The sequence below is a fragment of the Nicotiana tabacum genome, chromosome 5 (genome assembly GCF_000715075.1).
Source record: "Nicotiana tabacum cultivar K326 chromosome 5, ASM71507v2, whole genome shotgun sequence".
In the NCBI taxonomy this organism is placed as follows: domain Eukaryota; kingdom Viridiplantae; phylum Streptophyta; class Magnoliopsida; order Solanales; family Solanaceae; genus Nicotiana; species Nicotiana tabacum.
Genome location: NC_134084.1, coordinates 51,738,274 through 51,810,362, shown reverse-complemented (window position 1 = coordinate 51,810,362; position 72,089 = coordinate 51,738,274). Strand labels below are relative to the sequence as shown.

Here is a 72,089-nt window from a genome sequence, read left to right as displayed (position 1 = left end):
AATGTTTAAAAAAAATTAAATTTAGAAAAATAGTTTTTGGATAAAATTTCTTTTAAAAATTTTCCAATGCTTTTTCCTTCTCTTCGGACTTCTATTATTGCGTCCCTTTTTTGGCTCAAAGGAAAAAATTGTCATCTTCCTATGGTAGGAATTTCTATTAATCTATCTAAAGGTCACAAGAATAAATCTGAAAGTGCTAATTTAGCATCTGTAAAGATTGATCAATGTTATGAGGCTGAAAGTTGGTATACCTCCATGAATTTTTATTTCTCACAATCTCTGTTTGAGATGAATAAAATGCATCATATTTATTTTTTTTTTGAGTTTTTCTTTCTGCGTTAGGAAGAAGCAAACAAGAATTAGACTTCAATTGAATTTAGACCTAGACAATGTGAATATATTAGTATTCAATGTGATTTAAACTTGAAAGATAGAGATTTCACATTGAATAAAATTATCATTTAATTGCAAAAGTCAAAAAAACTATTGATGAGAAACTTAGAAATGAAAATTTTCATAATATAAAACATGTTACAAAATAAATAATTATAAGGACTAATTACCCCCTCCCCCCTCACCCCCAAACATTATCAAATAAATATCATTTTTATAAATGATCACATTTATTTATTTTTTAATATTTTCCGCATTCTTTTTAATACCGCTAAATCATGTGATCACTGACGAATTCTATAAATAAGAAAAAGGTCAAATTCCAAGTTTTTACATCAAGAAAATAATTAAAAATAATAAAATCATAAAACCTAATGCTAACTTAGTGATGTCCATATAATCTTAAGTTGAAAAGGGGTTATTTGGTTGGATACAAGTTACCTCAGATTATCCCGAAATTAGTTATCCTGGGATTGTTATCCCATTATTCTACAGGAATAAAAAATCACTACAATAACTAATCCTACGATTCCTAATGGATGATTGAGAACTTCTATGTGGCAGTTTTTTTCTTTATTGAATTAGATATATAGGATCAATATTTTTCATTTTTAGGAACTTACACTTTATTTATAACTCAAACATTAGCACCAAAAAATTATTTTTAATATAACATTTGAATGATTTTTAAAACACTTTTTACTCATTTAGATAAGTACACGCGCAACGCGCGTATCCTAAGACTAGTTAACAAAAAGAGTGAAAAATATTTTGGATAAAGAAATTTTACTAAAAAGAATAAAATAAATGAAAAAGGGCTAAAAGTACCCCTATTGTATTCTAAATGGTTTACTATCGTGCTCCGTTCACCTATTGGTCCAAAAATATCCCCACCATTATTTCTATTGCTAAAAATACCCCTCGATTTAACGGCAGCAAACCGAATTTTAATGTGTTGGCAGCATTTTATTAGTCCACGTGGCTCTTGATTTCACTTTATCAATATGGGTATCATAAACCCGCTTTATTTTTTTACCCGCCCCATTTGTTTGACCTGCTAAATTTCTTTTTCTTTTTCTTGCTTATCACCCACACTCCCCCCCCCCCAAAAAAAAAACTTCTTCTTCTTCTAGCCTTGAAAGAAAATCAACAATGGCAGCTTCCTTCGATCCACTCTCCTTTTTTATTATTTTCAATTCACTCCTCTCATTTTTCACTTCACAAACTACCACCCGCCACCACCCCGCTACACTCCCTCATATCCTAAAGCCGCCACCCTACCCTTTCCTCCTCTCAAAAACCAGCCTAAAAACAAACCTTTTTTTTACCCAATAACAACCGCAAAATCACAAGAAAATTCCCTGAGCAGCCATAAAAACGCAGCTGGATGCCACTGTACAGCAGCTCCGAAACACCATCTCGTTTCTGCAATCTAAGCACCCATTTTTCTTCGGATCTCAGTCTTCTAAAACATATCCAGTTTTCTCCAGCGAAACACCCACCACACTGCTAAAAAAACGCACCACCACCAAGGCCAAACGCCTCGACTTTCTTCAAGACCAGATCTGAAAATCAACTTTCTTCACCACCAATCAATAATTTTTTGAGTTGGGCTTCAAGGAGTCAATTTACGTCGGTTTTTGGCGAGATTTTTGGTTTGTGGTTTCTGTGTAGTCTGTCCCGTCAATGAGGAAGAAAGAGGAAAAAAAAACAAAAAAATAATAATTATTAGATAATAAAGCGGGTCAAAAAAATAAGGCGAATTTATCAAACCGAAAAATGGGGCGGGTCGATATTTGGGGCGGGTTGTAATTAATATGGATCAAATGACCACGTGTCTCAGTCACATTGTGACAACACATTAAAAGATGGGACTACAGATGATTCCGTTAGTCGCGGCGGTAGTTTTAGACCGAAACATAATGTTAGGGATATTTTTGAACCAATAGGTGGACGGAGTGCTATAGGAAACCATTTAAAATACAATAGGAGTATTTTTAGCCCCTTTTATAGGAAAAAATAATAAAAATTGAAATAAGGAAAAAATAAAGCGAAAACCTTGAAGGATTATTACTAGAAAGAATAAATAATAACAAAATAAAAAAATAACTAAAAATGAAAAATTTATTAGAAAGAAATAAATAAAGTTAAAATACAACAATAAAATGAGAAAAATAAAAGAAAGTGTAAAATATAAATAAACAAAGAAAATGTGACACGATAACTCTCAATAGTTATAATCAATTAGCCTGTATACAAAGTGACTATACATAAATTTTTGGACTTGACTATTTAACTATAAAGAAAAAAAAAAGTGATAATAGTTTTGGGCGGGAAAATTTATTGGAGAAATAAATAAAAAATATGAAAAAAGAAAGAAAGTGAAAAGAGTGATAAAGATGAAGAGATTTTACTGGAAAGAATAAAAAAAAATACAACTAAATTTTTTAAAGACAAAATAAATAAATTAAAAAAGAGTGAGTAATTATTATTATAAAGAACAAAAAACTAAAAAGAAATAAAAAGATTGCAAAGTTTTACTAGGAAGAAAAGAACAAAGTTAAAATACAATAATAATATGGGAAAAAATAAAAGAAAGTAAAAAACAAAAAAAAAATCAAGAAAGGAAAGAAAAGGATATGATTTTAGGGGGAGCTTAGGCATATTAAGGGAGAGGGACATACAAGTAATAAAATATAAAAACAAATGTGTAGGATCTTCAATTGAATGCTTTGTACTTGATATTTTCATCGTTTCATATGACAAAAATATTATATTCTGCTATTCAAGTATTTTTTTGAATGCTTTGTACTTGATATTTTCAACGTTTCATATGACGAAAATATTATATTTTGCTATTCAAGTATTTTTTTTTTTACCTTTGTTATTTTTTTTAGCCTTAGTTTACTTTCTTTCGTAACCTTCTTTTGACATACAAAAATAGTATATAAAAATAGTAAGAAAAATAAAGAATTTTTTTTAGAGAAAATAAAGAGAGAGAAAAAAAGAAGAAGAAGAAAACAATTTCTTGAGCTATATTAAGGCTGGCATGTGGGTTGGTTAGGCCCGGGCCCGGCGCAGGCCCGCGAGCTCAAATGGGTAGTGGGCCTAAACGGACCTAACCGTTTAAGCCCGGGACCGGCTGCTAAGTGGGCCGGTTCAACCGGTCCTAAACGGGCTCAAATGGGCCCAACAGATCAATTCTTTGCTGCAATCGCTTCGATCCACCCCCTCGGTGAAAAACCGTAATACGCCCTGAGGAATTCCTACCAGCAGACTTCCCTGTACTCAAAGTGAATTGTCTAAGTGCTCTCCTTTGTCTCATTGTTTATCTCGTAATCATTCGATTCCGCCCCTAAAGCTAGCTCCTACTCCTCCTCCTTCTCCTTTAGGATAGGATCCTCCTTGGTCCTTTTTACATAACACTCTTGGCCATTCCTAAAATAGCCATTTAACCCCCCCCCCCCCTTCCAATTTGTTTTAACCCCAAACTTTTTATAATTACACTTTTTTCTATTTTCAACTATAAATACCCCCTCATTCTTTCATTTTTCTCACAAAATCATCAATCTTTCTCTAATTTTCTTCAATAATTGCTTACTTTGTTGTTGCAATTTGTGAAAAATTGTGAAGTTGGTGAATTGAAGTATTCAAGTCTTCAACGATATATAATTTTTAACAAGTTGTTCGTCAATTCGGTAAACTCGTTCCAACTCTTAAGTTTTAATATTATAGTTTTGTTTGTTTTATTTATTTTTTTGTATTGTTTGATTAATTAAGATGGATTTTTCGTTAAAAAAATATTTAGTAAAAATAAGGGAAAATCCAAGAGTGGTGAATCTAGTGGTCAATCTATTTCTCCTCCAATTTTCCGGGCTCCCCTACCCAAATCACATACCCGCCATCCACCTGGTCCTATTCTTGATAGTGATAATACTTTATTACAATTTACTCAGAGTCAATATTTGCATAATGTTGGAAGTGGTGAACACTTAGACCATGAATATATGAATGTTCTTTATGGTAATCCAACTATTGATGAAGATCTCGAGGAGGAAATAGATTTTGATGAAATGCAACTGGATGACGATACACCCACTAGTCCTGTTGCTGAGTTAACCCAACTAATAATCCAAATGATGCCCCGTCTGACCCCTTTCCCCTGTTAGTACCCCTATTTTTTCTAGACAACCTTCTAAACAGGCTGAAATATCTCTTGTTTGGCAATTTTTTATTCAAATAAGAGAAAAAAAATGGCTAAGTGTAAAACTTGTAGCAAAGGGTTAGCTTTTAAATATGTTGGAGGTCGAGGGGGGACGCGAAGTTTGAGGAGACACATAATGCTACACCCTCAAGATAAAGTTAAATATCTTCATATGAAAGCTTCGGCCGAGGGGGTGAGGGGACAAGTGTACCTAGTACCGGGTCAAATCAATTTCAACCGGGAATTAACACTGTTACCGGTGATATTTTATATTATGATCCAAGAAAAGATAGGGAAGAATTGGCAAAAATGGTTACTGTTATGTGTTTACCCTCTAATTTTCCTTCTAACCATCACTTTGTGCATTATATTAGAAAAGTTTTTAATCCTACTTATAAAGGATGGCCTCGCACAACCGTAAAGAGCGATATTTATAAATATAAACAATATATGCGCTATTTATTTACTCATATTAATTGTCGTATTTCTATTACTACTGATATTGGTAGAAGTGGTAATGACTGTGATTATCTTACTGTTATCAGTCATTGGATTGATGAGGATTGGATAATGCAAAAGCACATTATCGCTTATAAAATAATTATTTCATGTCATACAAGGCAGTTTATTGCTAGCACAGTTACAGATATTTGTGTAAGGCCACGTGAAATTTTTACTCAAAAATCCGAAATCCCGTAGTGCCAAGTTAAGAATATGTATTAGAAATTTATAAAATTCTTTGCGGCAAGCTTGGTTCGGAACTTTTGGATTGATCTATGCATTAAAAAGTTAAGGAAAAATATTTTCCAGAAGAGCGCATTTCTGCGGCTTATTATGCGGCCGCATAATAGCAATGCAGGCCGCATAGCTGCCGCAGAATGAGGCAGAATGTTGGCTAATTTGAGGATAACTATGCAGCCAATTATGCGATCGCATAATTGATATGCGGGCCGCATAGTCGTCGCATAACCTCCTTGTGATTTTTGCGAAGGGTTGTTCTGCGATGAATTATGTGATGGCAGAACAAGTATGCGGACCGCATATTGGTCGCATACCCGGGCAGAATATTCAAGTCTTGAGGGCTACTTTTGCGGTCCCTTTTGCGGGTCGCATATCAATTATGCGATCGCATATGCGACCGCATATTTTGTCGGGGCTCCTATTTTCTAACTTTTAAAACCCGACTCCATTCCGTTAAAAACACCTCATTAGACTCTCTTGTGCCATTTTCTACTACATTTAGAGTGAGAGAAAGAGTTCTAGAGGGAGAAAGTGATCCTCACCAAGCCTCTACTCAATCTTTGCCCAAATCTTTGAAGATTATCAAGAAAAGTTGCTAAGCCTTCACCCTAAGAGGTAAAAACTTGTGCCATTATCTTTGATTTCGAAATTCCTACTAGAATAAGTAATTAACAAGTGGATACATGGGTATAAGGATGAATTTTCTAACATGCATGTATGATAAAAGGGTATGGGAAGATTGTGAGCTAAAAATGTAACAAATGGGGTGTAGGATGATAGAATCTCTCACCAAAAAGAGTCCTAGAATCATAATGCACACTTAGTGCTTGATAATGTGCCCAAATGAGCTAGAATCTTGATTATCCCTCTAATTCTTGGTTCAACTTGTAATTCTCATAAAATAGATCGAAGTTGCTAGGAGTTCCGGAATTATTATAAGAATTTAAGGAAAGCTATATTGAGGTATGTATGGCTAAGACCCCCTCTTCTTAGAAATTGAGCTCCCATGGTGTCCATGCAAATGTTATAAGTCCGAAATTTGATTGATGTAGTACTTGTTATTCCAAAGGAATTGGTGTTGCAAGAATATATATGAAAGGTGTGTCTCAATGTGTTCAATATGCTATTCTTGGTAAATTGAGGATATGTGAAACATGTGAACTATGTGCTAAAATGCCTAGATTTCAAGTCAAGTTTAAATTGTGATTATTATGCTGAATTATGTGAATACCTCTCCATGCTTACAACTTGAATTGCTCTTGTGTGTGCCCATTATCTTAAATTGCATAGTTAATGTTGAAAGTGAAAGTGATGTGAAATATGAGTTGTGAAATGTGGCCTAGTGCCAAGTATGATGTGATAATTGTGGCCACCAATGCCGACGAACCGATATATGTAAATCAAAGATTGAAATGAGATGATTGATGTAAAAGGAAAAAAAACGTCTTGGTGAGACAATGATAACCAGGGATTTTGATACATTTTATACTCTTTCATGCTTAAGTTTTGATTAGAAATGTATAAAAATAGTCCCAAAGGCTCAAGAGTTGTGCTTGATTGCAGATTTGATCAACAAGGTGACAAGATGCCAAAGATCAGCTCAAAAAAGGAGTGAAACTTGCACAAGTATCAAGACAAGACAAAGCTCAGGCAAAATAGGGCCAGCGCGGCCGCACACCATTCTGTGCGGCCCGCACAAGTGAGGTTCAGAGAGGCTGCTATTCAGGCAAAAAGGCAATGCGGCCGCACAAGGTTTTGCGCGGTCCGCATTGGGATCAATGCGGCCACACTCGATTTAGTGCAGTATGCAGAGCCAAGGTTCAGAGAGTATCCAGTTCCAAGTTTGAAGCCCAATACGGTCCGCGCTCCATTTTATGCAGACCACACTAGAAGCCATCACGGCCGCACTCGATTTTCTGTGGTCCCCATTGCCCGACTTTAGAGAGTCGTTTATTCAAGTTCAGAGCCCTAGTGCGGTCGCACATGATTTTGTGCGGTAAGTTTTAATTAGAAATGTGTACAAAATAGTCTCAAAGTCTCATAAGTTGTGCTTGAATGCAGGTTTGATCAACAAGGTGACAAGATGTCAAAGATCTGCTCAAAAAAGGAGTGAAACTTGTACAAGTATTAAGACAAGACAAAGCTCAGGCAAAACAGGACCAGTGCAATCGCACACCATTCTGTGCGACCCGCACAAGTGAGGTTCAGAGAGGCTGTTATTCAGGCAAAAAGGCAATGCGGCCACACGAGGTTTTGTGCGGTCCGCACTGGGATCAATACGGCCGCACTCGATTTAGTGCGGTCCGCAGAGCCAAGGTTCAGAGAGTAGCTAATTCCAAGTTTGAAGCCCAATGCGGTCTGCGCTCCATTTTATGCGGACCACACTAGAAGCCATCGTGGCCGTACTCGATTCTGTGCGGTCCGCATTGCCCGACTTCAAAGAGCCACTTATTCAAGTTCAGAGCCCTAGTGCGGCTGCACGTGATTTTGTGCGGTCCGCACTAACCCCGCAGGGGTATTTTTGTCTAGATTTTTCAGCTTAGTATAAAAAGCTTTTTTTTCCCCATTTTTAGGTCATCAGATAGTTTGTACTGAAGGCTGCGCTCGTGACTTCGATATTTTTAATTTTGAGTAATTTTAGCTTCATTTCAACATTGAATCTTCAAGATTAATTTAGCAATTAATTAATATATTTTTTTCTTCATCTATTTCTTTGTTTTCTTCTCTACTTATGAGTAGCTAGACCCATAAGCTAGGGTTGTGGCTCAACCCTAGTGTGGGTAATTGATGGGTCTTGTGTTTTAGGGTTTGATTGACCATAGGTGTTTGATATTTGGACTAATTTCATGTTTGATTGCTGAATTAGTGGATGCAAATACTAGTTTGTGTTTATTTGATTTTGGCTCTTCTTGATAAAGAGAGCCTAAGTCTCTGAAATTGGTCCAACAAAGAATTGGGGCGTACTCAAGAGATTGATAGCCCCAATTAAAGGGTTAAACCTAGAGATAGTAATACCCGACTTGAACCTTGATTGCTTGTGCAAATTTGCATACCCAATTGGTCTTGAGAAAGTCAATTCGGGCAAAATCACTCGAACTACCGAGAGGTATAGAGTGAGTAGAATCGTGCAATGGTTATAGCATACTCCCTAAATGTGACTATCATGCCTTACACTCAAGTATCCATCAATTGACCACCTAGGCGAAAGTCACTACCCTAGTGCCTTTTATCCATTTGAACAACTCGCAATAGTTTAATCTTAGCTTATTTTAGTTTAATCAATCATTTAGTTCTATATAATTAGAAGTAAATCAAAACCCAAAATGTTTAGAAGTGCAATTAAGAGCAAATACACATTTCCACTTTAGATAGACACCCGACTCCAACTTCTAGCTTCCTGTGGAAATCGATCTCGACCTTAATCGGGTAAAAGCTTCTATGACCTCTTTCGCTACTCAATAGTAGTGCAGGGTTGGCTTCAATCACTTTTTGGCGCCATTGCCGGGGAGCTGACGGTTTTGGCTATCTATCTAGATAGATTTGTGTATTGTTCTTCTTTTCTTAGTTACTAATTTGTTTGTGTCACAACTTCAGGTATAAAATGGCAGCGAACTTAAACAATGCACCTCTTAGAGATCTTCCGCCGGGGGAGGAAGTAGATGATAATGTTGAAGATGAGGTCCATGTTGTGCCTCACGGACAAAGGAGAGGCCGCCAAGCCAATGATAATATTCCATACCCTCCCCCGCCACCTCCAAGAGTGGCTCCTAGAGTGCTTCCGAACCAGGGCTATGCAAGTGCTATTGTGCCACTCCGAATCCGAGCGGACAATTTTCAAATAACCAATGTGATGCTGACTTTGCTGGAGCAGTGTGGGTATTTCACGGGCACTACACATCAAAATGCTTACAAACATCTCAAGGGGTTCGTGGATACATGTTGGGGGAGCAAGCAAACTAACGTGTCTGAGGATGCTCTCCGGTTGAGACTCTTCCCATTTTCACTTAGAGGGAAAGCACTTGATTGACTTGAGCGACTTCCCAACCATTCCATCACTACTTGGGATGAGTTGGCGGATAAGTTCATTGCGAAATTTTTCTCACCGGGGCATATGGATGCATTGAGAGATGAGATCTTGGCATTCAAGCAAGAGCCCATGGAACCTTTGCATGAGATTTGGTAGCGTTATAGAATAATGGTGAAGGAATGCCCTAACAATGATATGACTGAGGCGATGATCCAACAAACCTTCTACCTAGGCATTAATACAACAAACCAATGCATAGTGGACCAACTTGCTGGGGGCAACTTTATGAAACTTTCTTATGATGAGGCTTGTGACATTCTTGACGAGATGGCTGACACTTCTTCTGCGTGGCAAAGTAGATCCAACGTGCCCCGGGTGACCCCACGGTCACTCATTTACACAAGGAGTTACATGATTATGGGCAGGCTATAGCTGAGTTGACAACTACCATGAACCAACTAGCAAAGGCACAGTTGCAACAAGTTCAAAATCCTCGCCAAGTGAATTCCATGAAGGGTGTTAACATGTTTGTCAACAAAAGAAGACAAAGAGGTCAACAGAACCAAGGGAATTCAGAGCAATTTGACAATGATTGTGGTGGATTTCAAGATGATGGTTTTGATGGACAAAGTGAAGAGGTGCAACACGTGAGTAATTATCAAGGCCAAAGGGGAAATTCTTCCAACAAACAACAATGGAGACCCTAAGGTAAGTGGGGCAATCGACAACAACAAGGCAATGGTAATTGGGGGAATAACAACCAAAACTCCAACTGGGGCAATCAAAACAACAATCAAAACAATCAAGGAAATTGGAATGGTAACAACAATTGGGGTGGTAACAACAATCAAGGTGGATGGAATAATGAAAACCAAGGAAATCAGGGGCAAGGCTTTCAAAGGCCCCCAATGTACCAACAACTAAACAATCCACCCCTATTTCTATCTCAAGGTCCCAATTCTTCTAGCAATGATATGGGGAGAATTGAAATGATGTTTGAACAGATGATGAAAAAGAGTGCGGATTCCGATGCTCAGTTGTCTTCCCACAATACCTCGATTCGGAATTTGGAGGTTCAGTTGGGCCAAATCTCACAGTCCTTGAATACTCGCCCTAAGGGTGCTCTACCAAGTGATACGGTAGTGAACCCGAAGGGTGGGAACAATCATGTTATGGTGGTGACTACAAGCAGTGGACGAGGCAGTGATGTGAATGCCTCCAAACAAAAGTAAGTTTTGAGTGAGGATGTTGAGTTGCAAGAAGATGAAGTTCCTTTGGTGGTTGAAAATGTGATTGATGAAAATGTGAATGAAGAAGTGAGGATTGATATTCAAGATACCGAGGTGGAAACTCAAAATGATATGAACCCGTCTAGGGAACACATAATAGACATGCCGGAGCCGGTTGTACCTAAAGCCAAGGCTCCTTTGCCAAGACCACCTCCATCTTATCCTCAAAGGCTCGCGAAGTAGAAAAATGAGAATCAGTTTAAAAAGTTCATTGACATGATGAAGAGCTTATCCATTAATGTGTCTTTGGTGGAGGCTCTTGAACAAATGTTGGGCTATGCTAAATTCATGAAGGACTTGGTGACAAATATGCGATCTATGGATTGTGAAACTATAAAGATGACTCACCAAGTTAGTGAAATAGTGCATTCAATGGCCCCGAAACTTGAAAATCCCGGTGCTTTCACCATTCCTTGCACCATTGGGAGTGCGGATTTTGATAAGGCTCTATGTGATTTAGGGGCTAGTATCAATTTGATGCCCTACTCAGTTTTCAAAACTTTGGGTATTGGGCAACCTAGGTCGACTTCCATGAGATTGCAAATGGCGGATAGAACGATGAAGAGACCATTGGGTATTATTGATGATGTGCTTGTCCAGGTGGATAAATTCATCTTGCCAGCTGACTTTGTGATCTTGGATTGTGAGGTGGATTATGAAGTTCCTATCATTTTGGGGAGACCTTTCCTTGCTACGGGGAATGCCTTAGTTGATGTGGAAGTAAGGGAACTCACCTTCTGGGTGGGTGATGAAAAAGTGGTCTTTCATGTTTGCAAATCAATGAAGCAGCCCAACAGTACCGAGGTGTGCTCTTTTGTGGACCTCGTCACAGCAGTGATAATTGATGACACCAATGCAATGATTAATGTAGAGGATCCATTGGAGGCCGTATTGTTGAATCTTGATGTCAATGATGATGAGGGCCGAATGGAGTGCGTGAATGCTTTACATGGACTGGGCTCTTACTCTTATGAGCCTAGGAAATTATCTTTGGACCTCGAGAATAGGAAGACTCCACCAACAAAACCATCAATTAAGGAGCCTCCGGTGTTGGAGTTGAAACCACTGCCTCCACACCTCAAGTATGAATTCTTAGGCTCAAATTCTACTTTGCCAATTATTCTTTCCTCTTGTTTTACTAACATGTAGGTTGATTCCACATTGACGGCGCTTCAAAAGCGGAAAAAGGCAATTGGATGGACTTTAGCTGATATTCGGGGGATAATCCCCGCATTCTATATGCACAAGATTATTCTGGAAGATGATGCAAAGCCCTCCTTGGAATATTAAAGGAGGTTGAACGAGGCAATGTAAGAAGTTGTGAAAAAAGAGGTGATCAAGTGGTTGGATGTCAGGGTTGTGTACCCCATCTCTGATAGCTCTTGTACTTCACCAGTACAATGTGTACCAAAGAAGGGTGGCATGACCGTGGTTGCAAATTCACAAAATGAGTTAATTCCTACCAGAACCATCACCAGTTGGAGGGTATGCATGGACTACCGCAAGTTGAATAAAGTGACCCGTAAGGATCAGTTTCCTTTGCCTTTTCTTGATCAGATGTTAGACCGAATTGCTGGGCGTGCCTTCTACTGTTTCTTGGATGGGTATTCTGGGTACAACCAAATCTTGATTGCTCCGAAAGATCAGGAGAAGACCACATTCACTTGTCCATATGACACATTTGCTTTCTCTAGGATGCCTTTTGGGTTGTGTAATGCACCGGATACATTCCAGTGGTGTATGATGGCCATTTTCACCGATATGGTGGAAGACATTTTAGAGGTGTTCATGTATGACTTTAGTGTTGTGGGAGACTCATTTGATGAGTGCTTGAAGAATCTTGATAGAGTTTTGGCCCGTTGTGAATAAACCAATCTTGTTCTCAATTGGGAGAAATGCCACTTGATGGTGGAAGAGGGCATAGTTCTTGGGCATAAATTTCAAAGCATGGTATTGAGGTAGACAAAGCAAAAATTGATGTGATTTCAAGGCTCCCTCCCTTTACATCTGTCAAGGGAGTTCAAAGTTTTCTTGGGCATGCGGGGTTCTACCGAAGATTTATCAAAGACTTTTCGGAGGTGGTGAATCCATTGTGCAAGTTGTTGGAAAAGATGCCAAGTTCGTATTTGATGAAAAATGTATGCAAGCTTTTGAACTTCTCAAGCATAAGTTGACCACCACTTCTATCATTACCGCACCTAATTGGAGCTTGCTCTTTGAGCTCATGTGTGATGTGAGCGATGTTGTGGTTGGGGCGGTCTTGGGTCAAAGAGTGAACAAAATGTTTCATCCGGTGTACTATGCGAGCAAGACAATGAATGATGCTCAAGTGAACTACACGGTGACCGGGAAAGAACTTTTGGCTATTATGTTCGCAATGGAAAAATTCCGGTCGTATCTCATGGGTGCTAAGGTTATTATTCATACCGACCATGCTGCACTCCAGTACTTGATGACGAAGAAGGATTCTAAAGCTAGACTGATGTGATGGGTCTTGTTACTTCAAGAGTTTGATTTGGAGATTGTGGACCGGAAGGGTAGTGAAAACCAAGTGGCAGACCACTTGTCCCACTTGGAGGAGGAGGGTAGGCCTCGTGATGGCCTATAGATCAATGATTCATTTCCCGACGAATAACTCCTTTCGGTGTCGATGAATGATATGCCATGGTTTGTGGATGTTGCTAATTTCCTTGTGACTAGTATAATCCCGTGTGAGCTCTCTTCTAACCAAAGGAAGAAGCTCAAGCGGGATAGTTTGGATTTCTATTGGGATGTGCCGTACTTGTTTAAGATTTGCATGGATGATATGATCCGAGTGTGTGTCTCGGAGGAAGAGCAATTGAGTATCTTGGAGGCTTGTTATTCCTCTCCCTATGGTGGACATCATGGTGGGGCGAGGACGGTTTCCAAAGTTCTTAATTGTGGGTTTTATTGGCCAACTTTATCAAAGATGTAAGTGAACTTGTGAAGAGGTGTGACGAATGTCAAAGAGCGGGTGGAATTTCGAAGAAAGATGAGATGCCTCTCAATACCATCCTCGAGGTTGATGTTTTTGATATATGGGGCATTGATTTCATGGGCCCATTTGTTAGCTCGTGTGGGAACACATGTATTCTTGTGGTGGTGGACTATGTTTCAAAGTGGGTTGAAGCCTTGGCTTTGCCTAACAATGAGGCCCGGAGTGTTGTTGCATTTCTCAAAAAGAGCATTTTTACAAGGTTTGGTACTCCTCGTGCAATCATAAGTGATGGGGGTCTCATTTTTGCAATAGAGCTTTTGACACTTTGCTTGCGAAGTATGGTGTCAATCACAAGGTTTCTACTCCATATCATCCTCAAGTAAGTGGTCAAGTTGAAGTCTCCAACAGGGAAATCCAAAGTATATTGTCAAAGACGGTCAATGCTAATAGGACCAATTGGTCAAAGAAGTTGGATGACGCTCTATGGGCTTATAGGACTGCTTACAAGACTCCGATTAGTATGTCTCTGTATCGGTTGGCGTTTGGGAAAGCTTGTCATCTACCAGTTGAGTTAGAGCACAAGGCCATGTGGGCTTTGAGGAAGCTAAATCTTGAATGGGATGTTACAGCCAATCTTCGTGTGGAGCAGCTTAATAAACTTGATGAATTCTGATTCCATGCCTACTCTAGTTCTTCCTTGTACAAGGACAAGATGAAGTACCTTCATGATAAATATGCTCGTAGCAAGGAGTTCAAAGTGGATGATTTGGTTCTCTTGTTCAACTCTCGGTTACGTCTGTTTCCGAGAAAGCTTAAGTCAAAATGGAGTGGACCTTTTGAAGTGGTGTGTGACCCCGTTTGGTGCACTTGATTTAAAGAACAAAAATGGAGAAGTTTTTAGAGTGAATAGGCATAGGGTCAAGCACTACTCGGGAAAGATTGATGACAGCCACGTGGTGGCACTTCTTCATCTCAAATGATTTGATGGTAACCTGCGTTGTGCCGCGACGTTAAATCAGGCGCTTCTTGGGAGGCAACCCATGTGTTTTTCTTCTTGTTTTTCTTTGATTTACATTGTAGGATAGGATTTATTTTTGGATTGACTGGTTGTGAGATGTTACAGGTTTGTGTTAATGCAGTGTAGGACATGGCGGAAAAATTGTTCAAGTCTCTGAAGTTTTCAATACGGACCGCACTATATTTTGTGCGGCTGCAGAGAACCTAATGCGGGGGGCACAAACTTAGTGCGGACCGCACTAATGAAGGAGTAAAATACCTGCTCTCTGAAGTTTACCACCGCGGCCGTATTGTATTTAGTGCGGTCCGCGGTGGCCCACTGCGGTCGCAATGCATTTTGTGCAGACCGCAGTGGCTGCCTTGTCTGAATCTTGTGACTTTGAGCAGTGCGGACTGCATTGCCATTTTGTGCGGTCCGCATTGGGGTAGGTAAGCTGGGCCCCAGGACTTTTTCTATAATAGTACCTGAGGCCCAATATTTGAACCTTTCGATCCTTTTGCTCTCAGAACTCATAAAACCATTGTTCATCGTCCCTATTGCTCATAATTAACTGCTAGGAATCGTTAATCTTCAGTTCTTCTCACAACGGGTAGCTTTAACTTCTTTTTAGTTGTTTTAATTTTGTTATTTTCTTTTAATTTTTGTTTTTCTTGTTCTTCTTCTTGCCATACCCTTATTTCTTTCAGTAATATAGACTAGGGTTAGTAAATTCTTGTTTATTGTTAGATTAGGTAGTTAAAAACACTGGGTAAACACTTAGGGACCTTTCTTAGGTGTAAAATTGGACTAAAAATCAAATAATCTTGAACCCTAAGCTAGTGCTGTGACTAGGCACTCAGTGCGGACCGCGGTGGAAATTGTGTGGTCCACAATGGAATTTTGTGCAGACCGCATTGCTATAAGTCCCGGAAACTGATCATTAAGGACCACGACGCATTGCATTTTGTGCGGTCTGCGGTGCCTCAATGCAGACCGCATTGGAATTTTGTGCGGTCCCCGAGCGATTGTTCAAAGAGTGGGTAGTCTGACCCCCACCTCTGTGCGGACTGCATTGGCATTTTGTGCGGCCCGCATTGGCCTCAGTGCGGCCGCACTACATTTTGTGCGGTCCACACTCTGCAACATTTGATACTATTTGCAACATTTTATTTCCTGCAACTGTGAACTTCACTGTCTTTCTGGATACTAACAAGCTTAATGACTGATGTTTGCAGACAACGGTGAAACAAAGAGGCAAGGGTTCTAAACAATCTAGTAGAGGAGAATCCTCCGGGGGAGGGAAACAAAAGATGCTAAGATTGACTCCTCGAGCCCGGCAAAACATTAAAAACATGAGGAAGCTCATTAAAGCTGTTGATAGGGCCATTGACCAGTCTGGGAGTAAATACGAGCCCTTTCGGGATATATCTTTAGACTCAATCCCAGAGTACATCCCCAACTGGCCGGAGAGAAATAGATTAAGAGACATTCATCCACCTTCCCCCACTGCCCAAGCATCAGTAAATGTATTTTCTTGGTCGTATGAGGGCTCAGCTGAAGCTAGTGGGGATGAATACTCTACCTCTCCTACAACTTCATTATCCGGAAAGGGTGTAGTAGGAAAAGATGAAGCAGCAGGAGAAGGGAGTGAACCTCAAGTGGGAGGAATTGCTAGAATTAGAAAACCAGAGGTATGGCAAGACCGGTTTGTGAGTGAGGTGGCCTACCATAAATTCAGAGAATGATGGTCTGTGAGGAAATTGATTCCGGAGAGGAGTTTTATTGATAGAGACCTCTTGCCTCACAACCCCAATGTGAGAAGACAATTTAGAGAAAGAGTGGGTTGTGAGTATTTCTTAAACAACTGTGAGGATGCAAACGAGCACCTAGTCAAGGAATTCTACTCCAATGTTGCCCACATCAAGAAGGGCACCAAAGTGACCAAGGTGCGGAATTTGAAAGTGTTGTTTGATGGGAAAACAATAAATGACTACTTGGGCTTCGATGAGGAGGATGAGTCGTTGTATTTGGCAAAGATGGATTTAGCTGACGAGGTCCGTCCTTTGTTGGCACAATATCTGGCAATCCTAGGTACCATCCCCGATTGGTTGAATGTAGGAGTGAAGATTTTGAGAAGAAGTTTAAATTTCGAGGCCAAGGGGTGGGAAATATTTGCATGCAACAAATTGGACCCCACTACTCATGACAACTCACTCCCTCTTCACCGGGCAGTATTGGTAGCATCAATCATGGCGGGGTACCCGATTAACGTCGGGAAGGTGATGTATCGAGTGATTACACAGGTAGGCAGTGAAGGTGACAGAAACTAACCCTTCCCTAGCTTCTTAACCATGTACTTCACGGACCTAAAGGTAGAAAAGCTATTTGATATCAAAGTGAAAACAAAGGCCCCGTTCTCATGGTACAACATGCAGGGTGATGACAACCCTAAAAGCAAGAAGTACAAGGGAATAACCACTGCTGCAACTGGCCATTCTGAAGAGCTAGTAGTGGTAGTGGCTCCTACTCAGCCTTTGTCCACCCCAGTGGACATTGCCCCTGGTCCATCCACTTCAGCAGTTCCAGACATACCCTCCACCCCGGCCTACCTAGTGACTGCCCACCGTCTAAGCCAAGCCCTTCTCAGCATCAACAACTGGATGCAGACAACTTCCTCTAAGTTGCCTGTCCTTACTTCTACAGTGGCAGCTCAGTCGGCATCTCCGCCTTTGTAGGTCCCACAGTCTATTGAGGACGCCCTCAAGGATATCCTGGACAACCAGAAGAAGATCCTAGACACTCAGAAAGTGCTTACAGTTGTGGGTTTTCATGGAAAAGCTCTCAAGGAGCTTGCTGGGGAGGCCAAGAAGATGAGAAAGACTCAGGCTTCTAAGGAGTCCGTGAAGGAGTTGAGGGTTGAGGTTGACAGGTTGAAGGCAGATCATTTGCCTTTGGATTTATTGCTACAGGACCCTGTGCCAGCAGCTCATCCCTAGCCAGAGCAGTCCCAGAGGCCTCCCAAGAGGAAGAAGATGATTCCCCAATCAGATGATGCAGTCATCCAGTTGGCAGACCCACCAGAGACCTCCTCCAGTCAGCCACAGGATGCAACCCACGAGACTGTCCAGGTCCAGGCCCAGGTCCCAACAGGAAAGCAACAGGCTATAAGGAGCCAATCTGAGGTTCCCGAGCATATTGAGGACCCAGGGACCACTTAGGATCCCATGTAGACATACGGGCCATAGGGAGTCTCTATATCCTTTTCCCTTTTATTTTTGGTGCTTATTTGGTTTAGTTGGCATTGAGGACAATGTTAGCTTTCATTTGAGGGGGTAGGCCCTACATTGATTTGTTGGATGATTGTACATATTTGACAGTTTTTATGCTTTCTTTATTTTTCATCTTTGGTATGTATATAATTTTAGCACTTCTTTACATTTTTGTACTTTTTACTTTAGGCATATATATAAAGTGTATATTACATTGTATATATTCATCCCCTCTATTGTATATTCGATTAAAACCCCTCTTGTAAATATTCATTTTACTTTCCGCATTTTTCTTTTCTATAGCTTCTTATTTATGTTCGTAGCTTCTTGTTTTGAAGGTTTGCAATAACCCTTTGGTTTTCTTAATGCCACGGTTCTTTCCAAAGGTGGAGTTTGTGTGAACCGGGTGGCTCTTCCCAATGATGGATGATGTGACAACCTTCTTAAGGGTTTGAGTCCATTTTTCTTTTTGCTTTTAGTAGTTAGTGGTAAGGGTGCCTCAAGCAAAACATCACTTGGGCCTAGCACATTTGCCTTTGATCTCATGGTAATAAATAAATCGTTGTGTTTAGGATGGTACGTGACCTTGAGACTCTTGTATTGACCGATAATCATCAAGTGATTTTTCGGGACCATTGTGTGCTCAAATCTTATCTAAGGACGTTGTGGGTCCCCGAATCTATGTCTTTAGCGATCCCATAACTTGTGTGGTGAGAAATTGCATTGCAAGTCCAAGTCCCGAGCCATTGGTCTAGAACTTGCCCCGAATGTTTGTTGAGGCAAAATCCTAAGCAAATTTAGACTTGAGACATGATTATAGGCTCTCCTTGACCCAAATTATAGCTTGAGAACTTCCTTAGCCTACCAATGATAAAATCCCTAGTCAACCCATTTGAGCCTTAGACCTTTTTCCTTCAAGAACCATGATACAAGCCTTTACCTGTTCTAAAAGATACTCTCTCTTGGCACCCGATCTTTCCTTAGCACATGGACAAAGTATAAGTTTGGGGGGAGAGATGAGGATGACAACAAAGTGGTAAAAAGGTACAAAATGAAGAAAAAGAAAGGCAATGAAAAAGAAAGAAAAGCAAAAAGACAAAAAGAATGCTCAATGTAGAATTGAATAAAAAAGGATTCAAGAAAAGCAAAGAATGAAAGGTGTGGAAAGTTGAGAAAGGAGAAAAGATTTGAAATGTATAAGAAAGAGTGACAGTATGTCTCTCTAACCCCTTAGAAATAAGTGAAAAGACTCAAAAAATTAAGTGAATTTGTGCCAAAGTGAAACAAAAGAAGTGCTTAAGGGAAGATGGAACTTACTTAGACCAAACATTGCCTAACCGAAACTAAAAGCCTTCACTATGTCTCCACAAAAGCCCTATATAATCTCTAGTTGAATGAAACTTACATTAGTGGTGACTCACATAAGGGGCAAGCATATGGTACTTAGAGCCGGACTTGTGACTTTTCCTTGAGAGAGATGAGTGATTTTCCATTAACCTCATTCTGAGTGCTACTATTCTAAAAGTGAGGTTTGCTTAGGGAGAGATGAGGATGTGTGAATTTGGGTTCCACAATGACCAAAGTAATAGAAAGAGTTCTTTGATGTATTGAGTCAACTCTTGATGCTCTTGTGTCGCACTTAATCCATGGTATTTAAAAGGGTAAGTGTTGTTAATGATCCATTTGTATTGAGGGCAATTGTTAGTCTCAATTGAGGCTAGATGAGGTCACTTTAGAACAACTGAATTTTCTTGGATTTTCTCTTAAGGGGTGAGTCTTATTTTGTTTGCTTGAGAACAAGCAAAAGCTTAAGTTTGGGGGAGTTGATAACAAGGGATTTTGATACATTTTATACTCCTTCATGCTTAAGTTTTGATTAGAAATGTGTACAAAATAGTCCCAAAGGCTCACAAGTTGTGCTTGATTGCAGGTTTGATCAACAAGGTGATAAGATGTCAAAGATCAGCTCAAAAAAGGAGTGAAACTTGCACAAGTATCAATATAAGACAAAGCTCAGGCAAAATAGGGCCAGTGCGGCCGCACACCATTCTGTGCGGCCCACACAAGTGAGGTTCAGAGAGGCTGCTATTCAGGCAAAAAGGTAATGCGGCCGCACGAGGTTTTGTGTGGTCCGCACTGGGATCAATGCGGCTGCACTCAATTTAGTGCAGTCTGCAGAGCCAATGTTTAGAGAGTAGCCAGTTCCAAGTTTGAGCCCAATGCGGTCCGCACTCCTTTTTATGCAGACCACACTAGAAGCCATCCCGGCCGCACTCGATTCTGTGTGGTCCGCTTTGCCCGACTTCAGAGAGCCGTTTATTCAAGTTCAGAGCCCTAGTGAGGCCGCATGTGATTTTGTGCGGTCCGCACTAATCCCACAGGGGTATTTTTGTCCAGATTTTTCAGTTTAGTATAAATAGCATCTTTTCCCATTTTTAGGTCATCGGATAGTTTGTACTGAAGGTTGAGCTCGTGACTTCGATATCTTTAGCTATTTTGAGTAATTTTAGCTTCATTTCAACATTGAATCTTCAAGTTTAATTTAGCAATTAATTAATATGAGTTTTTCTTCATATATTTCTTTGTTTTCTTCTCTAATTATGAGTAGCTAGACCCATAAGCTAGGGTTGTGGCTCAACCCTAGTGTGGGTAATTGATGGGTCTTGTGTTTTAGTGCTTGATTGATCATAGGTGTTTGATATTTGGACTAATTTCATGTTTGATTGCTGAATTAGTGGTTGCAAATACTAGTTTGTGTTTAGTTGATTTTGGCTCTTCTTGAGAAAGAGAGCCTAAGTCTCTGAAATTGGTCCAACAAGGAATTGGGGTGTACTCAATAAATTGATAGCCCCAATTAAAGGGTTAACCTAGAGATAGTAATACCCAACTTGAACCTTGATTGCTTGTGCAAATTTGCATATCCAATTGGTCTTGATAAAGTCAATTCGGGCAAAATCACTCGAACTACCGAGAGGTGTAGAGTGAGTAGAATCGTGCAATGGTTGTATCATACTCCCAAAATGTGACTATCATGCCTTACACTCAAGTATCTGTCAATTGACCACCTAGGCGAAAGTCACTACCCTAGTGCCTTTTATCCATTTAAACAACTCGCAATAGTTTAATATTAGCTTATTTTAGTTTAATTGATCATTGTAGTTTTATACAATTAGAAGTAAATCAAAACCCAAAATGTTTAGAAGTAAAATTAAGAGCAAATACACATTTCCACTTTAGATAGACACCCGACTCCAACTTCTAGCTCCCTGTGGAAATCGATCCCGACCTTAATCAGGTAAAAGCTACTTTAGCCTCTCTCGCTACTCAATAGTAGTGCAGGGTTGGCTTCGATCAGACGGCCTAGCCGGTCGGGTCGTGATCGGACGCCATGCTGCACACATGGTGGTATTGTGCTGATATTGAAACCAGAGAGTGAGAATGAAATTGTGACTGATGTACATGTCTCAAATGAGGCAACCTACCCGATCGGGTCGTGATCGGACTCCGCGCAAGAAAGCGATGGTATTGTGAATGATGATGCAATAGTATGAAATGTCCCAACTTAAAGCTATGAAAGTTATGTGAAAGATCCCTCTTATTTGATGATGTGGTGATTGTCTAAAGCTTCTGTTAGTCCTTATGATTTCTCTATTCATGTATGGTTGTTCTTTCTAATGAGATGGTGTTTAGTTATACATACTAGTACTATTCCATGGTACTAACGTTCCTTTTGACATGGGCACTACATCTTTTGAATAGATGTAGGTGGTTCCATAGCAGACAGTGCCGATCGCATGTAGCGGAGCATCCCCCTCTCAAAAATCTTGGTGAGCCCCTTTTCTTCCAGGGGTTATGTTGTACATCTTTTGTTATAAATTACCACTTTTGAGGTATAGCCGGGGCCTTGTTGCCGGCAGTATCATAACTGTCTTTTGTATCCTTAGATGTTCCGTAGACGTTTGTGTGGGTTATGTACGGGCATTGGATGGGTCACTAAACTATGTTGTAATTCTAAACTCTTGTTTCCTCTGAATTGTGACTGTATGAAATTTTGGAAACTTGACTATGGTTTAAGGATTGTAATGTAAAATGAACTAGCAATGTTACATGTACGATCTTCCTTACTGTCTAATTAAATGGAAGCATGGTTTCTTGATTATAGGGAGTTGGGTAGAAGGTGTCCAAAAAGGCTTGCTCTGTTGGGTTCACTCGATTGAGCGTCGGTCGCGCCTCCCGAGGTTGGGCGTGACAATTTGTAGATATTTTTGCATTAGTGATAAAATAATGTCAATTTCAATAGATAATGCTACTAGTAACATTAATGTTGTAGCCTTGCTTACCACTACACTAAATCCTACATTTAGTAATATTTTTCATGTTAGATGTATTTGTCATATTTACCATTTAATTGTGGGTGGTGGTATGAAAATTTTAAATGTTGAGCACCTTACAAATGCGAATTGGGCTAATACTAAAATACTTGTAGATTTTTTAGAAAAATTTCATATTGCTACAAATGAATTTTCTGGGCAATATTATCCTACTATTTCTAATTGTTTAGTTTATATTGCAGAACTTGCAAATTTGTTTGCTTATTTTTCAGAGGGTGGGGAAATTTATGAACAAGCTATTGATTCTATGAGAAAGAAGTTTAAATTTTTTTCCCTATTCCCTCTATTTATGGTGTTGCTGCCTTGTTAAATCCTACTATGAAATTAGGAGGTCCTCAATTTTGGTATCAAACTGTTTATAATGGTTTAGCACTTGAAGATGAGGAGTTGTCTACACTTTCGGAAGCACAAGCCTCAATTAAAATAAATGCTCAAATTATTTATAGTGCTTATCAAATTGCAATAGATCATGCTAGACCAAATTTTCCAACTTCTTCTTCTTCTAGTTCTCAATCATCTAAAAGAACTTCGGGAGGGTTCAGGTGTTTTCAAGGTTCTAGTACTAGTGATTGTTCACAACTAAATGAGTTTGAAGTTTATTTATCACATGGAATTGAGGAAGTGAATCCCTACAGATCCTTTAATATTTTGGAATGGTGGAAGAACAAAGAAAAACACTTTCCGATTCTTTCAAGGATGACCTGAGACATTTTAACCATTCAAGCTTCAACAGTGGCATCAGAGAGCGCTTTCAATCAAGCAAGACTTCAACTCGGTGATTATAGAGCGTTTATGAGGGAGAACTTGGAAAAATCAATACTTTTCAGAGATTGGATCCGTTCGGAACGAAGAAATTTTGGACCTGCTGAATCACAACCAGAGGTAGATGAAGCTTATGAAGAAATGCTAGCTGAACTTGCAGAGGATTCAGCTTTGCCCAGAAGCGGTGATGAACAAGCTTCTTTTTCGCCACCACCAACGAAAATTCCTCCGAACTTTGAAGGATTTATGAAATTTGTAAGAGATACCATGTAAAATTAATATGTAACTTGTATTTTGGCACATCTTGATTAGTTTCTTTTTTCCCCTCAATGATGGTATTATCACCTTGTTATGCTCATTCCATGGGGAGGAAGACTAAGAAAGATATTGCCATGTTTTGTTAATGCTATAATAAAATTATAACACATTGCTTTGAATATCTCTTTGCAATATTTTTGTGTTTAAATTTGAATTCACAATTCTATAATATGATTTTTACAAGAAATTGCCTTAGATAACAATTTTAATTTTTTTGAAATTAACCGTTGGGCCCACTTAGGCCCACATAGGGTCGGGACCGACCCACTTAGCCCGGGACCATTAGTTCGTGGTCCCGTGCCGGTTCCTACTAAAAGCCCACGAAGCCCAGGTCCACTAGGATCGGCCCATGAAGCCCCGAGTCCACTTAGGACCGGCCCACGAAGCCCGGACCCACTTAGGACCGGCCCACAAAGCTCGTGCCCACTTAGGACTGGCCCACGAGGCCCATTTAGGCCCGGGCACGGCCCACATTACTGCCTTAAGCTATATATATATATTTACCAAGTAAACAAAACTTTTACTTAGCCCAAAAAAATAATAATATGAAAACACATTCTTGCTGGTCTAGAACGACCTCAATATAGACTCCTCTTGTTAAAAAAAAAAAAAAAGAAAAGAAATTGGTAGAGAAGAATCCTATGATGGGTGACAAAGAAATCCCCAAGAAACAAGGGTCGAATAAGAAGAAGAAGAAGAGAGGTGGTTCAAAGAGGAGAATGACGTCTGAACAGACTTTGGCGTATAATTGTGTGAGCGAATGGGTTTTCTTGGACCGCTCTCCTCTTTCACCTGCTGCTGAGGATTTTGCTGTTCCTCAACCCAAAGAGAAATTACTCTTTGAACTTCATTCTCATTCTATTCATAGCGATGGCTTCTTATCACCTTTCAAGCTCGTTGAGAGAGCCCATCAAAATGGAGTGAGTTCCCTTTTCCCCCCTTTAGCGAATAGTTTTGTTTTTGTTGGTTGGTGTCTGTGCATATATGCTTTCTTATATATTGTGTTCTATTTGCTGGAGCTTGAGATAGATGATATGAAATTTCAAGTAGTTTCTCTTTCCTTAGGCTTTATTGTATGGAGATGGAACTAGAAAAGCATTTGCAGATATAATATGTGTCATAATGTATGTCACTTCACTCATTAATTAGTAGTACTACTGGTTTGTGCTGGAGAGAAATATGGTGTCACTTTATTCAAGTAATAACTCAGAATCAACTTTTTAGCCAGGAATATGATATTTGATGAGCTTGGATGGGCTGTAATCTCATTGAAGTCCAAGGCTTCTTGTTATTTTAATCTTGTATCTGCCAACTACTGTGGTGAAGAATCTACACAGTGATTTGACTTGGGTCAAAGTTGCTTGAATGTCTGTAATTCGGAATCTATGTAACCACCAAAAGGGATTAAGCGCGAAACATAAGGTTTGTAGAACTGAACAACAACAACAACAATAACTACCCAGTAAAATCCCACATAGTGGGGTCTGGGGCGGGTAATGTGTACGCAGACCTTACCCCTGTCCCGATAGGGCAGAGAGGTTGTTTCCGATAGACCCTCGGCTCAGAAAGACGAAAATAAAAAACAAGAAAAGAGAATTCATTAGTAACTCCAGTAAAAACAGTAATAGTAACAGAAGCATAAAAACCAAAAGATGAATGACATGCAATAACAATAACCAGAGTCTAAGGCCCGGGGCTAAGATAAACAGCAAGAATAGTGTGTGTTCAACATAAACTGCAAGCCATCTAAGATCAACCCTAATCCAACCCCGCCTCACCCCCGATATGAAGTAAGGAGAGCTCAACTACCCCTATTCTACAACCCTAATGCTTGACCTCCAGGCCTTCCTATCAAGGACCATGTCCTCGGAAATCTGCAGTCGTACCATGTCCTGCCTAATCACCTCTCCCCAATACTTCTTAGGTCTCCCTCTACCCCTTCTCGTACCCACCACGCCCAACCGCTCACACCTCCTCACCGGTGTATCAAGGCTTCTCCTTTGCACGTGCTCGAACCATCTGAGCCTCGCTTCCCGCATCTTGTCATCCACAGGGGCGACGCCCACCTTCTTCCAAATATCTTCATTCCTAATCTTGTCTGTCCTAGTGTGCCCGCACATCCACCTCAATATCCGCATCTCTGCTACTTTTATCCTCTGGACATGGGAGTTCTTAACCGACCAACACTCTGCCTCATACAACATGGTCAGTCTAACCACAACTCTATAAAACTTACTTTTGAGTATCGGTGGCACTTTCTTGTCACACAAGACTCCAGATGCGAGCCTCCATTTCATCCGGCCCGCCCCTATGCGGTGAGTGACGTCCTCGTCGATCTCTCCGTCCCCCTGAATCATCGACCCAAGGTACTTGAAGCTATCTCTCTTGGGGATGACCTGTGACCCAAGCCTCACATCCCCGTCTACTTCCCTCGACTCAGCGCTAAACTTGCACTCCAGGTACCCTGTCTTAGACCTGCTCAATTTGAAACCCTTAGACTCGAGAGTCTGTCTCCAAACCTCCAATCTCTCGTTAACACCGGCCTTCGTCTCGTCAATTAGAACTTTGTCATCAGCAAATAACATACACCATGACACCTCCCTTTGAATATGGTGTGTCAAAGCATCCATCACCAAGGAAAATAAGAACGGGCTAAGCGCAAAGCCTTGGTGTAAATCCATAACAACCGGGAAATGCTCCGAGTCGCCTCCCACAGTCCTAACCTTAGTCTTAGCTCCATCGTACATGTCCTTGATCGCTTTTATGTAGGCTACCGGCACGCCCTTCGCCTCAAGACATCTCCAAAGCACCTCCCTAGGAACCTTGTCATACGCTTTCTCCAAGTCAATGAACACCACGTGCAAATCCTTCTTCTTATCCCTATACTGTTCCACCAACCTCCTAATAAGGTGGATAGCTTCCGTAGTGGAGCGGCCCGGCATGAACCCAAACTGATTGTCGGATATAGACGTCGTCTTCCTCACCCTCACCTCCACCACCCTCTCCCAGACTTTTATGGTATGGCTAAGTAACTTGATACCCCTATAATTGTTACAACACTGGATATCACCTTTGTTTTTGTACAACGGAACCACTATACCCGACCTCCATTCCTCCGGCATCCTCTTCGTCCTAAAAATTACATTGAACAACCCAGTCAACCATTCCAATCTTGCTCTACCCACACACCTCCAAAACTCAACCGGAATTTCATCTGGCCCGGTCGTTCTACCCTACTCATCTTGCGCAAAGCCCCCACGACCTCCTCCACCTTAATGCGCCTGCAATGCCTAGAACCTCGGAGACTCTCCGAATGCCCCAAGTCCCCTAGCGCTATGTCCCGATCCCCCTCCTCATTTAGAAGACCATAAAAGTACGACTGCCATCTCCGCTTAATTTGGGACTCTCCCATCAATACTCTACCATCCTCGTCTTTGATGCACCTTACTTGGTCCAGATCCCGGGCCTTCCTCTCCCTCGCTTTAGCCAGCTGAAACAACTTCCTGTCCCCGCCTTTCTCCCCTAATTCCTTGTATAGACGGCTAAACGCTGCATTCTTAGTCTCTGTGGCCAAACTTCGCGTATGCTACCTTCTTCGCCTCCACTTTACCTTGGACTATGTCATTCCACCACCAGTCTCCCTGGTGCCTGCCAGAAAAACCCTTCGATACACCTAGCACCTCTCTCGCCGCCTCCCTCACATAGTTCGCCGTCGTTGACCACATAGTGCTCGCATCTCCACTACTCCTCCAAGCTCCCATAGCGGCTAACCTCTCCTCCAACTCCTGGACTTTATCTTTGGTTAAAGCTCCCCATCTAATCCTCGGTCGGCCACGAGCATACCTCTTCTTCCTCTTCATCATAATGCCGATGTCCATCACTAAGAGCCTATGCTGAGTCGCGAGTGTCTCTCCCGGGATAACCTTGCAATCCTTGCACAACCCTCTATCACACCTTCTAAGGAGAAGGTAATCGATCTGAGTCTTCACTGCCGAACTTCGGAAAGTAACCAGATGCTCCTCCCTCTTCGGAAAGGTCAAGTTCGCAATCACCAGCTCGAAAGCCTTAGCGAAGTCTAACAGCGAAGTACCTCCTCCGTTCCTATCCCCAAGGCCAAAGCCACCATGCACCTCGACATAACTACCAGCAGTCGCCCCAATATGACCATTAAAATCCCCTCCAATAAATAACCTTTCAGTAGGTGGAATACGACGCACAATCTCGTCCAAGCCCTCCCAAAAGCGCCTCTTAACCTCCTCATCCAAGCCTGCTTGCGGCGCGTAAGCGCTAACTACATTGAGGGTGCACTCACCAATCACCAACTTAATAAACATTAGCCTATCATTCACTCGCCTAACCTCAACCACATACTCTCTAGGATCCCTAGCCACCAAGATACCCACTCCATTCTTACCCCTCATGACTCCAGAGTACCACAACTTATACCCGTCCGCATTCCTCGCCTTCGACCCTGCCCACCTAGTCTCCTGGACACAAGCTATATTAACCTTTCTCTTCTGGAGAATCTTTGCCAACTTAATAAACTTACCCGTCAGCGTGCCTATGTTCCACGACCCGATCCTCAATCTACAAGCTCCCTCTTTCCCCTTACCCTCCTTTCCTCTCGTCCCAACCCCTAAGCCCCTCCCCACCCCCCTTCTCAACCCCGGCACCCCTCGAGGACATGACCTTACTCTACCATCCCACACCACAGCCACTATACCTACGGCAGACTCCGGAAAACACTAACACGGACCCAAACTAGAAAATAACCGGTTGCAACTACAAGTATTCTAATAATATGCAACTGAACCTGAAGTTTAAACACTTCTGTTGCAGACCTAATCAAGCTATTCTGTTTCCATCTTCTTTTTAATTGTTGAAGAATATTGCTCTGTTGTCTGTGTGTGTCCTTCTATCTTTTTAATTTACATTCCTGTGTAATCCTTTTACATTACCATGTATTTCTGGTTAAGTCTCGTTGTTCTGTTTGCTTCCATAAGTGGATGAAACTGAGAACTTGGAAGTCCATCAAGGTCCATGTGGAAAGACCTTGCTAATGCCTTTTTTTTAACACTAGACATAGGCTTCTAGGAAGGAAGGCTCTGAAGATGACATAAATAAGAGCTGAGTTGGGAATCTCTCTCGAAGAAAATGGCCTTTTTAGAAGCCTCTATAAGAGAGACTTTTTCTTCTCACTAGAGCAAAGGAGAAAGCCCCATAAAATGAATTATAAAAATATATTATATTAAAAGTACGAAGACCCTTAGCGGAAATATCGTTCACCTTTTACCTTTTAAAAATATATTCACATTAGACAAAATTATAATTAAATTATTGTTATTTAATCTTTTCTTAATATTTAGGTCTTTCAAAGCAACTAAATTTTGCTAAATCTTTTCTTATTTGAACTATGTAGGAATTCCTAAAATTTAGGAAATTAAGATATTATGCTATGAAAATTATCTCCTTTTATGATCACACTAATTGTGATATTAGGGTCTCTCTCAAGTTTTTATTTTCCCAACGGCATAAGCATTCTTTCTTTTTTTGATAACGGTAACATGTATATTAATAAATAAACAGCACTAGGGCAGTGCCAAGCCATATTTACAAGGAACAAAAACCAGCGATGTCAACCTAGGATTACAGTGCACCTATCAGGTCTACTAAAGATTCTACCTCCTCTACACAAGTTTCTACACCAGAAATGAAACAAAAGCAAACACTTCATCTTGATTTTCTGTAAAGAATTGCTTCTGTCTTCAAAAGTTCTTAAATTTCTCTCCTTCCAGATTGTCCACCATATGCACGCAGGAACCAATCGCCACCATTTCTTCTGTCTCACTATACCCCCATTGCAATTCCAACACTTCAACAGTTCACAAGTGTTACCTGGCATGCTCCATTTAAGGCCCACAATATTAAGAAAGAGCTGCCACAGTTGGTCAGTAAAAGGACAATGAAAAAACAAGTGGCTATTAGTTTCTATAGCTGAACCACATAATAGGCATCTAGAGCATAGCTGAAAACCTCTTCTTCTCAAGTGATCTTGGGTTAGACAAGCCTTTCTTGCAACTAACCATGAAAAGCATACCACCTTGAAAGGTACCTTTACTTTCCAAATATACCTCAAGGGCCATTGTTCTAACTGTTGGTTTGAAGCAGCAATTAGAGTATATTCGGATTTGACCGTAAAATTCCCACTCCTGCAAAGGTTCCAACAGAGTTTATCTTCAGTTTCTCCAAGACCTTGGAATTGTTCCAAGATATTAAAGAAATCCACAACCCTCTCTAATTCCCAATCACTCAAGGCCCTTCTAAAAGTACATTCCATCCTTGCTGACCCCAGGCATTGTCTAAAGAGGATGTAGGCGATGTTGCAATGCTGAAAAAATTAGGAAAAAGTTCTTTGAGAGGAAAGCATTCTTTGAGGTGAACTATGGTATATTTGTCTTTGACTTGTATTTTAGTTACGTTAAAGATTTCATTATTGCTTTTAAAAGTCAATTTTCCTGTTTTTTGCTTTGTGGTGTATATGCTATTCATGGTTGGTTGATTACTGCTTAAACTTGGAAAAAGTCTTATTTTGGATTCTCTTTTTTGTTCTTTTTAGTTTGCCATATTAATAGTTTGATATTTTCCTTAGGGTTGCCGAAGTCTTAATGGTTGATTCTAATTCAAACTCCTTTATTGCTTATTAGTGGCTTTGCGTATGTTTTTCATCTCTTCTTCTATTTTAAACTTGGTATTGACCGAGTCTTGTGTTTCCTTCCTTCTGGTTTTAGGTTGCATATTATAGATCTTAGAAGCCTTTGGATCCTTTGCAGCTAACACACCAAAGTACATTGAGGAAAATTATAATTTTCTTATGTTCATCACCATATGTTTCAGTTATGTGCCTAATATTTAGGAATTAAAGTCGCGCAAAATTTTATTTATGTAAATTCTTTTATTATTTGAATTGTGTAAAATAACTATAACTCCTTAATCTTATTCATGTAATCATGTGCAAGAAGAAAAACTTAAAAATTAATTCTTTCTACTATTTATCAAGATATAATGATTGAATTGATATCCTAACGGAAAGATTTTAAATACGCAAATATTAAATGAAAATATATTATTTCATTTAGGCGGTTAGAATATGTTCTTCCATAGAGTTGGATTAGAGTTGACACCTGCCCTGCCGAATCTCGATAAACTGGTTTGGCCATGAACACCGAAGAAAATTTCTGAATAAAAAGGAAAACAAAGGGAGTACAGCTAAAACGAGCACCGAAAAGTGCTGAATTGTTAAAGAACAATTGAAGAAGACCCATCTCTTTTATTTTTTATATCTTTATTTCGTTCTCCTATTTTCAGGATATTTATTGCTTTTATTTCATTATACAATTTACATGGTCAAATTAGCACTACCCTCATACAAAAATATTCTCACATGAGCAATTTGAGTATTATCCAGCAATTATTTAGTAGCATTTTGGTTCACCGTTTGATTATATGCCGTTTAGAGAATGCAAAGCCTTGCATTAATGTCAAATAGTGGTGTATATATTTGTTTGTACAATTTGAAAGTTTATGTTGTTATGATTAGAAATGAGATGATAATTTAGTCATTTATCCAAAAACACTATAGATGTGCAAAATTGACATCAAAACCAAAGTATGCATATATTAATAATTTTAACCAACTCTATGCAAAAATAGATTTTATGTTGGATATATGCATATGATTGAAGATAATATGAATGAAAACATAATCATATTTTAGTACAGATGACTATGCCTAAATTATGATTATGTTTTTCATTCATATTGCCTTCTCGATTTTTCTGCAATCACTTTTATATATTTTGTGTCTGCATGTGTTTGAGTTTTTTTTCTGATTGAAGTTGTGATTATTTATTAATTTATTAAAGTTGTGATGTTTGTTTCTTCACGTATATTATGTTTTTTATTTTGTGAACTAGCTCTTGAACATTTGTTGTTTCGTCGTGACTTCTAATCATTTGAATGAATTAAGCATAAAAATATTCTCAAGTATTTTTCTCTATACTTTTTGATTTATTTTGTGACCCTAATCATGCCTTACACGGATAATATAATGTTAAAAAGGGCAGCCCGATGCATGAAGCATCCCAGACCGTGCACAGATAATCTTATGTTATTGAACTAAAATTAAGAAACAAATAAATAATAACAATTTAAATCTGAATGCCAACTAGCCACACCCAAAGATGTAGAAAATCTATGAAAAAAAATGCTCAACCTTTAATTCCATGAAAATCATAGAAATATTTGTTTTTAAAGACCTAAAGATATCCCTGTAAACTGTCGGGCTCAAAATTTTTAAAACAAATAGCTCCAAGATAATTATTAACAAAAATGAGTAGGCAAATTTGAATAATGACCTATTCAAAACATATATTGCAAGTAAACCATTATTTCATTTGTGAAAAAATAGAAATAAGGCAATAACAAACATAACACGAAGAAATGCATGAATCTATTCTTAAAAATTAAAATGTCTCTCATGCTAATCTTCTTTCAAAAGTTAGTTTTTGAACTCCAAAATTGTTTTGATTTTGGTTATATATGTATATTAAACATGGCATCGTGATTTGAAGTGAAAAATTAAAACCTTTGATCAACTGAATATCACAAATGTAAAATGAAGATCTATGTTGCTCGGACTCTCCGAAAATATTGCCGGGTGCGTGTCGGATCCTCCAAAAATAGAATATCTATTTTTGGAGGATCCGACATGGGTGCGACATATTTTGGAGAGTCCGTGCAACATAGATGAAGATTATGGCTAAACATCAACATGATTCATCATTTTCATGAACTTGTTTTTTTAATTAATTTTAATTTATGACTCAAACACATTAAGTACTATTTATGTGGTTCTTTAAAATTTTGTATTTTATTATTATGGGGAACACACGCAACGCACGTATCCTAAGACTTTAGCTTTTTAAAAACCAAGTACTCTCTGGTTGTTTTGGGATGCCTTATTTATTAAATTGCAAATCAACTTGTCTAAAAGAAAACAGAAGTTCACTAAATGGTATGATCTTTTACGTCCCAGAATATTCTGCAAACATTACTAACATAGTAAGATACAGTCTGAATGCTATCTGAATTTTTAATAAAGAAACATTGATTGGTTTCCTTTTTTCTGAGTGGCAAATTGTCTAGGTCAACTGTTCTCTAAATGTTCAGGAACAGTGTGAATGTTACTTAGCAAACAAGAGAACACCATATCTAGTGTAATTCCCCTGTGTCCTCTGTGGTATTCTACTTCTTCCAAAGGAAAAGGGTTATTATTTCCCATGTACTTGGGGTATGGGTCCGTAGCACTGGTATCTTCAATTTTATCTTGTACTTTATAGAATATGTATTTGGTAACCATCTCTGTCCTATGACAGATGCCAATAAACAGGGACATGCCGAAGTGACATTCTTTCACTTCTGTTGTGTAAGGGTTATCGAGAGAGCTATGTGACATTCCAAGATAATTCAGCCAGCATTCCATGCCTGAAATCAAAATTCTGGCAACCCTGTTCTTCCTGTCCGTCATTTTCGTATTCTTTATCTTTTTAATGAATAGGTAAAAGTTTTAGTGATGAGTACAAGACGGTACTGTGATGATACAAAGGAAGTTCTCCTTGTACAGATTGAAGGAGCACAAACGATCCATCAAAAAGGCAAAATCAGTTACAACATTCTTCTTATACCAAAAGAAACGACATTTACTCTTCACATAGGACATATGTTCTTTCCTTCCACAGAGGCGTCCAAATGATCCATAGTATGCAGATAGGTACTGCATTATTGAGCTGCCTGCAGCCCTTCATAGTGAATTGTCCATTCCAGCTGCTGAATGCTTCCAGGTATAACCCAATATACTCCAAAGATATGTAGGAACATTGACCATAGTTGCTACATGTGATTATAGTGTAATAGATGATTTACATACTCCAAGGCTTCTTCACATATGTAGCATCTACTGCAAATTATGATCCCCCACTTCTCTAAATTATCCTTGGCTAAACAAGCATTATGTGCTGCAAGCCAACTGAAACATGCTACCCTGGAGTGCAATGGTCCTCCAAATCATCTTCTAAGGCCAGTTTTCCCGTGCCCACTGGAAATTCTTATAGCATGCTTTTATCATCTTTTCTTCCTCTCCATACCAAGGAATCTTCCACATTTTCCTCAAGATTAACAGTTGCCAACAGCATTATTAGCTCATTTATGCAATCAAATTCGCAGTCATTAAGGTTCCTCCTTAGGTGCAGATCCCACCCACTGTACACTCTTTGTTGTTAACAATCTCATTCAGCCACTGTACACTCTTTGTTGTTAACAATCTATCAGTCAGCATCTTTTTTGCAGCCATTGCCCACCTTTAGTCTGACCTTATCATTAAGTTCATCCTATTGACTCCTTATATGTTTCTATACAGAGTCTTGTTTTCTCACCAGATTTGTGCACCATTTATCTCTTTTACCATATTTAGTATTATCACATCCTTCTATAATTACTCTTTGTAGCCATTGAAGGTCCTTTTTTTTGGGGGGGGGGGGGGGTTTCGAAATGAAGCCTTTTAGTTTTCTTCTTTGGCAGTCGACTGCTTTACCACGTTGGTTGACTAATCCTGAGACAGTGAAAACACTAAATAAATACTGAATGTAAAGTGATGAAAGTAAATGACACAACGATGTTTTTGTACTGGTTCAGATTTGATGTGGATCCTAATCTAGTCCCCTTGGGTTGCAAGAGGGTCTCTCTGTAAGCTCCTTGGTGAATTGATTATAACTTCATTGATGAGTTGAAGCCTTTTTAGTTTTCTTCTTTGGCAATCGGCTACTTTTCCATGTTAGTCGACTAATCCTGAAAGAACTAAATAAATACTGAATGTAAAGTGTATGAAAGTAAATGACACAATGATGTTTTTATACTGGTTCAGATTCAATGCGAATCCTAATCTACTCCCCTTTAGTTGCAAGAGGGTCTCTCAGTAAGCTCCTTGGTGAATTGGTTACAACTTTTTTGATGAGTATCCTATGCACACACCAAACTTAATTTTAAAATTCTCATTTCTTTAGATACAATGCCTCACCAATTATTTTATCTCTCTTCTCTCTTTTGATTACACAATTGTTCTCACTGAAATGCAATGTGTGTTAAGAGTAAAACAAAGAGCTTGGAATTTAATAGATGAAAGTATGTCTTGAGCCTTCGTCTTCTTCTGAATATATAGCTAGAGCCAGTTGATGCTCATCCTTGATTTCAGTGATTGATTTGATTTCCTTGATACAGAGATAGCAACCCAAAGGATTTGATCCTTGAAAAAGATATATTGTGATCTTTTCCAAGAATAAAAGGTGGAGCTTTAAATGCTTTGGTCTTCTTTCCTTGTGTCTTCTACTGGCCTCCATCATCTTGCTGATTTCTTATGATCTTTTCCAGGAATAAAGGTGGAGTTTTAAATGCTTTGGTCTTCTTTCCTTGTGTTTTCTGTTGGCCTCCATCATCTTGCTGATTTCTTGCTTATGCTATCTTTGCACGATCATCTCGTTGATATTCTTCCTTATTTGTCGTCTAATTCTTCCTTCTATGTTTGACCATTTCTAATCTTGCTCCTAAGAATCTACTCTTCTTATCTTCAGGTCTTTAATTAAAGATATTTGATTATCCTTTGATTTTTTCTTGTGAATCTTCTTGACAGATCTTCTTTCCATCTTTATAATTATTCTTCCCGTAGTTGCTTTGATCTTCCCCTGTTGATGTTAAATTGGTCTTCCTTCGATCTCAGTCCCTTTTCTATTCCTGCAAAAACCATTTGCCATACTTAGTTCTGATTCTAATTTTGTCATCATAAAAATTGGGTGCTAACAATTTCCCACTTTTTGATGATGACAATAAAAATTTGAAAATGATTAATCTAAAAAAAATTGAGATCAAGACTTGTTACTTCCCTTAGTGAGCATGGAGTAAGTTTGACTTGCTCCACCTGAGTCGGTGCTACGGCTTCAGGTGCTGCTACGGCTTTAAGTGCTCCCCCTGAGTTTATTCTCCACCTTTGACATCAACAAAAAGGAAAATACAAAGGAGTTAGACACACAATAAAGCATATTGTTGACTAAATATGGAAGATAATATGTAACTCAACTACATACCGAACAGTCGGCTAGACAGAAGCAACCAGTCAAAAGATGTAAGTTTAGAGTTTACATCAAGGTTGCTGAATCATCAGTCCAACGCAAAACATAATAATTATCCAAAAAATATTCCATCAACTAAGCAGATTAAGCAGATTGAGATACTTGGTTATTGTCGTCATCCCCTGCAACAATATCTTTCTCGATCATAGGATTAATATCATCAAATATGACATGAAAAAATTCTTCTACGCACATAGTACGCTTGTTGTAAATCCTACAAGCTCTGCTAGTGTTTGGGTAGCCAAGAAATATACTTTCATCACTCCTAGGATCAAACTTTCTAGATTGTCCTTATCGTTGTTGTGGACAAAACATTTACATCCGAAGGGATGAAAATAACTGATATTTGGTCTCTTACTTTTCCATAGTTCATATGGAATCTTTTTCAAAATAGGTCGTATAAGACAACTGTTCAAAATGTGGCATGTTATGCTTACTACCTCTGTCCAGATGTGATTTGGCAGGGAGTATTCAGTGATCATTGTTCTTGTCATATCTTGCATGGTTCGATTTTTTGTGCTCCGCTACTTTGTTTTGCTGGGAGTATCTAGGTGTCGAAATATTGTGTGTGAATCCTTATTCATCATAGAATACTTTTAAAGGATTTGCTTTCGAATTCGCCTCCATGATCACTCTATATAGTAGAAATGTAGTATCCGTTTTCTCTCTGTACTTTCTTGCAGAAGATCTCAAAGTTCTTTAGAGCTTCATCTTTATGAGCTAAAAATATTACCAGGTGAAGCGAGAATAGTCATCTATAATAACAAATACGTACCTTTTTTTCTCCTATACTGGCAGTTCTGGTAGGACCAAAGAGATCCATGTGTAAAAGTTGTAAGGGTTTAGGAGTAATAACTATATCTTTAGACTTGAAGGAGGTGGTTTGCTTACCAAGTTGACATGCATCACATACATGATTCTTAGAGAAGTGAAGCTTAGGCAGACCAATGACCAATTCATGTCTAGACATTTTTTCAATTACTAGCATGACCAAGTTTCTTATGTCACAACCAGAGATCATCAGATATATATGCTAGACAAATATGCTTATTTAGGTTTTTAATGCAATCAAGAGTATAGACGTTACCATACCTTTTTACGTGGCAATATAGCGATACCTAATTCATGTCCAATGGTACATCTTGTCTTTTTTAATTTTACTTCATATCTCGAGTCGAATAATTGGCTAATACTTAGTAGATTGTAGTTTAGCCCATCCATAAGATATACATCAGTAATGTCGCACATGTTACTGAATGAAACTATTTTTATGCCAATGATTTTTCCCTTTTGAGCCATCACCAAATCTAACGTTACCTCCATCTATCACCCGTCATATGACTGGAAATTATCAAGATACTGTTTCCTTTTGTGATTCTTCTTGTGGTGTTCCTTCAAAATAGAAAAGTTACTTCCTTTCGGATAACAAGTTTACTTGGGTCCTTTTTTATTAGATCTGATGTTCCTGTATTAGTTTTTGGTCTACAGACCCATCCTTGATTATGACAAAATCTGTAATTTGAGTACTTATGTCCAAATTTGCCATAGTAGTAACATGAGTGAACAGACTGTTCATTAATAACAGATTTACATGTAGACTTACTTTGTCTATATGTGTTATTGGTAGGTCTTTTTCCAGTATACTCACAAGATTGAATTGGCTGGTTTGACCTAACTGAACCGTGATGGATTTATGCAGACCATTTATTTGCAATAGTAATTCCTGAACTTGTTCCTTAAAGTTTTCTCTTTCGAGTTCACAAACTTCAAGATTAGGTTCCAGATTCTTCTTTTCCCTATTTTGGCCTCTTTATTTCATTTACATAATCTTTTAATGCGGTATCTATAATATCTTGTAATTCATTACATCTGTCGCAGTTGTAGGGTCTTACCTCACTTGTTTCTCCCTTAGCCATAAGGCAGTGATCTGCTAAGTCTTCATGATCATCATCTGAAATGTCTTCATCAGTCCAGCATCCGGAGAAATCATTTTCATGGAGGGACACAAAGCATATATTTGCAGTTTCGTCATGATCTGTTGTGTCCTCATCACTCCAACACCCAATTGATCTAGTCTTCTGATATTCTTTGGATGTCTTCCTTTTTAGTTTTGGGCATTCAGCCTTGATATGTACATATTTTCAACATTCATAGCACTTTCCATCACTTCTTTCTTGTTCATTGAAATTTCTTGGTTTAATGGAATTTGTTCTGCCTTTCTTGGCGTTCCTGAATCTTTTCATTAGGCCATTCCCGGTTTTGGATACTATGGCAATTTCTCCTTTCGGGGCTTCTAAATAAATACTGAATGTAAAGTGTAGGAAAGTAAATGACATAATGATGCTTTTATATTGGTTCAAATTCAATATGGATCCTAATCTAATCCCTTGGGTTGCAAGAGGGTCTCTCTGTAAGCTCCTTGGTGAATTTGTAACAACTTCGTTGATGTGTTTCCTACGTACACACCAACCTTAATTCTACAGTTCTCGTTTCTTTAGATACAATGCCTCACCAATGATTTTATCTCTCTTCTCTCTTTTGATTACACAATAGTTCTCACTAAAATACAATGCTTGTTAAGAGCAGAACAAAGAGTTTGGAAGTTGAGTAGACGAAGTATGTCTTGAGTCTTCGTCTTCTTTTGAATATATAGCAGTTGATGCTCATCCTTGATTTGAGCCATTGATTTGATTTCCTTGATAGAGAGATAGTAACCCAAAGGATTTGATCATTGGGAAAGATATATTATGATCTTTTCCAAGAATAAAAGGTGGAGCTTTAAATACTCTGGGCTTCTTTCCTTGTGTCTTCTACTGGCCTCCATCATATTGCTGATTTCTTGTGATCTTTTCCAGGAACAAAAATGGAGCTTTAAATGCTTCGGTCTTCTTTCCTTGTGTTTTTTGTTGGCCTCTGTCATCTTGCTTAGGCCCCGGTTAGGAGGTGTGAGCGGTTGGCTGTGGCGGGTATGAGAAGAGGTAGAGCGCGGCCTAAGAAGTATTGGGGAGAGATGATCAGGTAGGACATGGTGCGGGTTCAGATTTTTGAGGACATGGCCTTGGATTGGAAGGTGTGGAGGTCGAACATTAGGGTGGAAGGTTAGGAGGTAGTTGAGCGTTTTTCTAGTTCGTACCGGGTGTGAGGCTAGTCTGATAATGTTTTGTGACTGCTAGTGGTTAATATTGTGTCCACACTATTTTTCCGTTTTTATAGTACTGTGCAATTATTAATGGTTATTGTTATTGCTTTTCCATTTATTTTCTGGCTCATACGATGCTGATATTATCTTCCTGGCTTCTGTCTCTTTTCGTCTTCTTGAGCCGAGAGTCTATCAGAAACAACCTCTCTACTCCTCCGGGGTAGGGGTAAGGTCTGCGTACACACTACCCTCCCCAAATCCCACTTGTAGGATTTTACTGGGTTGTTGTTGCTGTTGTTGCTATCTTCGCACATTCATCTCGCTGATATTTTTCCTTATTTGTCTTCTAATTCTTCCTTTTCTGTTTGACCATTGCCAATCTTGCTCCTAAGAATCTGATCTTCTTATCTTCAGGTTTTCAATTAAAGGTATTTGATTATCCTTTGATTTCTCGTTTTCCTTGTGAAGCTTCTTGACAGATATTCTTTCCTTTTTTAGAATTATTCTTCCAGTAGTTGTTTGATCTTCCCCTGTTGATGTTAAATTGATCTTCCTTCGATCTCAGTCCCTTTTCTATTCCTGCAAAAACCGTTTGCCATACTTAGTTCTGATTCTAAAGTGTCATCATAAAAACTGAGTGCCAACAGCCATGAATCTCCAGTGCCACTTTAGAGCAAACCTTTTTCCGTAGGTTGAGATTTTTTACTCCCAAGCCTCCAATTTGTTTGTTATTTGTGCCAATGTTCCATTTCACCTAAATGCATCTTTCTTCTATCCTGATTTCCCTACCACAGAATTGCACCTTCTCCTATCCAATTGCCTTTCCACTTTTCAGGCATAGGAAATAAGGACATAAAGTCAGCAGGAATCCCATCAATCATACTTTTTATTGAAAAGCTAGTTTGGAGAATTAAATCTATTTTCGGGGCTAGGGGAGGTGGCTTGGCATTTGATGCTCTTCGAAAAGCTAGAGAAAGTGAAATTAGACCTGTAGTTTGTTGATAAGTGATCAACTAAGAATCTATCTTTTCACAGGTAAAGAGGTTCGGTACAACATTTGTAGGTGGGGGGAAAAGATTCAGCATCAGTAAAACCTTGACACCTATTTCTATTTGTATAAACTAAATCTGCTTCTATAAAATTCTTTTTTCTTACAATTAGTTGCCTATGTTACAGTTCACTGTTAGTTTATTTTTCCATCTAATTGCATATTGAGCAACTAATGTAGTGCAACTTGTTCCATAACAGGTAAAAGTTCTTTCATTGACAGATCATGATACTATGTCTGGCATCCCCGAAGCACTGGAAGCAGCTCGTAGATTTGGCATTAAGATTATTCCCGGAGTTGAAATCAGTACAATGTTCTCCCAAGGGTTAGTCTATTGATTTGGTTTATTGTTCTACCTTAAACTGGACAAAGATGTGAAATTTATTTCTTGGCTTTCTCTCTCTCTCTCTCTCTCTCTCTCTAAAGTACTCTATGATACAACAAGGTCTTTCTTTAATTTTCTGTTTTTGGTGTTCCATTACAAATTTGACGACTCTGTTGATCCTGGAGATTTTCCAGTCCTGTCATCACTTCACTGCGGAATTTTAAAGGTTTTCATTACAGGAGGGACTCTGCATCAGATGAACCAGTGCACATTCTTGCATATTACAGCAGTTGCGGACCAGCAAAATTTGATCAACTAGAGAAGTTCCTGAGTAGTATACGGGATGGACGTTTCCTCCGTGCGGAGAACATGATTTCAAAACTTAACAACCTGAAGTTGCCCCTTAAGTGGGAGCAGGTAGAAAAAATTGCAGGAGAAGGAGTTGCTCCAGGGAGGTTGCATGTTGCTCGTGCTATGGTTGAAGCTGGCCATGTAGAGAATCTAAGACAGGCATTTTCCCGATATCTTTATGATGGAGGACCTGCTTATGCTACGTAATTATCAAGCTTTGGTTAGATTAAATCTATTGCTAAGGTTATTTTGTTTCATTGAAAAGTTTGATGAAGAGTGGCCGTGGTACAGGGGAAGCGAGCCACTTGCAGAGGAAACCGTCCAATTTATATGTGAGACAGGAGGCGTGGCAGTTTTGGCACATCCATGGGCATTAAAAGATCCAATAGCTGTTGTTAGAAGATTGAAAGAAGTCGGTCTACATGGTATAGAGGCCTACAGGAGTGATGGAAAACTCGCAGGTACCATACATTTTGCCCTAGTGTTTAATACTTCAACTGATTTTTGTGAATATGTTACCTCTAAATGCATAAAAATTAACTCATAGTAATAATATAATTGCATTATAGCAGAAAGCGCAAAATCAAGTTGAAATTCTTATATCAACAATTATCCTCTAACTTTTCACCTTCCCCTCTCTCTTCTATTGGTTGGACATCAAGCCAGATGTGTTGATTTTATGAATTCTTGTGCTTTTATCATTAGTGAAGGACTAGTATTGATAGGTTAGCAATGATACGAGCAAGTTTCTGGAATGACAGGTTTTGTATTTTGACTCTTCTTGATTGTTCGAAGAAAATAGGATGCTTGCAATTTCTCTGTTTGCTAAGTGTTGCCCTTGTTTCTCCCAATCTTCATGGTACATAGAAGTCGTATGCCAAAACTATTTAATGTAGATGGTTGTGTTAATTACCTTTGACAGATTCCCAGCCTATTTAGAAGTCAGTGCTTTTGTCAATGTTTCGTCCTTCACCTTGATTATATTTCGGGGTACATGTAGCATGTGGGAGCTGGTGCTCGACTTAAGCATAAATATAGTGAAAAGGTTGAAAAATATTTATTTATTCTGAGTTTGTATCCACTACCACATAGTTGTTATAGTTGGCCGTATCTGGACTTTCTTTTTGTATATTATATGGATGGAAGAGTTGCAATAGAATCAAGCTGAATTTGGGACCGCTATTCGAAATCTTAGGGAAACATTGAGATATCTTATCTCATGCCTGCTTTTCGAGAAAAAATGCCAATTGTTACTCTGCATCTTTGAAATGCCTGATCTGCCTTTAATTATATTTCCTTTCACCTGTTTCTGTGAACAGCATACAGCGACCTAGCAGATGCTTATGATCTGCTGAAGCTTGGGGGTTCGGATTTCCATGGAAGAGGGGGGAAACAGGAGTCTGAGGTGGGAAGTGTGAGCCTTCCGATGTTGGCTGTGCATGAATTCCTGAAGGTGGCCCGTCCCATCTGGTGCAGAGCGATTAGGGAAATTCTGGAGAATTACGCAGAAAATCCATCAGAAACGAATTTACAACTTATTATGAGTTTTGGAAAGCCCAAAGTTTGCAGGGGCATTTCTCCTGTGAGTTGTTCCGGTGATTTTATCAGTCGATGCTTATCGTCCTGGTTGACAAATGAGGAGAGACAGGATGCGGAATTTGAGGCCATCAAACTGAAGCTTGCCGCCATCTCAGTCAGTCAAAGATAGATGCAGGCTCTGTAGTGCCCGCAATAAGGATATCCATTTTTGCCATTATTTTGGGACACCATGGGTGAACATATATGGTTATATCTGTAGGTGGTAGTTTTCTGTTCTGTTTCCTCTCCTCCTTCCGCTCCTCGTCCTTCTCCCTCCCCCATTTTTTGGCCCTGTTTCCTATTATTGTCTCCTCTCAAATTTACATTTATATGCCACTATTATATGTGGTTGACTCAGAAGAAATGCAGATTATTTCTTGCATTACCTCTTCAAAGCTACTGAATACTATTGGAAAACCCTTGCAGAGCTTATACTGGTTAGTGGTTATACACTAGTTTTGATTTATCATTTATACCTGTGATATACCCTTTCCAGAGTAGTACTAAGCAAAACTATCGAAGCTGCAAAGGGCTGAAGGATGAAACATGCAAAGTAAAATAAGCACCTGACCTGTTGGTCTTAAACACTGTCGCGCTGTTCTTCCACTTTTCTTTTTCCTAAAATGTTTTATGCAACTGCCATGTATCTCTGGTGTGTTGTAAACCTTGGTGTGGTTGCCTCACTCTGTCCCGTATTCCTATGGCAAATAAATTTCAAATTTGAGAAGGAAAAAAAGGGACTATGGTGCACAGCAGTTTGAGGGGAGAACAACCCCTCAGAATTAAAATTAAAAGACACGTAAAAGCAGTAGCAACTATATGGAGAAAACTTAAGGTGAAAGTTCAGATGATACTAAGATGGAAGGGCAAAAAAAAAGGTGAGCGGGCAAAAGATTGTGTTTGACTATTCAATTCCTATGCAAAAACTTTAAGAGATCTATAATAGAAGTTGATATTCCATGCATATGCATGAGCTACACTAGATGAAGCTATATTTTTCATAGGAAAAGGTTTTTTTTAAGAATGTTCTAAAGGGGGAAATAATGTTACACACAATGTTTTAGTACTTAAAGGTACGTCATACGTATACTAATGTATGCTACGAATGAGATCATCTTTGAAAGTATATAAAGTAAGTTAATCATGTTACCTTGGAGGTTACAAATATTTAAGATCATGAACATAAAGTACCAAGAGGGTTGTAAGGTCTATAAGCTAAACGAATCGAAGAAAATAAGTTTCGTCAAAAGTCCGCAAGTTAAGAATGTTATAACCCGCACTTTTGGGGTGAGACTAGGGCACTTAACGTGATAAGAAGATTATTTTATGAGATATTTTAGTCATATGATAGTCGTGTGTTAAGTTTTGAAGAGAAACAGAAGTCAACGAAAGTCGTCACAAGTTATGTTCATATATTTAATTGAAATTTGGATCTAATGTCACTGAGATTTTCTCCCAATATACTTGGAGTTATGGAGTAATCCACCCATCAAATAGAAGATCTAAGAGTCTAGTTTCCAATGCATTAAACCGTGCGTCAATACGACATCAGAATCGAAAGATATTCACATTTTCGCGAGACTGCGCAAGTAGCTCACTATGGGGCCCACTTAGGCGGTGGATGACCCTTGAACATTTTAAAGTGGTTGGAAGGCTCATTTTTGGTCATGTTCGACCAAGAACAGTTCCCAAACTCTCTTAACACCTCTCTAAAAGTTCTGGAAGGTTCCAAGTTGAATCAAAGGTGGTTTTACCTAAATCTAACCTCAAAAGTTAGCCTAAGTGAAGAAAAGAGTCTCAATGGCATTGTGATGTCATTAAAGGTGCTTGTAAGCTAAGGGAAGCTTTGGTTCGAGTTTGTTCAGATTATTTAAGGTAAGTATTACACCCTATTGCTTGTGCTTAATCTTATCTATGTGTTGGTTAAGTTAATTTGATGAAGAACTACAAGATAGAACTTGAAGAGGTATAAAAAGTTGTTGTCTCTTATTGGACTATTTTGGAGTTGCATATATGAGTTCATATGGGTGAAAATTGTGGGGAATAACTTGGTTATAATTTTGTTATTGTTGTTGTGCTCTTCAGTATGTTGATGCTGTTATAATTAGGAGAAGAAGGGGCCACACATTACCTAGAAGTTGTTCATGTTGTTGTTATATCTTGTTGGGTTGTTTGATGTTACTTTTATGATGGATATAAGGTTGGAATGCCATGTCTATATATATATATATATATATATATATATATATATATATATATATGTATGTTTATATGCCGGACCTGTTGATGGTGTTGTAAGTACAAGGGAGATGGGAAAAAGAGTTGGGGTTTGGTTCCAATCCAAGCTTGTCACTCGTCGTGATAAATAGTAGTTTCGCTGGTGACGTTGGTGCACTTGTTGTTGTGTAGCTTGATTTGTGTTGTTGGGCTCTTGGGCGTGTTGTGATGCTGAAAGTATATAGTTGAAGGTTGTATTTGTTCTAGTTGTTTTTATGGACTTGGAAAAAGTAAGGAAAACAAGGAAGACAATGCCCGTTTTGATATAAAATAAGCTTGTCGTTCGTTGTACGATAGTTTTATCTTTTGTAGCTTAACGATAGTATTATTAGATTTGTTGTATATTAAAGTACGACGAGACGAGTTCAACATGGTTCTGGGACAGATTGTGATAATGTATGTTATAGCTTTTGGCATGATCCAGGTAACGACACGTAAACGTAAAGTTATTTCATAAATGGTTCCACTCTTAGTAGTTAAGGAAGTCTACGTTATTCATGCCTGCGAAATATAATCTAAAGCATGTCTAAATATGTTCTTATGTCTCTATTGAGGCATATGATAAATATTTTAATGTTCATAATGTAATGTTATATACATCTTCATTTACCACTAAGCTACGGACGGTCGGTCAGTTACTAGCGATTGGGCAGTTATGTATTACCACTAGTTGGGCACACATGTATTTATCACCGAGCTACGATCGGTCGGATAGTTACTATTGTTCAGTTGGGCAATCATGTTACGATATGGATAACAGTCCCAAAGATAGGTTGATTCTTATATCTCTCTCATTGATGTTGGCTTATTGTTATTTTCAGTTCTGCCTTACATACTCGGTACATTATACGTACTGACGTCCTTTTTGTTGTGGATGCTACATTTATGCCTGCAGGTGTAGGTAATCAGTTTGATGAGCCCTCATAGTAGACGAAGTTAACATTCAGTTAAGGATCAGTAAGACTCCACTTCATTCGGAGTGCAGGCGAGTCTATAAGTCATCGTGTCAGAGTTTTGCTACAGACTTATGGGTAGGCTGGGGCCATGGCCCGACCATGTTTTGATGTCAAATATTTTTAGAGGCTTTGTAGACACATATTCATTATGTATAGCATGTCAGAGGCCTCGACGGCCCATGTGTATTCATGTTTTGAGTTTGATGGTTCGCTGATACATCATTTCCCCACTTACAGTTACATATTACGAGTGGTGGCCATGTTGGCCCATGATAGTTACAACAAGAATGAGTTCAGCCAAGTCGGCCTATGTATGTTCTAGTATTCATCAAACGATCATGAGTTACATAGTGGTTCGCTCGGGCCGGTACGACACCAGGTGTCAGTTACGCCTCCAAGGTTGAGTTAGTTCAACCGGGATATCATTATTCTGTTAGTTTCATTGATGATTGATCAAGATATACTTGGATTTTCCTAATGAAATATCGTTCTGAGTTATTTTTTATATTCCAAAGTTTTTGTGATGAAATAAAAAATCAGTTTGGTATTTCTATACGCATCTTTTATAGTGATAATGCATTAGAATACTTATCCTCTCAACTTCAGTAGTTTATGACTTCTCAGGGAAATTATTCACTAGACTTCGTGTCCATATACCCCTCAGTAAAATGGGGGTTGCAGAGAGAAAGAATAGGTACCTCAGCAGGATTGATCGTACATTTCTCATTGAGTCTCATGTTGTGCTGCATTTTTTTGGAGATGCAGTTCTCATAGCTTGTTATTTGATTACCCAGATGCCTTCATCTTCCATCCAAAATCAAATTCCGCATTCACTACTTTTAGGAGAATATGTTTTGTTCATAAATTCGCTCCCGTAAAAGATAAGTTAGCTCATCGTGTTCTCAAGTGTGTCTTCCTTCAGTATTCTTGAGTTCAAAAGGGATATCGTTGCTACTCACTTGATATTTGTAGGTAACTTATATCAGCTGATATCATATTTTTTAGTCTAAGCCATACTTTACCTATTCTAACCACCTTGCTTTTCATGATCCAAAATCCTTCATTAGGCGTTATGATGACACCTAATCTCTAAGACTAAATAAGCCGATTACTTACAATACTTAAACCGGTGAAACATTATATTTTAAAACATAATTTAATGTAAATACCGAGATAAATGTGACATAAGCCTATATGGCAATAACCACAATAATTCTGTAAGTCCCCAAAAATTTCACCTAAAAACCTGGCGTTACGATGCCAAGGTGGACTTATGTGTTGATGATTGTAGAGATTCTTCGCGGCGAGAAGGACTTTTTGGATTGAACAGTGCATTGGGTAGTTGAAGGAAATTTTTGGCAGAACAGGGCATTTTTGCGGTCCTCTATGCAACCGCAGAATCACTCTGCGGGCCGCATATCGACCCACAGATTGCAACATAAAAGTGGCCAATTTTGGAGGGTCGTTGTGTGGTCCAATATTCCATCGCATAATGCTTTCGCGGGTCGCACAATCCATCGCATACCCAGCATAAAGATTTTCGGAGGGGAGTTGTGCAGTGCATTATGCGACCACAAACCCGGTCTGCAAGTCACAGACCTGACCTGAACAACCCAGTTCTTGACATCACTTCTGCAACCCATTTTACAGACCGCATATCTATTCTATGGTCCACTCTGCAACCGCAAAGCTTTGTTCGGAGGGTCCATTTTCTGGTTTATATAACCTGACCCTATTTCGATATATAGACGTTAATAGTCATTTGTAAGGTAAAAATCTGATATTTTAAGAGTGAGGAAGTGCTCTAGAGTGAGAGAGGGTTCCTAAACTAATTGTTCATCAATTCTTGCTCAAGGCTTGGAGGATTAATAAGGAAAACTCACTAGGTCTTCATCCTAGAGGTAAGATTCTACTCACTAGGCCTTCATCCTAGGGGTAAGATTCTATTCCCTAGCCCTCAATTTCGGGATTTAACTGAAACTAGGTAATGAGAAAAGCAATTCTTGGGTGTGGGAGTTGTTCATTATTCATGCATGTACTATCAAGATTTGTGGGAAGATTGTTAAGCTTAATTGGGTAGACTTTGGGTAGTGGGATAAAGGAATCCTCCATAGGAGGGCCTTGAAATCATAATGCCCACCTAGTGTTTGATAAAATGCTCAAATGAGCTGGAACCATGAACTCCTTCCTAATTTGGGTTCAATTTTGATATATTACCAAATAGATCAAAGTGGCTAAGATTTTTGAACATTGTAGTAATTTAAGGAAGCTTAAGGCGAGGTATGTTGGATAAACTTCTCTCTTAGAATCAAATCTCATGATGTCCTTGTAAGTTCCGAGTTGTTCATTATAAATTAGCTATTCCGAATAAGCTTCGCAATATATATATATATATATATATTCCAAATATATTTACAAATATTCTTATAGTATTATGTTGTTCTTGGGGAGTGTGTTCAAAGCACGAGTCATGTGTTAAGATGCTGTGACTTCAAGTCAAGTTCAAATGAAAGTTGTTATGCCAAATTGTGTAAGAAATCTCAATGTGCCAAATACCCTATTTGCTCACATGCATATTTAATGTTTTAATTTGAAAAGCCTTGGTGTAGATGATCCATGATGATAATTGAAAGTGAAAGAAGGGAGCATGAGATATGATGTGCGGCCAATGTACCAAGAATGATATTGTGTTATGGCTATTAGAGCCAATGAAATGAATGATATGTAAAAGATTATGAAATGAGTGGTGAATACTTTAAATAATAAATGCTTCGAGAGTATCATTTAGCCACACAGGAAGGGTAGGTCAAGATAACCTAACCCCGAAACTACACGTGCCAGTGTAGGAGTGATTGGGGGTAAACCCACGTGTTAATGTAATAAGGTTGTTTTCCCTTATATGGGATGAGATTGATGTGTTGAGATTTTCTTTTTAAATGGGATGAAAATATTTCTAGCGAGATGTGATGTGATGTCGACCCATACAACATTGTGGTGAGACGGCTTAGTCAATCGGGCTGAGATCGGATGCTATGTCAATGCACATACTGGTATTGTGGGTGGATGTCTCGGGGTGAGACGACTTAGCCAGTCGGGATAAGATCGGACTCCGTGGTAAAAATACGGTGGTATATCGGTGCTAAAGATCTCCCAATCTAAAAAGATTGAAACTTACTTGAAATTTACCTTTCCCCTAACTTGACACCTTGATACTGTTTGAGTCTCTTATTGATTTCGTGTTTCCTTCTCCGTTTACTGTTAAGGGCATTCAGTTTTACATACTAGTACTATTCCATATGTACTAACATCCCTTTTCCCGGGGGCGCTGCAACTTTAATGGATGCAGGTGGTATTGATTAGTGATAGCAGCATACCCTCTCGTCAGCTGAGTTGGTGAGCCCCACTTCATTTCGGGGTCCTGTATATCTTGTCCCTTGTACATAGCATTTTGAAGTATAGCTAGAGCCTTGTTGTTGGTACTGTCGAAACACTCTTTTGTTTCTGTTAGAGGCTCCCTAGACATAGTGTGGGTTGTATCTTGTTTGGGAAAGGTTAAACCAAAAATGTTGTAATCATATCACCTGTTCCACTTCAACTATGATTGTATAGTGTACTATTTTGGAGACTTGTTAATGATGTAACTTATGGCAATGAACTGGTGTTTTTCACATGACCTCTTATTGTCTAATTAATGAAATGTATTCTTCTCTTTATTCATGGGTGAGTTAGGTAGATGGCATTATGCAGGCTTGCTAGATCGAGGTATCTCTGTTGATCACCAGTCGCGCTTCCTAAGGCCGAGGCGTGATAAGCTTGGTATCAAAGCCTAAGGTTTTAAAATTTCCTAGGATGTCTCAGAGTCATGTCTAGTAGATTCCTTCTTATCGGTGTGTTGTTGCCCACATCTATAATTAGGGGCTACTTGGGCATTTAGGAATAATACCCTTCTTTGATGTTCTAGATTGTGCGATAGAGCTGATTGTAAGACTATTCCTCCTCTAACTCGTGCATTGCTCTAATTTTTAGTACATGGCACTAGGAAGAAGGCATAAACTGGCAAAGGAGCCAATGCCACCCCAGGAGTGGTAGTTGATTCTACACCTGATGGTGTGGGTGAGCACCCGAGGGGTGAGGATATTCTGATTCCCCCCCAACTACTACACTGCCTAATTTTACTACTCCTGCTCAGAATGTACCAATTCCTACATATACTTAAGGTTAGGCTATTCCACCTTCAGCCCCAGCTTCTGGTACCGGTGTTTCTGATGAGGACCTTAGGGGAGCTATACAGATGTTGGCTCAAATAATGACTTCACAGGCCCAGATATCGAATGTTGCACCCACTTCTTCTAGTCAGCTAGGGGATTCCGCTAGTTTCAGGGTAAACAGGTTTCTTCAATGGGATCCTCCAGTGTTCACAAATACTGATCCCGAGGAGGACCCCCACGACCTTATTGATGAGATGCACAAGACTCTACGAGTCATGCGTGCTACTGATACGGAGGGAGTGGAGTTGGCCTCCTACTACTTAAAAGAGGTGGCCTATTCTTTGTTCGAGATGTGGGAGGAGTCCTATGAGGAGGGGAGGTGGAATGAGTTTACCGACGCCTTTATCGATCATTTCTTGCCTGCCGAGACTAATGCAGCTCGTGCCACCGAGCTTGAGAGTATGAAACAAGGTAGCATGGGTGTGTGGGAGTATCATATGAGGTTCGCGCGCCTTTCCAAGTATGCCATATATATGTTGCCCACCATGGAGGCTGGAGTGCACCGGTTTGTGTAGGGCCTTATCCCCTTGGTTATTAATGAGGTCTCTACAACTGCCTTAAATTCTAATATGAACTATGGTAAGATGGTGGCATTTTCTCAAGCTACAAAGACCCGCAAACTGAAGAATAGAATGGAGCGAGAGGGTAGCAACAAGGCCCGATCAGTGGGCAACTTTAGTGGTAATTTTGGTAGTGGTGTCAGGTCAACATTTAGGGGAGGGTCGTTAGGGATATCCCAGTCCTTTCCCAGTCTTTAGTCAGTGCACAACCATTAGGGCCCAGTCAGTAGTAGTGGAGCCGTTTCAAGCCCAGCTAGGGCAGCAGGGGATCCTACCATCAAGGTCGGCTTGGAGGGAGATTCCAGCAGCAGCGAAAGCCCCCATGCCCTAGGTGTGGGAAGGTGTATTTTGGGGCCTACTTCATGGACCTACCCATATGCTATGGGTGCGGGTTGAGAGGCTACAGTCAAAGAGATTATCGTTTGTCCCGCCAGAGTGTGGTCAGGGGTACAACACAACCAACCAATTCTGCAGCTACTATATCCACAACACCTCCTCCAGCTCGAGGCACTCCAGCACCCGCAGGGCATGGAGCAACTAGGGTGGTGCGCAAAATTCGGGAAGACCCAACAGATTTTATGCTATGTGGAGGCGTCGAGATTCAGAGGCTTCTCCAGATGTTGTCACAGGTATATTGTCTGTCCAATCCTATGATGTATATGCACTTATTGATCCTGGTTCCACTTTGTCATATGTTACTCCTTATGTTGCTATGGAATTTAGGATAGAACCGAAATAGCTTCATGAGTTGTTCTCTGTATCTATTCTGGTTGGTAAGTCTATTGTGGCTGTGCAGGTTTATAGTGATTGTGTTGTGACAGTGCGTAGTCGGGACACCATGACCGATCTTATTGAATTGGAGATGGTTGATTTTGATGTAATAATGGGAATGGACTAGCTTTATTCATGTTTTTCTAAGCTTGATTGCCGAACCAGGACCGTTAGATTTGAATTCCCAAATGATCGAGTTATTGAATGGAAGGGGGATGATGTCCCGACAACTTTCATGGATCTTATGAAACGTGTTTTCAAGCTATTCCTTGACTTTTTTGTAATAGTGTTCATTGACGATATTGAGGACCATATCGATCATCTCATGGTGGTTCTGCAGACTCTGTATCAGCACAGTTGTATGCAAAGTTTTCGAAATTCAAATTTTGGCTTGAATCTGTCACATTCTTAGGTCATGTTGTCTTTAGAGAAGGAATTAAGGTTGATCCTTAGAAGATTACAGCTGTGAAGAATTGGCCTAGACCTACAACTCCAATAAAGATTCGTAGTTTCTTGGGCTTAGCCGGGTATTATAGGAAATTTGTAGAGTGGTTCACTCTTACCTCTTCGTTGACTAAATTGACGCTAAATGAGGTGAAGTTCCAATGGCCAGATGCTTGTGAAAGGAGCTTCCAAGAGTTGAAATCAAGATTAACTACGACACCGGTGTTGACCTACCAGAGGGTATAGATGGGTTTGTGTTATATTATGATGTTTCAAGAATCGGACTTGGGTGTCTATTGATGCAACATAGAAGGGTGATCGCTTATACCTCTAGGCAACTAAAGAATCATGAAAAGAACTATCCAACACATGATTTAGAACTTGCGGCAATGGTATTTGCATTAAAAATTTGGTGTCATTATTTATATGGGGTCCATGTGGATATATTCACGGACCATAAGAGCCTTCAGTATATTTTCAAACAGAAGGAATTGAATCTGAGGCAGAGAAGATGGCTTGAGTTACTCAAGGACTACCACATTGATATTCTATGTCATCCGGGGAAGTCTAAAGTTGTGGTGGATGCTCTTAGCCGGAAATCTATAGGTATTTTAGCTCACTTGGAGGCATATCAAAGGTCGTTGTCCAAGGAAGTTCATCGGTTAACTAGTTTGGGAGTTCATCTTACGGACTCTAGTGAAGGAGAGGTGATTGTGCACAATAGGGCTGAATCATCACTTGTGGTAAAAGTCAAGGAGAAGCAATACAACGATCCACTATTGGTACAATTGAAGGAGGGGATTCATAAACATAAGACCACAACTTTTTCTCTTGGCATGGATGATGGTACACTAAGGTACCAACGACGACTATGTGTTCCAAACATGGATGGTCTCCGGGAAACAATCATGACCTAGGCTCATACTTCCAGGTATTCTATGCACCCAGGCTCTACAAAGATGTACCATGATCTTAAGAAAGTCTATTGCTGGAACAATATGAAGAGAAATGTAGCAGACATTTTGGCAAGATGTCCAAATTGCCAACAAGTAAAGGCCGAGCATCAAAGGCCCGGTGGTTTGGCACAGAACATAGAAATTTCGATGTGGAAATGGGAGATGATCAATATGGACTTTTGGTAGGGCTACCTCGCACTCCTTGAAAGTTCGACTCGATTTGGATGATTGTGGACCGACTCACGAAATCAACGCACTTTTTACCTGTTAAGGCTACCAACACAACAGAACAATATGCTTAGTTGTATATCAAGGAAATAGTCAGGTTGCATGACACTCCAGTTTCTATCATTTCTGATCGGGGAGCATAGTTCACAGCTAATTTTTGGAAGAAATTTCAGCAAGGGTTGGGTAGTCAGGTAAATCTTAGTACAACCTTCCATCCACAGACCGATGAGCAAGCAGAGTGGACTATTCAAATTCTCGAAGATATGTGTGTGCTTGTGCTCTTGACTTCAAAGGTAGCTGGGATGATCATTTTCCACTCGTAGAGTATTCCTACATCAACAATTATCATACTAGCATTCAGATGGCGTCGTTAAAGGCTTTATATGGTAGGAGATGCAGATCTCCCATTGGGTGGTTCGAGATTAGAGAAGCGGAGTTGATAGGGCCAGATTTCATGCATCAGGCTATGGAGAAGGTAAAGATCATTAAGGAATGGTTGAAAACTGCCTAGAGTCATCAGAAGTCCTATTCAGATGTACGTCGTAGGGATTTGGAGTTCCAAGATGATGATTGGGTATTCTTGAAGGTCTCCCCCATGCAGGTGGTAATGCAGTTTGGTAAGAAAGGAAAATTGAGTCTGAGGTATGTCGGACCGTACAGAATCATTCAGAGGATTGGTCAGGTGGCTTACAGGCTAAAACTACCTCCAGAGATGTCTTTAGTACACCCGGTGTTTCATGTATCCATGTTGAATAAGGTGGTTGGAGATCCGTCGCTTATTGTTCCGGTTGATACTCTAGAGAGATTCCAATCAGCATTCTTGATAGGCAAGACTAAAAGCTGAAAAATAAGGAAATTGCCTCCGTGAAAGTGCTATAGTGAAACCAGCAGGTTGAAGAGGCCACTTGGGAGGCCGAGGAAGAGATGAAGAGGAAGTACCCCCATTTGTTTGAATGACTATGTATTTAAGGTGGCTATGTTCTGTGAAAATGTTAAGAGTTTACCTTCTATGAATTATGTTTCAATTGTATAGTTCATATTAAGGATGTTTCTTTTGCTAATATAATGGTTATAACATTGTAGACGGTGTTGTCTCCGTAATTGTGTTACATCGTTGTGTTATGGTTATGTTACTAGGATTGATTTTTGTGATTCTCTAGCAGGTGGATAGTCCCATTACATGGGAGACTCTAGTAAAGTTTTTGAAAATTTAGGGAGTTAGCCAAAATTTGAAATTGTTGGTGTGTGAAGTAATAGTTCGGTCACATTAGATGCTAATGGCAGATTTTGACACTCATTCGAGAACGAATGATCCAAAGCGGGGGAGGATGTAAGGCCCCAAAAAATTTCACCTAAAAACCCGATCTTTCATGATGACAAGGTGGACTTATGTGATGCCCGGGAGTTGAAGAAATTTTTTGGCAGAAAAGGGCATTTCTACGGTCCACTATGCGACTGCAGAATCACTCCGCGGGCCGCATATTGGCTATAGAGTGTAATAGAAAAGTGGCCAATTTTGGAGGGTCGTTTTGCGATCCAATATGCGACCGTATAATGCTTTCGCGGGCCGCAAAATCCATCACAGACCTAGCATGGAGATTTTCGAAGGGGAGTTCTGTTGTGCATTATGTGACCGCAGACTTGTCCCAGAACTGACCCGAACAACCTAGTTCTTGACATCACTTATGCGGACCAATTTGTGGATCACATATCCATTCTGCGACCACAGAGCTTTGTTTGGAAGGTCCATTTTTTGGTTTTTATAACCCGACTCTATTTCGATATATAGACGTTAATAGTCATTTATAAGGTAAAAATCTGATATTTTGAGATTGAGGAAGTGCTCTAGAGTGAGAGGGGTTTCCTAAACTAATTGTTCATCAATTCTTGCTCAAGGCTAGGAGGATTAACAAGGAAAACTCACTAGGTCTTCATCCTAGATGTAAGATTCTACTACCTAGCCCTCAATTTTGGGATTTAACTGAAAATAAGTAATGAGAAAAGTAATTCTTGGGTGTGAGAGTTGTTCATTATGCATTCATGTACTATCAAAGTTTGTGGGGAGATTGTTGTGCTTAATTGGGTAGACTTTGGGTAGTAGGATGATGGAATCCTCCATAGTAGGACCTTGAAATCATAATACCCACCTAGTAATTGATAAAATGCTCGAATGAGCTTAAACCATGAACTCCTTCCTAATTTGTGTTTAATTTTGCAATATTTCCAAATAGATCGAAGTGGATAATATTTCCGAACAATGTAGTAATTTAAGGACACTCAAGACGAGGTATGTTGGCTAAACTTCTCTCTTAGAATCAAATCCCACAATGTCTTTGTAAGTTCCGGTTGTTCATTATAAATTAGCTATATATATATATTTAAAATGTGTTCCTAATATTCTTATAATATTATCCTATTCTTCGAGAGTGTGCTCAAAGCGTGAGTCATGTATTAAAATATTGTGACTTCAAGTCAAGTCGAATAAAAGTTGTTATGCCAAATTGACTAAGAAATCTCCATGTTCCTAACACCTTTATTCTCTCACATGCATATTTAATGTCTTAATTTGAAAAGCCTTGTTGTTGATGATGCATGATGATAATTGAAAGTTAAAGAAAGGAGCATGAGATATGATGTGCGGCCAATGTGAGAGATATTGCATTATGGCCATTGGTGCTAATGAAATGAATGATATGTAAAAATAATGAATGACTTGGGAGTATCGTTTAGCCACCGAGGAAGGGTAGGTCAAGATAACCTAACCCAAAGCAACACATGCCGTGTAGGAGTGATTGGGGGGGGGGGGGTAAAATCCCCGTGACAATGTGATAAGGTTGTTTCCCTTATATGGGATGAGATTGATGTTTTGAGATGTTTCCCCTTAAATGGGATGAACTTATTGCTAGCGAGATGTGATATGATGTCGCCCCACACGACATTGTGGTGAGATGGCTTAGTCGATCGAGCTGAGATCGAACACCATGTCGCGCACATGGTGGTATTGTGGGTGGATGCCTCGGGGTGAGACGGCTTAGCCGATCGGGCTGGGATCGGACTCACTGCTAAAAATACGGTGGTATATCGATGCTAAAGATCTCCCAACCTAAAAAGATTGAAACTTACTTGAAATTTCCTAACTTGACACCTTGATACTGTTTGAGTTTCTTATTAATTTCATGTTTCCTTCTCCATTTACTATTACTCGTTCTATTGAGATGGTTTAGTTTTACATACTAGTACTATTCCATATGTACTAACGTCACTTTTGTCGGGGGCGCTGCATCTTTAATAGATGCAGGTGGTTCCATAGTAGGTGGTATTAATCCGTGATAGTAGCACACCCTCTCCTCAGCTGAATTGGTGAGCCCCACTTCATTTCAGGGTCCTGTCACGCCCCCTTTTCCCCCTCTTATGCATCGTGAGATTAGGTTTATGACATTTTAGGACAACTCATTCCTTTTGGGAACTAGGTTTTGCATTGGAAGAGTCTCAACCTAATGATTTAAGGTGCATTAGGACACCTATAAGGGATCACTTCTAAGTTAATTTGATAACCAGAGATAGGGTAGGGTCTTGAAATTATCCTAAGGGGAAGGTGTTAGGCACCCCTCAGGATCCACTAGTGTGGTTCCCGGCCCGACAATTTCTTGTGAATTTGTGCAATTTAGCAAATAGACAAGTATAGGCTCAAATAATAGGGGATTTAAATTTAAATACACAAGAGTTTGAAAGAACAATTGAAAGATGAATTTTGAAAAGGAGTTACAGTTCTACATATACTTGAGGATATAAAAGGAGGGGGGTCCTAGGTTTAAATATAATATGGATCACATCAATACGATACTCGGTATGACACTCCTCAAAAGAGGGGATACACGTGGTATTAGCTCACCGGTCATCATGTCCATATCTACCCTCCCCACCCCATTAAGGTATTAAAGCGCGGATTGGTCTCGACCACTATTGCATGCTTACCCGTCCAATTCCTATTAGTCCCGGAGGAACTTAGGACTACTATTCCTAAAGGAGAGGAATATTAGGCTGACTTTTGGGTTTCAGAAGATGAAAAAGCTAAGGCGACGTACAAAAAAAAAACACATAGGACTGCATATTAGGGGAAACATGTAAACAACCAAAAGGCTCATGTATGCCTCTTCAAACAAAGCACATAAATAACATGACTTAAACACAATTAAGGTCTGAATTTAAAATACTAAGGCAAGGAGAATTTTAATCGTTAAGGCAGACCAATTTATTACATAACTCAACTAAGAAGTCCGAATCAGGTCTGCCTGCTGGTTGTAGCAGTTACTACTTAACAAAGGCAAATTCCATTTTATTGTTATCACCTAAGGCCTGCCTAAGTGTTTGGGTGAAATCCTATGAACATGGTATCTACTACTGATCTAGAACGTGACAAAGCAATAATAGTTTTAAACGAATGATTTGGATCCTATAGACATGCTTTCTAACCACGTTAAAGTAAAGAGTAAGGTTGTTTAAAATTGATTCAGGGTCAAATTGATTTTAAAAAATTGGTTTCCGATCCTATAGGCAGGATATCTAGCATTGCTCATTTTAATTCCTATAGACATGATATCTATCTTGATAGTAAAATGAAACAGGCAGGATTTACTTCCTATAGGCATGATTTCTATAAAAGGGTACTGATTCTTAACCTTATGGACGTAATGTCTGATTTTAGCCGTTTAGATCCTAAGAACATGGTGTCTAAGCGTGGCCATAACATGCAAAATTTTGAAACAAGTCCTATGGGCATGTTATCTAAATGCTGGTTTAGACATGCAGAATTTAACAACTCCTATCGCAGGTTTTCTTAATGCAGAGTTAAACATACAGAAAACAAGTCCTATAGGCATGGCATCTAAGAGTGGTAATAAACATGCAGAAATTTAAACAAGTCCTATAGGCATGTCTTCTACCCTTCTACAACTAAACATGCATAATTACCCATCCCTTTTCACTAGCCAACCCCAATGTTTATTACAACTTATTACAGACCAAATAATGAATTGCATCAGAAAAGTGTAAAGAAGAAGTTACAGCCAGAGGAAGCTTGATTCTTGACTTCCTCTTTGAGTTACGGAATAAACCACCTCAAACGCCATTGTTTCAAAGCCTTTCTCAGACTTGAGTGTGAAAGTTCCCCAAGGGCCTCAAGGGGACCCCGGGCAGTGCTCACACCCAAGTTTGCATAACCAGATAGAGATGACTGCAGTGTGGAACGGCCAGCCCTTATATGTCCAAGTTCAGAGGGAGCTTATGGGTCCCAAGGCAAGGCTCACATAAGAGGGGAAGAACCTAAGTCTAAGAGTATAATGGAAGTGCAAAAGCGGAGATTTGTTTAAAAACTGGGTTGAGAATAGCAAGGGGGTAAGGGTAGTTTGGAAAACAGTAGTAGTACAGCTAAAATTATACATCATCAGTAATTGCTCAAAGGGGTAGGGGTTTGGGAATACATTGCAGGTAGCATATGACCCTAGGAGGGGTCAAATATGGACATGCACAGCAATAAATGATGCTGGCATGCCCATAAACCAGCCAGAGGACACAATACATAGAGCGGATATGAAGCATATGATCCAGGGAGGGTCAGGTTTGGGTCATGCACAACAATATCTAATACTGACATGCCCTCAAACCAACCAGGGAATACAAACACATAGGGGATATGAGGGTTTAGGATTCATAAGTCATCATATGTGACTGACAGAGTTCAAATATTAGAAGAAAAACATTAATTTAGAAGGGAAAGGGGCAGATCACAACATGCTTAATAATGGAACTCGATTAAACACAAGTATGAAATAGGCAAGAGTGCAAGAAATAGCAAAGAAACATGTTGTTGTTAGTGCTTAAGATTAATTAGAACATACCAGTAAAGAAGCAAATGCAGAAAGAAAGTAAGCAAATTTCCCATAGCCTAGCCTTGGATTTCAGCCGGCTAGGTAAGGCAGCAACACAAGTAGTAACAGAGAAAAGAGAGAGGGGTGCATGGTATTTATAGTTTTTGAAAACGAGTGAAGGAAAAGTAATAAGATACAAACATAGAAATAATCAACAGTCAGAATCAATTACACAAGTGACTTCCTTTGATTAAGGAGTCACTGTTTAACGAGTAATGACATATTCAAAATAAGGAAAGAAGATCAATTTAGAGACAAACTGTTTATTGCCATAAAAGGAGTAGTAAAAGCATTGAGTAAGTAATCAAGTCTAAGTACAGAAATATGTTTATTTTGGGAAAAGATTCAGTAAGGCAAAATAAGGAAAAGAATCAATTAACTTTAACAAGCGAGCGAAATTAGAGTTCATAAAAGAAAGTTTTTGAAATCAGTCACACGATTGAGATCAATCAAAGAAGAAACATGCTTCTGCACTTCAGTATATAAATAAAGTGAACAGGGTCATCAGACATACGAGGCCAAGCACATTGGCAAAAGAGATAATCACAAGTATGCAGTAGTGGCAGAAATAAGCTAGGGTTCAGTAGTTAGTTAGGGCTCACACATATAGCCAAAGCGAAGAAGAGAGTCAAAAGCGAGTAAAGGTCTCACAGTAACAAGTGAGGAAACCTCTTGAAAAAGTTAGTGTTTCAACAACAGTTAAGTTTAAAGGATAGTAAAACTCAGAATCAAATAACCTCATAAAAAAGAGCCAGAAACAAAGAACTTTAATCGCATCACGTGCATGCTCAAACAAACAGTTCCAGGCCAAGAAGACCTAGGGTTTTCAGCAATAATTGAGTTTAAAAGATGGTAAACAGACAAGTCAAGCAAGAGTTTAAACAAACAAGCACACATCTAACAAACATCTTCAGGACTCAATTGAGACTCAAAAGAAGTTAGGGTTTTCAGCATGCTAACTCAGATAGAAGAACAACATGAGCAAAACATAGAAAAATCACAAATATGTTAAAATCAGAGAAGAGATTTTGAAATAACTTAAAAGAAAACCCTAATCGGAAAAGATGAAGAGTCATTTTGAAAGCAAAGTTAAAGAAACTTCGAGAAAATGTTTAAAAGTTCAAGGTAATCACACATCTAAAGCAGATCGGAAAGAAAGTTAAAAAATCTTAAAAATTAGGGTTCGAAAAACCCAGAAAAGGTGAGAAAGGCCCTGAAAGTTATCGATCTAACCAGGAGAGTCAAGGTTCTGACTCGAATGGACATGGATGGCCGGAGAAAAGGTCAAGGATGACCGGAGAAGGGCCATGAACTGGAATCGAAGAAGGACTGGACCAGGATCCTTCAAGGTCTGGCCGTGAAACCACAAGAACAAACACATAGAAGCCATGGAAGGCTGGTACAGGTCTCAAATGACCATGGAAGGCCATGGATTAGGCAGATATAAGGGTGGGGTGAGAGGGCGGTGGCTAGGGTTCATGAGAGTTTCAGAGAGAGTTGAGAGAGAAGTGGATTCACGGGTGGTGGTAGGTGAGAAATGAGATAGGTTTAGGGGTCGTTTGGGGTTAAAAAAAGGAAAGGGGGAATGGTGGTCGTTGATCTAAATGATCAACGACCAGGACTAGAGGGGTTAGGTGGGAGACTGGGTTGGGTTGTGTAAATTAGGTTAGGGGGTCGAGTTTGAGTGGGAATTGGGCCGAAAAAATTGGGTTCAAATTGGGGTCAAATTAGGCTATAATTGGAATGAAATTCGGCTATCATTTAAATAGCCATTTTCCCCCTTTTAAAATTATAAAAATAGTAAAATTAATTTTTGGAAATAAATTAAAAGTACCAAAATGTTTTACAACATATAATTATTAATTTAAAAATACTGGACTTAATTTTTATAAATGTAAACACAACTAAATCTTAAAAGAGGTTAATATTGCAATTATATGCAATTTGGTTTTAAAAATACTAAATAAATTCGTAAAAATATGAAAAAATTATCTTAGCTATATTTTGGCATAAAATTAGAATCCAATAAATGAATCACCGAAATGATAATTTTGGGAATTATTATTGGATTTTTTATGAACAAAATAGGGAAATAAATTGGTTAAAAAATCTTTAAAAATTAAGAAAAAATAATAAAGCATTTGGACATACTTATATATATGCACACATATGGTATTTTGAAAGTATTTGCATATTGAAAAATATATAGGAAAAAATTGGGTATCAACAGCTGCCCCTCTTTACTCGGGAAGGATAAAAGAGCTGTCAGGTAAAGATATGATGACCAATTTTGACCGAATGAAACGGTTCTAAGAAGCTAGGTTGCGCCCTGGCTTCTGAGCTGCCTACATATCCCTGGTTTCACAGGAATCAGGCCATATATAGTTCAGGATCTGTCGGCGGAGTATGACGATGGAGACTCTTCAAAAACGGACGCGATGCCCAAGATGGGGGGAGTGGGCGGCTTGCGAGAATGGTTAAGGTTTGATATGGCTGTGGGAACTGGAGCGGGCTTGCTCCTGCCGGGATGGCCGTTGCTCGCCGGTGTACCTACAATTAGAAACAATTCAAGCATATAGTGTGTGTAAGCACGTGATTTTTGCCCAAAATGAGAATTACTCCCAAAAAATCCAAAAATAAAATGATTTTTCTTTGGTGTGCAATTTTGTGATATTTTGAATAAGTATTTGTATTTGTCTGTGCGTGTTTATTTGCTAAATTAATAAAAAATACAAAAATATGTCGCATTTTGCATATAGGATTTAATTCTACAATTGTTAGTAATTAAATTTGTTTTACAAAAATTAAAAAATTACAAAAATAGGCATCGTTTGCATTTTTAGCATTTAATGTCCAAATATACAATTTTATGCTTAATTAATACTTAATTGTGCGTTAATTGTTATTGGGAGTTAATTTGCGCTTTTATAACTTAATTTAGTTCTTAATAATAGTTTAAGTATTTTTATAATTTAGTTTTAGAAAAATAAAAGAAGAAAAGAGAGCGAAAATATAAAGAAAGTCGGAATTAGGCCTCTTCTTCAACTTCAAGCCATAGGCCCAAAAAATGGCCCAATCTTCCCTACGACCCAGTCCATTTCGAACTGGGTCGACCCAGTCCATAACTCAAAAGACCCAAACCCCCTTTGTCTTTCATTTTTCATAAAAACAAAACAAAACAAAAACAAAAAAAAACCAAAGAAAAACCCTAAAAGACTAAGCTATCCGCCACCCCCTCCCTATCTTCTTCTTCTCCATTTTTCTCCAAGGTCATCCATGGCTTCCCCCTCAAAACTCAACCATGGCTGCCCGACGTCGACAAAACCAGCAGCTCCAACGAACAAATCTTCTCCAAACAAAACACCAAGCAAGCTGCCTTTCTTCTTCGTCGTCGCATCCAAACGACCATCGTCGCAACTGCTGCGTCGTTCGCGTCCAGCCGCTGATGCTGCTGTTCATGCAGCTGCTGCTGCGTTTTCTGCTGCCTGTTGCTGCTGCCCATGGCTTCTTCTTCTTCTTCTTCCCGTCGCTGCTGCTCGCTGCGTCTTCTTCCCGTCGACGCGGACTGCTGCCCACTGCTTCTTCTTCGTTGTCGTTGCTGCCATGGCAGCTTCTTCCAGCTTCCAAATCGCTACTGCCCGCTGCGTTCTTCACATCCAAGTGCTACTGCTGCTCACCATAGCAACTTCCACAACTACACGCACACACACGGAGGAAACAAAAGCAGTCCGGTTAAAGTCCGACGAAGTTCTGTCAAAATTTCGTTTGGATTCGTTTAAAATTCGTTCGAGTTCGTCGTTGATTCATCTCTGGTTAGTTGTTTTTGAGTTTTATTTTTGTCCATATTTTGTTTGATATTTTCCGGATCCAAATCGTTAAATGATTTAATCCTTGTTTTGTTCGTTGTTCATCATTGAAATAATTTTCTAGTGTGTTCATGTTGTTTTGTTAAATTAATTTTCAGATTTCAAAGTAGAAGTTTAATTAGTTGTTTTCATATTCATTTCATGTTTGTATTATTGTTTAAGTGAATATTTGTTAGTTTGTTGTTTGTTAGATTCAAATTGAAATTTAATTAACTATTTCTTCAATTTGTTTCATGTGTTTATGTATTGTTAGAAATTGTTAGTATTGTTAAATTCAAGTTTAAGTTCATAATTGTTTCTTCGTCGATCTTGTTATTTGTTTAAAGAATTTAGTTGTGTTAAAGGAATATATGGATTTAATCGTTTAATCCGTCATGTTTGTTGTGTTAAAATAGATTCATTCATGTTCATACTTTGTTTGGATGATCTTGAATCCGAATTTTGTATAGTTTGATTTCTTGTTTATCATTTGTGATTATTTCTTGAATTGGTCTCATAATCTTGTTTAAAGTTTAATATAAGAATTGTTTGTTGTAATGTTGTTAGAGTTGATTTTAAGTTCAATATTATTGAATTTAAGAATCTAAATATACTTGTTTGATTGTTGTTGTTGTTTAAATCCGAAAAATAGGTTTGTTGTTGCTAAAAATATTGTTCAATCAAATTTTAGTTGTTCTTGGTTGTTCAATTTGTGTTCATGTGATTTGTTGTTGAAATGTTGTTAAAATCATGTTCATGTGATATTGTTGTTATGATGTTCATCCGTGTTCATATTGTTGTTTGAACATTGTTAGAAATTGATCATATTGTCTATATTTTGGTTAAGTTTGATTAATTGATATGTTATAGCTGATGGGTAGTTTGGTAAATTTGTAATACGTTCAGGGGTAGTTTGGTAATTTCAGTAAGGTCGGAAGGGGTAGTTTAGGAATTGTACATTTTGTAATTGTTTATTTGAAGCATGGGGGACAAAATGAAATGGGGTGGGTTGTGATATGATTATTTAATATAAAGGGGGGACAAGATTTAATTTAAAGGGGAATCTTGCATTATTTTAAATGAAGCATGGGGGACAAAATGAAATGGGGTGGTGTGATATGTTTATTTAATGTAATGGAGATGAGTGGAAAGATAATGGGTTGGGTAGAGAAAAAGTGTGAATTTTAATTAATTGAAAGGTTTATGGGATGAGTTATAAAAGAGAAGTCTTGAAGACAGATAAGGGAGAAATATAGACAGACAGACGAAAAAAAAATACAGATAGAGAGGAAAAAATCTGACAGAAAGAGAATAAGAGAGAGAAAAAAAAGGTTGAACATTTAAGAGAGAGAAAATTCCGAAAAAAAATATTTAAACTTTGTTTAGTTTAAAAAAAATATTCTGCTTTCTTTCATTGTTTGAAATTAGCATTAATAATTGTTGTGTCATCAAAGCTTGAAGCTTTTATTTTTGGGATTAATACTCCACCGGTTTGCAAACTCTGTTCCTGGGTTGTTATTGTTGCTGCTGTGCTGTATTGTTATTACTGCTGCTGATTCTCATCTTTCATTTTCTTTTGCTTCCAAATCAGGTACACAACTGACACGCTGGTTATTGTAATCTGAAATATGAAGTATGAATACGGAAATGAAGAGTTGAAATTCTGAATTATATTTAATTATATTCTGAATTTTATTTGTATGTATAAATTATTTAGCTTGCAAAAAATCAGAATCATGTAGATATTTAATACATATAGTGAAACATCGGATGATAGTTTAACGGACGAACTACCTATATATTGCCTAAAAATAAATAAATGGTGTAGTAACTTCGTCTAGTTAATTCGCTATTGTTGGATGATTATCATGTCTCAAAAAACACGTTAGTTTATCAAAATAGACCATTTTGGAACTTGGAAGAATGTTGTTTAATTAAATATTATTGGTCAATTTCAGCCTGTAAATAAATTAAGACATTTTTTTTTATTTATTTTGTAGAGACAAATTTAATAGAGAATAATGTAGGCATTTTAGGATTGTCTTTTAAAAAATAAATGAGACGAGCCTCACCGAATAAAAAATACAAAATTGTGGGGCCCTCAATAAATATTTAATTGAGTATTTAGAATTCGGGATGGACTGTTTAGTGAATTCCACAGTCTTACCCATAAATAATAATACGCTAATCGCTTTAGGCACGATTTAATAATAATACATTCTTAAACACGGGTGTGCATTTATGCGACCCAAATCCAAATCCTAAAACATTGAATAAAAATACGTTCCGGATCGCGGGTGCATTTTATGTGACGCAATCCAAAGACATGTTTTTAAACGATGTTCATATTCTTGTAAAAATAATAATAACAATTATTAAAGCGGTAAAAAGATAAAATTTGCACATAAGTTCATATTTGTATAAAATCAGATAATCAAGCCGAATATAACAGTTGAGCGACCGTGCTAGAACCACGGAACTCGGGAATGCCTAACACCTTCTCCCGGGTTAACAGAATTCCTTATCCGGATTTCTGGTGCGCAGACTGTTAAACAGAGTCATTCTTTTCCTCGATTCGGGATTAAAATTGGTGACTTGGGACACCCTAAATATCCCAAGTGGCGACTCTGAAATAAATAAATAAATTCCGTTTCGATTGTCCTTTAATTGGAAAAAACTCCCTTGTACCCCCTCGGGTATGTAAAAACGGTGGTGTGACAGCTCTGGCGACTCTGCTGGGGAATTTTCTATGAACCAGAACCACTGGTTCAGGGTTAGAAATTCGAGCTTAGATAAATTGTTATATTTGGCTTTATCTGATTTTTACATGTTTGAGCCTAATGTGCTAAATGCTGCTTTTACCGCTTTGATATTATTTGACTGTATATATAAACTGTGCCGACACCCTTCTCTCTTCACCTCCGGGGATGTGCTTACTGGTTGAGACTCCCTATTCTGTTAGTGTCATACCCTGAAATAAGAAAGAGGTCGGACAAGTTACGAAGCCGGATGGCCTTTTGGTTCCCGGTAAGTTGCCCCCTCCTCGACTCGAGTTATCCGCTCGGGTACATAGTCTAGTACACTGACCCGGGTTTTGAATATAGAATAACGTGACTTCATGCCGGATCCCTAGTAGGAACGCTTATTTGCATCACGTTGCATTTGACTTAGGGGACTCAACACAGGGGTTGGGTCCGTCTAGGACTAGCAACCTGAAATGAAAAGACCATTCTGATGCATCCTACTTGCTCTGTACATATATTTGTTTCGAACTTGCATGTTGACCGGTTTTTGAATCTCGGGAATGTTAGAAAATTGAAAAAAAAAGAGAAATATCAGTTAGGGAGTTAATTGATTATCTTAGAAATAAAAAAAATCAATGACCAATTACTGGCGAAACTCTGCCGGAATTTTGAAAAAAAAGGAAAATGTTTTATTTTGTTTTACTAAAAAAAAATCAAAGAAAATAGAAAAAGAGCCTTTTATTTTTGGAAAGTTGGTTGTTGATAAAGAAAAGGATAAGAAAAGTTTTTGTTCTAGTTTGAAAAACATAAGTTGTTTCATTATTTGTTGAAAAAGGAAAGGAAAAAGAAAAGGGTCTTTTATTTTAGTTTGGAAAATAGGTTGTTTTATTATCTGTGAAAATAAAAAAAAAGTCTATTATTTTTAGCTTGGAAAAATAGGCTATTCTATTTGTTGAAAAGAAAAAAAAAAGAGTCTTGTTTCTAAAAATAGTTTTATTCGCTTATGAAATGCCAAAAATAAAAATGGAAAAGAGTCATGTTTTAAAATAGTTCGGTTAATTTACCCTAACTACGCGGGTTTGATTCTCACCGGATGTGAGATACGTAGGCAACCCTTATCGGGTCCAACCCCCCTTTTTTGCTAAAATAGTCAAAAACCAAAAAATAAATAAAAAACGTGTCAAAATTTTTTATTTTGTCATAAATAAGTCTAGTGGTGTCCAACCTCCCCTTTTGCTAAAAATAGCCAATAAAAAACATGTCAAATTTTAATTTTGTCATAAAGAAGTCGGGTGACGCTGTTTTATCAAGACATAGCCGAATGTTCCCGAAAGGGACGCCGGAAGGCTCACTTTGCATAAACAACCACCTTTTGGGTCATGTTTAGGATTTTTGGTCTAGTTGACCCACACAGCCTTAAAAATCTTCGTCCCCGAGGTGCTGAAGGGCCGTGTTTACAACACCCGGTTTTTATTGTAATTTGAAAAAAAAAAGAGTCAGCGGTTAGGTGAATACCATTTGAATTTTTGGTCAAAATAAAGCCGAGCCAGCTTCGGCCGCGTCTTAAAACCGTTCTTGCCGAAATAGCCTTAGAGTATCTTTCAATCGTCAAAAGGTTATTTTCGTAAAAGAACGGACAAGTTTGTAAAGTGTCAAAATAATCCTCCCCGGCCTCAAAATTCATGTGAGATTTGGAAGGGGGCACATTTGCAAAAATAGCCGTTTGGTTGCATTTGTCAAACGGGGAAAGGAAGCTGGCTTTTTTGTTTTGAGGTTATAAATCTTTTGGCTAGAATATATGGGTTGTTTGATTTTTGAGTTTGTTGGTCATCTTTCAACCTTTGAAACCCAGTTTATTTTATTATGAAAATTGATAAAAAAAAATGTGTCTCATTGTTGTTACCTTTCATTTGGTCCGAACTACGCAAGGTCTGATTCATGCGGGGTCATGATATGTAGGCAATCTCCATAAGATTCGACCACCACTGAAAAAGAAAAAAAGGAAGAAAGAAAAATAAAGGAAAGCGCAAGTGCATTGCATCTCTGATAGAACGGTTTAACTGCTTAGGTGCATTGCATCTCTAATATATGATTATCTGTCAAATGCCCTGACACTAACGTGATGGCTTCCCTTTTGCTGTGTTCATATATAGAAAAGTGGTTGGTTGTGGTAACTCCTCCCTGCAAAGCAAATGACACAGAACCTCAGAACAGGGTGGGTCGGTACTGATGACCGACAACAATTGGTCGAACAGAACAACGGGTTGGTAGAAGAAGTGAAAATGCTGAGACAACATGTGGCAGACATGTATCAGGCATGGATAACTGGGAAAGCACCACCCCCACCACCGCCAAGCTTTTCAAACTCTGGCATTACCCATCCCCCATACTCTCCATCCCAACCCACTTATGACAGCTTTCCTAGCTACCCGAGTAGCTCCATCACTCGTCCACGCTACTCCCCTCCCCAATGCTACTTCTCTCCACGAGATTCCCAAAGACGGGCTTCACTTTCCAAATACCCAGCTCCACAGAAGGCCTATCCACCCTCACAAGCCTACCAGAAGCCCCCTGGATCAGGTTTCCGGCCCAATCAAGCATTTAGGAATGAAAGGTTGCTGAAACGAGGAAAGGCTCTCACCCCTATCGGAGTATCTCATGCAAGTCTGTTTGAAAGGCTAAAGCATGCTGGCTCTATTGAGCCACTCCCCGCATGTACTCCAAATCCACTTGCAAGGAGCTTTGATCCGGCAGCGCGATGCGCCTACCACTCCAATGTCATAGGGCACAACATTGAGAGCTGTCATAGTTGGAGAAGGGAAGTAGAGAAAATGATCCAAGAAGGGCGGGTTGTGATTAATAATAGTGACATGGTGCACTCGAGCCCCCTCGAGAACTTGCCAACGGATGTTGATGATATTGAAGCTGGTAATGGTCTTGGCAGTATCGATGCAAAGCTCAGTGGCTAAGATGTCAGTCTTGATAAAGTGGAAGGACGCTCTGTTCCTTGGTTAACAAGAGAGAAGCTTGTGGTGGCTTATTTTGTTGACATTTATGTTGTTCGGATTATTAGGGTTGTAATTCAGATATTGTTTTGTGTCAATATCTTTCCGCTTATCTTTCCGTTTTGTCATAGCGGTTTGTTTAAGTTTTGTCCAGGTTGTTTAGGATTTTATTCCGGTTTGTTTTTGTTTTTTTTAACCATTTCACCGGTAGTCCAATGCAAAATCCGGTCTTTTATTATTTCCAGTCATCTTTTTGTTTAGTCCTTTTGTCATTTTGTTCAGCGCCGATTCTAGTGACATGACATGCGCACACAGTTTGGCCCTAACCTTAAAAGTTAATCGTAAAACCCTGGAAAGTCGATCAGACCATTTAAAGGAAATAAGAACTGTTTGGGATTATTTGAAGCCCGAGTCATGTGGAACTGGGGCAAGTTAAACACAAAAAAAACCGTTAAAATCAAGATTCTCCAAATTGGCGTGAGGGTCATTCATGATAATGAGAGTGTCGCCCAACGATGTTTTAGAAATAACAAAGGGAAAAGCAAATGTTTAACATAATTATCAAGCCCAGCACCGTCGGAAGAGACTATAAATCTATTGTTTGTTGTGTTGTTTGCATTTGGCATGTTTTGAAGACTGGAAGGACGAAGGCATTTTGTTCTGCTACCTAAACACTTTATCCTTCGTTACCTCTTTTGAGCCTTACTTATTTTTCTTTCATACCCCTCGTTCGGAATCAGTAAAAACGACTAGAAAACGCGAGCATGGCATGAAAACATGAAGAAAAAAAAAGAAGAAAAAGAAAGAAAAAAAAAAGAAGAAAAGAAAACAACAAAACGAAAAAGAAAAGAAAAGAAAAATGATAACAAAAAAAAACAAAAGAAAGTCAAATGAAAAAAGAGGAATTGGGAACTACGTTTGACCTGATTCCTCAAAGAGGATACGTAGGCGCTTCACGACTCGATCATAGTTTTGAAAAATGAAAAAATCATAAATTAAAATGTCCCCAAGCAAGAAACTGGGGCAAAGGTTGTGTTTGTTGTAAATAAATCTAATTCCGAAGGTTGTAACTAATAACCCAAAATTAATGCATTTTTGAGCCTTTAATACCCTTTTTTTTCTAGCCCTAACTAAAAACCCACATTACGGTCCAAAGAAAGACCTTTTGATCAGTCTTTAAAAGATGTCAAGTCAGACAAATGAAGAGTCTTACCGGCGAACATAACATTCTGTTCCACAGCAGAAAGGACTCTAATCTCCAACAGAGAGAGTCATACTGGCAACACTCCAAATCCTCAACTGGAAAGTGATACAAATGAGAGAGTCTTATCGGTGAAAATCTTCACGGACACCATAAGACGATGAAAGCTGAGAGAAAAACCAAAATGAGAGAGACTTGATAGTGAAAACCCTTCGGGCACTACAAGTCGAATAAGATTAAGAATCAGATGGGGAATTGCCAATTGAAGGTCTTGAAAGATGATTGATGGCAGAGGATAGGCCACATGTGCATGTCATGACCATTAGAGTCGGTGTCTGCGTTTGATAGGTTTTTATTTATAGTTTCTTTTGTTAAAGAGTCATCATTTTCCTTTGTCTTTATTCTGTTCCTTTTCATCTTTTCCTTTCATAGAAAAACTCCCCAATATAGTCTGTTTGGTCAAAACAAGTGTGAATTGACTTCAAAATATGCCATCAGCTTTCCAATTATGCAAGATAAGATCTGACTAGTACATCCAAGTGGTATAGTCAGCAAGGAACAAACGCGAGGCCAGTGTCAAAAAAGATATCCCCAGCAAAAGGGAATTGACAAAAGGATTGACAAGTGTCAAGAGGGATACCCTTGCCGAAATCAAAGGTTATAAACCTCAAGGCCAAGGCCCGCTGAATAAAGCAAGGAGAGCAGTGAGCATGATTTGGGGAAATTCATACTAGACTAAAAGGTCGGGGAAATGCCAGTTTCCGAGCTATGCCACAAAAGAAGAGTGATATCCCCAGCAGAAAGGGATTATCCCCAGCAAATAATATCATCCCCAACAAGTTGTGGAGCGCAGAGCAAGGAAGGAGAAAAGGAAAAGTCATCCCAGTAGGAGTATCACAACCAACCACCACGTTTTAAACTAACAAATTTTGTTTGATTTGAAACAGGTAAAGGAAATGGCATTGATGACAGAAATGCATGCCATAAGGGAGACTGTCAAACTGGGGCAGAAAATTTTCCTTTCATTTGGAAAATTTTCTGGAAGTCAGGTACCCATTCGAGGAAGAATAAAGATAGCACCAGCCTCAAGGGAAGTGGTGTTTGAACCAGTGTTGCCCCAACATAATAAGTTTAAATGGAGGAAGTATTCCCCAGCAGACAGAATAAAGGGATGACACTTGTGCTCAGAAAAGCAAAAAGACATTATCATCCCGAACAGCTTCCAGAAGAATGAATCATCGACTTGAAGGGATAAAATTCCCCAGCAGCGTTATCCTCAACAACGTTATCCCGAGAAGATAACACTTTTATCCCCAGCAGTGTAAAAAAAAATTGAATTTGAAGGAGGGGAATAAAGGAGACTTCCCCAGTAGTATTATCCCCAGCAATCAGGCGTCCACCTGGAGAACAAGGAAGAGCAGTTGGAGTATTAGCAATTAGGCATCCACCTGGAAAACAAGGAAGAGCAGTTGGAGTATTAGCAATCAGGCGTCCACCTGGAGAACAAGGAAGAGCAGTTGGAGTATTAACAATCATGCATCCACCTGGAAAACAAGGAAGAGCAGTTGGAGTATTAGCAATCAGGCGTCCACCTGGAGAACAAGGAAGAGTAGTTGAAGTATCAGCAATCAGGAGCCCACCTGGAGAATAAGGGAATACAATGGAAGTATCAACAGTCAGGAACTCACCTGGAGAATAAGGGAATACAATTCAAATTTTAAGTAATCAGGAGCCCCCCTGAAAAATAGAATGGCATTTTTTTATTGGTTGAAGTCAGGAGCCCCCCTGAAGAACAGAATGGCTATTTGTTGGTTGAAGTTGGGAGCCCGCCTATATAACAGAGGAATACATTCAGTCTTGTCATTTTTATTTTTATTTTTTTTTAAAAAAAAACGAAAAAAAGAAAAAGGGGGAAGTAGTTTGCAGAGGAATGAAACATCATACTCAAAAGGAAGTAATTTTGGAAGGAGTAAGATAACATATTTACTCAGCAGAGTTATCCACAACAGTGTTATCCCTAGTGGATCATCGAGATGTAGAAGCATCCTCGACCAAGTTTCAAGAGGGTCGGACAACCCAGAGTGGGTAAGGAAGAAAAGGAAAAGTCATCCCCAGCAAAATAATCCCCAGCAGTTTCGAGGGAAGACAACACAGGTAAGTAAATAATTCAGGAAGAAGGAAATGGTTCACGCATAGGAGACACACTTCCTAAGTGAAGATTTCATTAATAGGAGACGCATTTCCTCCTAAGTTTAGTTTTACCCATAGGAGAGGCATTTCCTCCTAAGTTTAGTTTCACCCATAGGATATGCATTTCCTCCTAAGTTTGTTTTTACCCATAGGAGAGACATTTCCTCCTAAGTTTAGTTTCACCCATAGGAGAGGCATTTCCTCCTAAGTTTAGTTTTACCCATGGGAGAGGCATTTCCTCTTAAGTTTAGTTTCACCCATAGGAGATGCATTTCCTCCTACGTTTACTTTTACCCATAGGAGACGCATTTCCTCCTTAGTTTAGTTTCACCCATAGGAGAGGCATTTCCTCCTAAGTTTAGTTTCACCCATAGGAGAGGCATTTCCTCCTAAGTTTAGTTTTACCCATAGGAGACACATTTCCTCCTAAGTTTACTTTGACTCATAGGAGAGGCATTTCCTCCTAAGTTTAGTTTTACCCATATGAGATGCATTTCCTCCTAAGTTTACTTTGACGCCTGAAGAGAGGAATGGCGATTATTTTCAAAGTTGTTGTTGAAGTCAGGAGCCCGCCTGAAGAGAGGAAAGGCGTTTTTAAAAGTTGTTGAAATCTTTCCAACCTAAAGAAAGGAATGGCGATGTATTGGTTGAAGTCAGGAGCCCGCCTGAAGAGAGGAATGGCGATTTATT

The 72,089-nt window shown here is 39.0% G+C and overlaps 1 protein-coding gene across 1 annotated transcript; it reads left to right on the top strand.

The window, feature by feature from the left end:
- The first annotated feature begins 23,901 nt into the window (after nt 1-23,901).
- On the top strand, nt 23,902-43,051 carry LOC107826991 (uncharacterized). The gene is made up of 5 exons (XM_075253541.1): nt 23,902-24,270; nt 39,974-40,098; nt 40,338-40,652; nt 40,741-40,910; nt 41,769-43,051. The coding sequence occupies exons 1-5, from the start codon at nt 23,992-23,994 to the stop codon at nt 42,155-42,157; spliced, it is 1,278 nt and encodes a 425-aa protein (XP_075109642.1). The 5' UTR covers nt 23,902-23,991; the 3' UTR covers nt 42,158-43,051.
- Nucleotides 43,052-72,089: the final 29,038 nt, after the last annotated feature.

What these genes read in the sequence shown, in the direction of transcription:
- LOC107826991 (XM_075253541.1), top strand. Translation starts at nt 23,992, where the DNA reads ATGATGGGTGACAAAGAAATCCCCAAGAAACAAGGGTCGAATAAGAAG. An exon ending in AGAGAGCCCATCAAAATGGA is followed by an intron (nt 24,271 to 39,973) that starts GTGAGTTCCCTT and finishes GTTCCATAACAG; the next exon opens with GTAAAAGTTCTTTCATTGAC. An exon ending in AGTACAATGTTCTCCCAAGG is followed by an intron (nt 40,099 to 40,337) that starts GTTAGTCTATTG and finishes TTTTCATTACAG; the next exon opens with GAGGGACTCTGCATCAGATG.